The following is a 71,694-nucleotide window of genomic DNA, read 5'->3' on the forward strand; positions in this document are numbered from 1 at the left end:
ATCTTTTTAAGTACTCAAATTGAAAATCATATATATATATGATTGTTAGATTAAATGGTCGTCATTTTAGTGTTTCCTTGGAGCATCGTATTCATCTATTTGGTTGACTACAATAAGCTGTCGTTAATGATGTTAATGATGTTTAATTTATCTAATTTTTTGCATATATGATCTATGATTAATGATATCAGATCATACTTTATACAATTCACTTGTTAATAAGGCAACAATGCTAATCACTTGTTCATATATCTATTTCAATCACAATTAGGTAACTAAATAATTTTTTATTTGAGTGAATTTTTTACTACAATGATTCAACACAAGGACCTAAAAATATAAACTATTCGGGTCATGATATAGGGTTTAAGAATTTACCTAACTATTTATTAACATTGCATTGCCTTATTAACTAGTTAGTACCTGAGCACTACTCTATTATATTTTTACATAAATGATGCTCTTGATCAGCTCTTGTTTAATTTCAATTAAGCCATGTGGGATAGTACAAGCCTGGACTATGAAATTGCATTGCATGTGCAACATCTTTCATGGAATGTATACGATAGAAAAGCTTGATAAGCAATCTTGCTCGAGACTATAATTGTGGAAATTCAAAGGGTAGCCAAGTTGAATAAATATTAAAGTCCTAAAGGCTCGTAGAAGTTCGAATTTTGAGAAAGCCAAACTTAATTAAACTAATGCAACTATGCCAAATTTACCAGCAATATAATATAGAACAATCCTTGCATTCTTCGGAAGAATGCATATATTCTATATTTTGCAAATAGTGTATCTCTATCGTATAAACTCTATAATTGGAACAATTTAGTTTCTTAATTTTTATTTGAAATCTCCATGAAAAAATTATTGAAATCGGACATCGTGTGGTTATCCAAATGTATCAAATAAATTGAGGGTCATTATGGATATGTTAGTTGATACTTACATCGTCGATTTGTTTCTTACATTTGGATGGCTAAACGATCTACGATTTGAATGATTTTTTGTAAAGATGATCTTCAAATGAAGATTAAGAAATTTACCGATTCCGATTATAAAATTTATATGATAAATATACATTATTAAAAAATAAATAAATAAATAAATAAAAGTAGGATATGTGCATTCATCCGAAACTCAAAGTATCATCCCTTGAGATACATGAAGGCTTATGTATATATTAGGATAATTTATACATATTAATCTATGTTGTTGTGCGTCCCTCATTATTACAAAGAATATTGTTAATTATTTATTAAGAAAGACCATCATTAGGGTCACTGCAATAAGGTCCAAATAAGAAATGGGACGACCCAAATCTTGTGTTCGAATTCACATGAACTTAGAACTAAGTCATGTACGAATCAACATATCATAATGCAAGTTGTGGGTAATAAAACATAACATTAGTAAGTTTGTTCGCACATTCACGTAGTGCTATTAGGTACCTGAATTATTCCCTCCAACAATATAAAGCACATGTGTTTCCTAACCCAACTTGTCATCTTTTGCTTAGCAAAATACGAATACTTTTAGCTTATGATCAACTAAAATATAATGTTTAGTTGTTTTGGTTAGCTGGAGGCTTGATTTATAAGAGTAGTGTTACGGAAACCGCATTTTTATGTGAAGTTCGATTAGTGCAGAATGTTATATACAACTAACCATCAACGAGTTAAAATATTAATCAACGTGATATATATGTACATACCACTATCGACGGTAACGCATTAATTATATGATATTAATCTTATATATGGTACTAGATCTGTGACACCATTTTTTTACACAACTTTTAACACACGTTTTTTGGGCTCACTTTGTAATGTAATGTATTTTGACGATTCGAACCATCTATCTTTTAGAACATATTCATAGATCATCCTTGCAAAAAATTAGACAAATCGAAAATCATTAAGACCTTCATTTGTAGTGAAGAAAATAGATGAATACGATTCTACAAGAAAGAATCCTAAACCTTTAAACTAACAGTCATATGGTTTTAGATTTAGGTGACTTTTGGTAGACATGATTTTTTAGAGAATACCTAAAAGATAGACTACTCAGTTCGTTAAAATACATTATAAAATGAACTTCACAAAAATATGTGTAAAAAGTTATATAAAAAAATAATGTTACAGATTCGTCCCCTATAATATTACAAATACGTAGTATTCCTAAAATCATATATTACATTCATAATCAATTAATCACACTCCGAGTCTTAATTAATAGTTTGTTGCAAAGTGCAAACATTTTTTAATTAGAGGAACATAAATTTCCCAATTAGGAGTCTGTGCATCCAACTAGGGATCGATGGCAACAGATCGGTTTGGGGATGAAAATATTATATCCATTCCCATAATCACGAAAATTAACCATATTTATAACCACAAATTAACCATCAGATATTATCCATAACCATACTTACCGGATAACGGATTTCGCATTGGTTAACGGTTATATCCATCTTCGTTAATACAAAAAATATATTCGCCCAATTGACACATGATAATTTAGTAAATATTAATTTCGTCATTAAATATTTGATGTATAACATGATTTAATTAATGGATCTTGTGGAACATAAAAATTAAAGTTAAACATTGATAATGTTGGTTGATCTTTGATATCTCACATAAATATTATTAAATTCTCATATATTTTGATTCATATCAAAACTTTTGAACTTTGCCACAAAATGCAACTCACACAATGCAATTTTTGTATTCTCAAGGTAATAGATTCAATGAAGAATGAATATACACACATATATATATATATATATGTATATGTATACATATAATTATATTATATATTATTCGGTTCGGATTCAGGTACATATATGAATTGGGGACCCCTATAACCATATCCAAAACCATAACCAAATAATATTCAAGGTTTTTCCTCATACCCAAAATATACCTGAATTTTCATACCCAAATCCAATACATTCGAACGATTATCCACGGTTATCGGGTTTAACGGTTAGAATTGTCATCCATACATCCAACAAACCTTTTCCCTTTTTTGGTAAACATTTTCCTTTTAAGAAGTGTATATGGTCGGATGGCCCATGTTGTTTTCAATAAAATGAGGAGGTAGGGGACTAGGATTCTCTCCTTTCATCTTTCCATCCCCTCCTCTCATATTCTCTTATTTTGTCTTTCTCTTGCTATAAAAAATTAGTATAAGATGTTGACATGGCTTAACCGTGACCGTTCAAATAGGAGAGGAGGGAAGAGGAGGGAAAAAAATATGGGAGAGAATCCTACTCCGGAGGTAGGACACAGATTTTGTAATAGGTGGTAAATGGTATCTTTCTTTCTTTTTTTTTTATTTTTTTTTATTTTTTTAGGGGAAAGATAGTAATATATTGAAATCAGCTAAGTGAAATACAAACAGGAGTCGCACTTCAACTCCCAATCCCGCAACGGGGAAGAAAAGTGTTGCCTAATCACACAAGGAGCATCAAAGAACCTAGAAAGAAGAGGCAATTAAACATCACCATAATACCCTATAGGTAAACAAAAAAAAAAAAAAAAAAGGGAGAAGCCCCTAAAAAATTGCACAATAGAGGACAGGGTAGTCGTCACGAGAGAGGATCATCACCAGCGAGGGTGGAGGCATAGTTGCCCAACTCATAAAGCTCAAGCAGGTAAATGGTATCTGGAGCCTCCTAAACACTAGGATTGACGCTGCTATGCACCGATGTCATTTTGTACGCACATCTTTGGGGGCTTGTGCATGTAACCGATCGACCTGCTTTCCAAAGGATTCACGAGTGCATTTAGCCTTTTAAATTGAGTATTAACCGCTTAGTATTACAGTCTAGTAGTGTTCATTTTTACTCGTAGGTGAGATGTCTTAAGTTCGATTCTCGTTAAAAATGAATTTGAACCACATTATTACAAATTCATTGTGAGGCTTAGTCCATTGCCCCCCCTAGTGTAGTTTAATATTAAAAAAAAATTAGAGTATTATGTCAAAAATTTCATAGACCGTAACCACTACTAATTGACATTAATACTATCTTTGATTAAATTACTTGGACAATTTAACAAAAAAACTAAAAAATAAGAAAGTTGAGGTTTAGTTATATGAAAGGTAAATCAACTTACTTATAAGTTCATACAACTTCTTTTTTCGATTAACGTGAAATTCATTTTCAAGAAGCACAATACTCAACTACTGGCCATACCTACTCAATAAATTTTCAACCAAAAGAAATTGGTATCGAGGAATCTCATTAAATTAAGTTTATTTTTTCATGATTTCGAAACAATATGCATCATGTGGTAGGAAAGTGGAATAAATTTATTTCCAATTCTTTGTAGCCGCCCACTAGTGATCCCATGCGTTTGGAAAGGAATTAGGAAGGATGAAAAATGGATAGGATTTTACTCTTTATGCGTACATGCATTTCACCTCATGCTTTTGGTATATAATAAACAAAGAAAACGACAACTATTTATTATTTTATTTTCTTTGTTTGGTCTACTGTATCCCTATTGCATTACGAAATTACTCACTCTTGAAGAAAGAGCAAGAATTATGATGAATCAAAGTTGACGGAGGGTTGGCTTTCAACCAACTTTGTCCTCGCCTCATTGCCTGCAAAAATTGATCGATAATATTTATGACTCCATTATAAGTTGGAATTATATTCATGTCAATCACATTTTAATATGTACGTAAAAATGTATTTATGCACGCATGTTAATTTGTGGATTGACAATAGTAGTAATAATAACAACATTAATGTATGAATTGTAATGGGTAGGGCAAGCACTTCCAAAAAACCTATTTCCCGACGAAAGAATTTCGACAGGCTAAATAAGGATTTCATCGTTAAACGTTTTACAACTATTTCCCAACCAAAGGATTTCAAAATATTTTTTTGATTTTATTATACAAAGTTTAAGTCTCTAAAAAATCTAAACGTTAACCATTTTTGCCCAACAAAGTGTTTTATTTCGTCGGATAAAGTTACTTTGTCCGACCAAAGTCGGTACGTCAAACAAAAGGTAATTTTCGGTAGAGCATCATGTACTTCTAACTCGGTATTGTCACTGAAGATGAGTATGATGACTTTATTGGAATGTCAATAGTAGCAATCAATAAATATGAAAGTAAATAGATATAAAATCAATAAGACCTTTAGGTGTAACAATCAAGTTTTATTAACTAATTATGTATTACAATGTAATAGATACACATATTTGAATACAAGTGACGTTGTAATACTACAATGTATAGTATGATGCTCCCACCTAAGAATTTTCTCATAAAAACGAATTAATAGTGTTAGTATATGAATGACTTGATAACAACATGTTGATTAATGTTACGGTAGTATGACACTCACAACCAAACATTTCTCATACAACCGGATTAAACCATTTTTTCGAAAGAAATAGCTGAATCATTAAGATTAATTAAGAACAATCGTATAAAGAATTTATATTTGGCCTTTGGCCATAATGAAGTTGGATAGTTGTTCAATCCTAGAGTACATTAATTAAACAAGTATTCTTTAGCAAATTCACCGAAATCCAAAATCCAGAAGAATAATCCACACTGGTACCTATCCATTTCTAACTTAGTATCGAATACATAAACCACCTGAGTGAAATGGTTGGTGTAGTCTTTATTTTCCACTAATGAAAATGAGAATTTCTGTCGACGAAGGTTGGTTGAGTTGGTAATCATGTTGCCAGTAATTCCTTAGAAGAAAAAAAGACAACGAATTTGCTAGAAAATGACTTTTCGAACTTAATAATTCTTTAGAAAAGAGAAAATGACTGAACAATTGCCAAATCAAAGAGCAGCCACATTGGCTTTTTATGAAATACTCCTGATAACTGTTTAGCAGCCAAACTTTGCTCATTACCATCCTAAACTACACCAAGCTTAAGAAAAGAGTTTGATTTCGGAACAACTAGAGGAGGATACTCTAACCACTGGTTCACGACTTGCAATTAGAATTTTTGAGGGAAAGGTACGATATTGATTGATAGAAAGTAAAATACGTACAATATTGAGGATAAAGCATATAACAATAGGTATCGATAAAAATCTTGTTGGAATTTTAACCTGATCGAAGGAAAAAAGAGTAACTTACATCGTAAAAAGTTAACTAGTACTATCCTCGATAAAAATATCTGCAATTATATCAAGTGGTTCTTTCAACTAAGTTGTACAATCATTGACACTCAGACTAAACCGTGCGATCCTGTGTGCTATCTTGTTTGCCTACCTTTCAATTTTTAAACTGTTAAATTTATTTTTTATTTTTTTAAACAAACAATATTAGTTACATTATGATGAGCAAAGTGGATTAAGTCTTACAATGATCCAGTAATAATGTAATTCAAATTCAATTTTAGCAAGAATCAAACTTAAAACCATTTATTTACCAGTGAAAATAAATACTACTAAATAGTAATACTAAGCAGCTATTAAATTTGTTAAGCAGGAATAAAAAAATTTCAACAAAACAAAGAATAAAAAAATGAAAAGAAACCCAAGAAACTGGAGTTGCGTGTGGAGTGCCGTTAGGACCGAGGTGTTGGCAGTGTCCACGTAAAATAATCCAACTAGGATAACTGTTTAGCAGCCAAACTTTGTTCATTACTATCCTCAGCTACACTAAAGCTGAACAGAATAGTTTGATTTCGGAACTACTAGGGGAGGATACTCTAGCCACCGGTCCACGACGTGCAATTAGAATTTTTGAGGGAAAGGCACGATATTAATTGATAGAAAGTAGAATACGTACCATATTAAGGACAAGGTATATAACAATGGGTCTCGATACAAATTTTGTTGGAATTTTAATTTGATTGAAGGAAAAAAAAAAACTCTTCACCATAAAAAATTAACTAGTACTATCCTTGATAAAAATATTTGAAATTATATCAGGTGGTTCTTTCAAACTAAGTTATACAATCATTGGAACTCAGATTAAACCGTGCAATCCTGTGTGCAATTTTTTTTGCCTACCTTTCAATTTTTAAACTGTTAAATATATATATTTTTTTTAAACAAACAATATTAGTTACAATATGATGAATAGAGTGGGCTAAGTTTTAAAATGGTTAAGTAATAATATGGTTCAAATTCGTATTTAGTAAAAATCAAATATAAAACTGCTTATTTACTAATGAAAAGAAATACTAGATTGTAGAATTAAGCAACTATTAAGAAGGAATAAAAAAATTTCAACAAAACAAAGAATAAAAAAATGAGAAGAAACCCAAGAAACTGGAGTTGCGTGTGGAGTGGTGTTTGGACCCAGGTGCTGGCAGTGTCTACGTAAAATAATCCAACTAGGACGTCCCGCCTTATAGGATAAGCATGATATTTTAATTTCATAAACAAACATAAAACCAAATATAAAACAAAGCAAACGTAAAAGATTAAATACTTAACAACTATGAGGTGGTCCAGTGTTCGAGAAAGAATTTTAGACTTAGTATTTCACAAAGTATGTTTTGAGTTTGATTCTTATATTTGGTAAAATCGTACGATGATGGCCTACTAACTAAAATTTTTCTGTGAGTCTTCTTGGTTCAGTTCTCTAGAAAGGTTGATTGATGTGGCGAAACCATCGGCTAGTCTATTTAAAAAAAAAAAGATAATTAAATACTAATTTGAGAGTTAACTCGTGAGTGAGAAGGACTACAATTCTCTCTTCTTCTTTTTCCATCATCTTCTTTCACATTTTCTTATTTTACCTTCTTTTTACTATAAAAAAATTAATATAAAATGTTAACGTGATTTAACCGTAATCGTTTAAATAAAAAAAATAAGAATAAGAAGAAAAAAAAAAAAAGGAGACAATCTTACTCCGAGTAAGACCTGGTTTGGTACTAAGGTGATTCTGAAAAAAGCTGGTATCAAAAAAAGCTGGGAGCTGTTTTTGTGTTTGGTAAACATTCAGTTTCAGTTTTTTTTCACAGTTTTGGATGAAAAAAGCCAAAAACAAGAAGCTGCAAAACCCAGCTTTAAAAAATCGGTTTTTTTTCACATCTGTTTTACATAAAAGTTTACCAAACACTATAATACTGTTTTTTTTTTCAAAAGCACTTTTACAAAAAAGTTTACCAAACACTCTGCTGCTTTATTTCACAGCCACTTATTCTCACAGAACAACAAAATCAGCTTTTTTTCAAAGCACAGCAATACCAAACCAACCCTAAAGATCCCTCCAAAACCGTTGGCGAATAGGTCATGTACTTTCTAGGGCGCCCACAGTCCCTACCAAAACCGGAAACCGACACCCTGTTTTTAATCCCCTCACCCGGTTTTTTCCGAAACCAGTACGACCTCCCGAAAACCAGGAGCTTTTTTCACCCTTTTTCTACTCCAGCTTCTTCTATAATTAATTTCCCTTTTTTTTTTTTTTTTTTTTAAGAAAAGAAATTTAGCTGTTTCCTTGGACCCTACCCCACTGATATGTGGCGATTCGACCGCACCCTTGCACCTCAACGTGGCTGCCACGCGCCACTTCCATTTTTTAATTAATTAATTTGTTTTTGATTTTGTTCCATTAAAACAGCGAGCTCTTGGAACCCGATTCGACCGCACCCTGACACTGAACGTGCCTGACACGCGCCGCTCTCTTCCCTCCTCTGGTTTTGTTCCTATCTGCATGCCTCTCCACCCTTTTCCCCACCTGTCTCTGCCTCCGCCGTGCATTTACCATCTTACCCTCACCACTGCAATCGTAATTTCTTTGAACTATCTAAATCAAAGTTCTTGAGTGTAACGTACTAATGTTACACTTACTATTTATTTGTAATATTTTTTTAATAAAAGTAGGATCCATTGATATATCTAATCTTATCTATATTGAAGAGATGATACGAATAAATGATAAGAATAACATTTTTATTTCAGAAATTCTCTTCTTTCGTAATGTACACTAAACATCAAACATCATTATAGAAGTTAACTGATAAATTTCTCACCTACGAATGAAGAGATCACTAATATTATAATGGACTACTAATGTGTCTATAATCTTTTGTTTATGATGAGGTTCTTCACGCATCCCTTTTTATATTTGACACACATCTCTTTATTTTGACTGCAGAATTGGATTCATGGAAAAATGATCAAAATACAAAAATTAATAAAAAATTATGTGAAAGGTACAAAGAAGTGTGTATGAATTATACTATATTTTATTTGGGATAATGCTGGGGAGACCAAATGTAAGAGGTACAAAAAGTGCGAAATACACTATATTTTATTTAGGGTAATGCTAGGGAGATCAAAATTTTAAACTAAAATTTGCAAACCAAATAATGTGTTATCAATAAGAAATAAGCACGTTAATCAACGTTTAAGTAATAATTCAATTATCAATAACTAGATTATTTAATTTATAAATTTGATTTAAAATTTTGATATAAAAAATTTAACCTCCCTACTATTGTCCTTTTATTTGTTTATAATTACCCACCAAATATTTCAACTTCAAAATTCGTGAAATTGCAAAACCAAAGTAGTTTTCCCAACTTGACACCCATCCCATCAAAAGGGTGAATCCCCAAAAGCCAAGGGAGGGAAGCAAAGGCTCCCACTAATTGGGAGTTAGCCTCACGCGCTGAAATCGAGAGTCATGAAAGAAATTAGTACAATGGATTAAGCAATAATAAAAATGATTAAAATATCTAAACTAATGAATCTTAATCCTTGAGTGTGGAAACCAGTGTCTTATTTTGCACACAATTAAAAAACAGCTGCGTCCCCCACCAGCCAGTGGGCAGAGAGAGAAAAATAGTAAACCCAGCAGCTCACCCCATATAAACCCAACCGCGCACCCTTCTTAAATCCCCCACCCTCCTCCTCCTTCTCCAAAATCCTAAACCCAAGAACACCACTTTCTCTCTCTAAATATCCTAAGATTCTCTCTCTAAATACCCAGAAAAACCCATCTCTCTGTTTTGAAGAAGAAGAAAGCGAAAATGCGGATAAGCTGTAATGGATGCCGAATACTCCGCAAGGGCTGCAGCGAGAATTGCAGCATCAGGCCTTGCTTGCAGTGGATTAAGAGCCCGGAATCCCAAGCAAACGCCACCGTCTTCCTCGCCAAGTTCTACGGCCGCGCCGGACTCATGAACCTCATCAACGCCGGCCCCGAACACCTCCGCCCTGGTCAGTCCTCTTTCTCTTTTGATTTTTCCGGTTGCATGTCGTTATTTTCCGCCATTTTGTTTTCCCGAGAAACAAACACAATACAGGGCGCTAATAGTTTTTGCTTTTGGTAATACAGCCATCTTTCGGTCTTTGCTATACGAGGCATGCGGTCGGATTGTGAACCCGATTTACGGGTCGGTCGGGTTGTTGTGGTCCGGGAGCTGGCAGCTCTGCCAAGTCGCCGTTGAAGCCGTGCTGAAAGGCCAGTCGATTACGCCGATTACTTCCGAAGCGGCGGCGAATGGGCATGGTCCGCCTCTCAAGGCCTACGACATTCGCCACGTGTCCAAGGACGAGAACTCGGCCGCGTCCAACGATCCTCAGAAGGTTAAGACCCGGTACCGCTTCAAACGGTCCGCTGTCAAGCCGAAGACCAATAAGGTCGGTTCCGGCTCGGGCTCTGGCTGTGGCTCGGGAGCTGATGAATCGGCCAAGCCGAGTTGGACTGGCTGCTCTGCGGACAAGTTCAACCGGTCGATGAGTCACGAGTCATCGCTGAGTCACCAGTCCGAGGCGGCTGCCACCGTGGACGGTGATAGCAAGGAATCGGAGAGCATGATTTCGTCCGAGACGGCTGAGGCTGAGCTCTTTTTCCGAGCCGAGCCCGAGTCGGCTCGCAAGCGGACGGAGTCTGTTCAGGATGGGGAGCTAGCTTTGGAGCTGACGCTTGGGTTGCAGCCGCAATCACGTGCCAACCACGTCGTTCCGGTGAAGAAGAGAAGAATTGAGGCTGGCTTCGGCGGCGTATCGCCGGCTGACGACGGCGCGTGTAAAATAGAGCTGGGGCTGGATTACGTGGCTTGAACGGTGGAAAAAAAAAAAGGAAACGTTAAAAACGGTTCAGTTTTGACGGCTCAGATCGGTTCTTTTGTTTGGCATTGAAGGGATGAAGACCCCTGCTTTTGTTCAGAGTTGTTTTAAGTTTCTAAGTTTTGATTTATTACCTTTTTACCCTTTGTGAAGCTGAGGTCAGATGTACAAATGTGGTTTTGACTTTATCCTTGAACTTGCATATACAAGATGGTTAATGAACAGAGGGACAAAAACTCAAAATCTTTTTCTTTGAAATTTACATTTTACCAATCTATCATCCTTAATCCTGAAAAATCTATCAGGAAAATACACCGATACTATGACATCGGAACAACATTTTCATGAGAATAGAGTAGCCAAGTAAGAACAAGTAGAGAGACGAGTAGAGTACAGTAAAGTACCAGGTGGGCATGGAGAAGGATTCTCTCTCTTCTTTCCTTTTTTTTTTATTTGAATAGTTACGATTTAGTTATGTTAACATCTTATATTGATTTTATTTTTATTAGAGATAATAAGATAAAAAACAGGTGAGGGAAGGAAGTGAGAAGAGAATCCTCCTCCGGTGGGCACTGCATGAAGCCTTGGTTTCCCTTGGACACATGGCATTGCGCATGCAAAAGGCCTTTGTCTGGTTTTATGGGTTTGTTTCGCCAAAGTGAAGGATAAGGATAAAAATCTAGAACGGATACCATCTTTTTCTTCTTTTTTCCATCTATTATTAGTCTCCCTTTGAGTTAGTTTGAGTGCTGATAAGGAGAACTTGTATGGTGGCACGTCACATCGGCGTTGCATAAGTTACATTGTATTATATCAGTTATCTGGTTGTTAAATTGGTAATTTTATTTTTTATAGATGTCTATGAGTATATCATGTGGGTGGGTTTAGAAGTATCCGTTGCTTTTGTCTTGATGGTTAATACAAGTGAAGAAATCTTAGGTTTGATTTTCGTTAAAGGCGAATTTTGAACCACATTATTACTAGTTCATTGTGAGATTTAGCCTATTCTCCCATCCTCTTGAACGTAGATAATATCGTTTGTTAAAAAAAGTTGTGCAGTGAGGCTACAATGCTATAATGTATTGAATATTTTGTCATTTAAAGCCTTTAAATCCACGTCAACGGCTTTTCAATTTTCTCCGACTACAAGATTGTAAAACTTTGCAAGTTGTGAAGTGTTTTGTTGTGCGTGTGTTTGTGTTAATTGTAACTCTTTGAATTGTTAAATTTTGTAGTCTCCTATTTTGTCTGATTTTTCGGTTGATATTCAATACTCTGGATACTTCGCCGCTTAGAGCCTTTATTTCTTTGATAAGTATGTGATTGGATCTAAGGCAATAAGACCAGCAATGCTTTATGGCACAGAATGTTGGGCAGTGAAGTATCAACATGTATATAAAATGGGTGTAGCGAAGATGAAAATGTTTCGTTGAATATGTAAGCACGCGAGAAAGGATAAGATTAGGAATGAGGATATCCAAGGTAAAGTAGGAGCAGCCGAAATTGAAGGAAAGATGAGAGAAAATCGGTTACGGTGGTTTGGACATGTGAAATAAAGGCCTGACGCTCCGGTTAGAAGATGTGATTACAGGACAAAGGTTCAGGGCCAAAGGGGTAGAGAAAGATTGAGGAAGACTTTGGAAGAGACTCTAAGAAAAGACTTAGAGTACTTGGATCTAACGGAAAATGTGGCACATAACCGAGCACAATGACGTTCTAGGATTCATACAGCCGACCCACTTAGTAGAAAATGGCTTTGGTGTTGTTGTAACTAAGGCTCTAAGTGACGGAGTACTTAATACTTTAGAGTTAATATAAATTTTCGTAAGCTGTGAACTACTTTTCGTGTGTGTGTTAATTATAACATTGTAAAATTTTGTAGTCTCTTATTTTATTGCGTTTCGCTCTTTAGTCTCCTTACATTCTGCCTATTTGTCATGATAAAATGTCGTTCTTTAAACACCAAAGTTCAAATTTCATTTGATGTAAAATAGAGTACCTTAGAATAGAACATCCCCTTGTTAAAAGGAAAAACCACATAAAACACCAAATTCCCCAATTTTTAAGCACCGTTTTGTAGAAATTATGGGACTAGTGAAATACCAAAACATTCTTAAGAATTGGCCCCTGAACCAAAACAAACGGAGGAAAATGACGGAGGAGGACCATGTCGCACTGACTAATTGGGGTTTGAAGGCCCAGCTCACACATAAATCGATATCAAAATGAGTAACTGTGTCCCAAAATTTAAAGTAATAATATCGCTCGTAGTAAAAATGAAGATTAACCATAATAACAAGTTGTTCTAAACAGTATGTAACAAAAGAACCAAAAAAAAAAAAAAAAAATCTACTTTCTATTACTTGGAAATTCGAAAGAAGAAATCCTCAGAGACTTGAAATGTGTAATTGAATTGAAAGATTACAAAGCTAGGGATTTTTCTGGTTGCTGCAATGAGGCTTATTTTTAAGACGCTCTTTCTTTAGTGCCATAAATTTAGCTGCTATGTCATCATACTCAGGCAGCTTAGGGTGGACGTGAGTAGGATACTGGAAGGCGTCGGAATATGATCGTTGAAAGTCTTCTTTGTGATTGTCCTTGGCTCTTTCAGGCGGCATTGTCACGGTTCTGAAATAAGGAGGCACCGTTTCCTTTCTTGCACTCCAAGAATTAGTCACATTTGGAGATGTAGAACTATATGAGGCACGCCTGCATCGAAAATGCGATTCCTCCACTCTTCCTTTCAGCACCTTGTTTTGCGTATTGGGATGCTGATGATCCGGATATGTGAAAACATTGTACAGCATAGCTTCATTGCCATAGCTCTTCCTCCTCATTCGCTCTCGAGGCACTGCACGCCATTCGACTCCCCTGTTCAATTGTTCATGTCCATGAGTTGGAAATCCAACCCTAGTTGTAATCCCTCTCTTTTGCTTCCACGGTTGAACTTTACAATCAATATTTTCGTCATTTCGGATGGGAAAATAACATGGATTTCCCAGAGTGCAGCCACAGCTTAATATTTTTGTATCAGTTCCACACCTACTTTGATTTTTCAGATGCTTTCTGCCATAGTAACGTTGACATTCATTATCCTTCAACCATTGATTTTCCTGAGAAACCGATCTCTTCCTCAGTCTTTTCCCACTTCCCTTCCAACTTGATCTCCTAGGGCTTTTTGACTCGGAATTCTCACTCCACGTCTCATAACAATCCACATAGCTGAGATCACAACTGCTTTCGAGAGTCTCCCTCTTCGGTGTGATAGCTTTGAACTTGAAGAGTCTTTGGTCCTGGGAGTCTACATCTCTTGTTGTAGAAAACTGAACCTCTTCTATGTCATCAAGGTAAATCACAATATCTCCATCTCTTGTTGTAGCATGACTTGTGCTGCCAGAAGTACTGCCCCGACTTTCTTCGGTGCCCGGGGTAGATATATTTGGAGAACCAACTTCAGAAAAATTCCCTTCAATCAGTGGCGTAGCTAATGAAGAGCTAGCAGAAGTTCTAGATAAATTAGAATCAGCATCTACGAATTCTCTTTCGATTTCTTCAACATTTAAAATTTGCATTTCAGATGTTTCGGTCTGTTCATAATAAGTCTGGACATCCGCATCCAGTACTTGATGTCCACTGATTTCCTTCACCTAATGTGCATTGAACAAGGGACTCAAATTCTAAATTTTAAGTATGATAAAAGCTATATAATAGCATAAATGCTCTATACATATATATTTATTGAAGTATGTAATTTGTAATTACCTTTTGTTGCCATTCTGAATAGTACTCAATAGCTAAAACCTCTGGTTTGATGCAGTAATTTCTTGCTATTTCACCGACCAATGTATGCTTCATATCATCTGTTACCGACTTTTCGGAGAGTTTCTCTATTACCTGTAGTTTTGGATTTTGTTAGTTTACACCCTTATGAGACCAACAGAAACACCCTTTAAAAAACTTGTTGCAAAATCGAATAACTTGACATCGTACCTCACGGTTCACCAGATTCCCAGGGAGTAGTTCAAGAGCACCCATTGTGAATTTCTGCCCGTAGCGTTCACCGAATAGCTTCCTGATCCCCCTTAGCTGAGGCAGATCCCCACATCTTGCAGAAGCATATATAAGACTTGAAACCGCCTCATTTATGTCATTTGGGCAGTCCCTGAAAAACCACACATTGCAGCAAAAACACAATTACTTGAGATCAAGTGGAGGAAAACACAAAAACTTAGGAACAAAATAGGAAAAATTCAAATCAAGGCATACTTGCGTCTGCGGATGTAAGGAAGGTGGATGAGGATGAATTCACAGAAATTGTCCAACAATTCATACAATGCTACTACGGATTCGTCTTTGACTATCTGCTCAACCTGAAAAATGAGAAATGTGAATTTAATTTTCCATGCAGCAGAAATTTAATAGTAACTTGTAGCACACAAGCACACCTAAAGTGTTAATAGTAATTTGACAATAAAGTTTTCTCGGTAGCACTTTAATTTAACCGCACCACTTTTGTCACCCCAAATTAGAGAACTAAAACCAACGAGAAAGAAAAGTAAAAGAATCCCAGAAAACACAGAATTGTTGGCATCACAATAATATCAAGAAATTCCAACAAAAGCATATTTTCTGGTGGTTGTACTTTTATGTTTTAACTAACAACTTTCTTAACCAAAATGCTTCTGGGGGAATCACGGAATTCAGAATCAAAAAATGGTAACGAACTCAGCTGCCAGATTAGTTCAACCAACTATATTTATTGTACTATGAAATAATTAACTAAAATATTCATGACGAATTAAAGGAGAAAAACAGAGAAAATGTCACGGGGTTTCAACTGTTACATTCATACCCTGTTGAAGGCTTTGTCTTCGTGACCGCATTTGATCAGCTCCGCCACGTCTTCGCGTAGTTGCCTCACAATTGTTTGCCTCTTGTTTTTCAGCAACTTGAGCCGGCACTGCACCTCTTTGGTCAGCCTCTTGCTGTGACCGAAAAACAAGCACACACAAAACAAAACAATGAGTTTGGTTTATAGAAGAAGAAACCATGATACATTTCCAACAAAAGAAAAACAGCTTAAAAATTGCAAGTTTTGTAGTAAATTACCACTTCGAAACCTTTCGCCACCCGAATAAGATGTCAAACATGTCTACAATTGCAGAACAAATTTTGGGCTGTTTTGAAGGTGAAAGAACAAAATGGTAGCAATGAAAACCAGCTTCATTTGCAGCTAAAGCTTTGAGGAATTATGGGAAAGAGAGAAAATGTGAAGGAGAGAAGTTGAAGAACTAGTAACCACCATGACAGTTGGGTTGATCACTTTAGGAGTGGGTTTGAGAAGGTTTATAGAGAGAGAGAGAGAGAGAGAGTGGAGGCACGTGACAGTTGTTGGTCTCCTTGAGAAACTGCTCCCACTGCAAGTCTTTCGGGACACTTGTGAGGCCACTACGGAAACCCTCGTTAATAGAGATTAGGCAACGGGACATGGGGCTAAATTTTTTGCAAAGGTCCGTTTTTTAATATAATTGTGATAATTGTGTGTTGAAATGAAAAAAGGCTCATTGTTGATCATTGAAGAGACAATCTAGGAAAAAGGATTGCATAATGATGATGACTCCAAGAGGAGACAAAATGAGAAGGAAAAAAAAAAACCCCAATTGAAGTTTCTTGATCAATAACTTACTATGGATTATGGTTTTGATTTATTTTATTGACATGGGTACTAAATAGATAATAAAACACGTTATGGACTTGTTTGAAAGTGCTTCCTGCAACGGTTATTCTTCTTGCAAGAAGCATTTCAAGTGCATTTTTGAGATTCACTTGCATTTTTACTAAAGTTTGGTACCAAAAATATTTTCACATTTCAGTCATTTTAAAAGTACTTCCAAACATAATCATAGTAAAAAAATATTATATTTTTAATTGTAAATTTGTTCTTTTTAGCAGAAAAAGTTCTATTTTCCGATTTTTTGAAAAACTTATATAGGTATATTTCCTTGTTTTCTGTTGAAAATAAAGAAATTGTTGATCAAGCCAAATCACAACAATCCCTGAAAATTCATCTCGAATGAAGTCCGCCGGCTCCAAGAAGCCAGAACAAAGTGGTCATGAATCAATTAGAAAGTGGCAAAATCACAAAAACACAAAAGCTATATAAACACGGGCTGAAAAAAAAAAAAAAAAAACCGAATTGGACGAAAATTGGTTACAGAAACTTCGATAGCAGAAAGTTTATATAGGCATTAAGATTCCTAATTTCAGATAAAGATGAAAATATTGTGTAATGAAATTGTGCTCTTTAAATAGTAGGTGTTTGTTGAAAAGTTTCAGGTTCGATTCACATGAAAACATAAAAAAAAATATAGAAGTTGTGCTTTTGGCCTATTGCATGGCTTAACTTGACCATGTGTATCGTTCTAATTTTATCGGATGTTTCAAAAAAGACACTTAACACCTCTCTAATACGTTAAAATATATTTGAAAAAAAATAAAAAACATAAAAATAAAATGTTCCAAGTGTGAGTTTGCCTTTTTCTTTTTTGAAAGAACAAGAGAAATGGTTAAAATCTTTTAACCACGAATAAAGAGTACAACGGAAAGACGTATTACGCATAACATTATTGAGCCAAAAATTGGTATGGTTGGGAACAAGTCCTTTAAATAGAATTACCCAACTTTAACTAACATCGAGACCTTTTGTATTAAAACTCCACACCTGATGGATTGAGCAGGTGGCCAAGTGGGGACAGTATCAGTATTGTTGGAGTAGGCCCATGACCCGTCTACCTGAAATTTAAGATGGTATCAGAGCCAAGGGACGGCCTTGTACTGCCATGTGAACGGATGGTCACCTTTGACCCCGCGCAAATGGGTGAGTCCCGACTTGGTTCCACGTAGCCAAGAGATGTCACGTGAATGGGTGGGTCCCCATTGGCCCCGTGCGAATGGGTGAGCTCCAGCTTGGCTCCACATGGTTGCCAATTTGTGGAACTTCATGTGTGACCCATAAAATAAGGTCTCACATGCGGGGGAGTATTAGAATTCCTCTGTCCCACATCGGCTAGAAGACTTGAGAACAAGCCATTTAAATAGAATTACCTCACTCTAACTAACACCGTGACCTTTTGTATTAAAACCCCGCACTTGACAGATTAAGCAGGTGGCTCAGTGGGAACAATATCGGTGTTGTTGGAGTGAGCCCATGACCCGTCTACTTGAAATTTAAGACAACCTTAACACATGCATTGACGTTGGACCCCATCTGATCATTCTCCTCCTTGTCGGATAAAAGTGATAAAAGAAAAATAATATGTAAACGCAGAAGCTCCTTCACCTAAACAAAAGCACAAAATGGCTGCGTGGTTGGTTGTTTTCCAGGAGTAGGTAATCAAACCCACCTCTCTCTCTCTCTCTCTCTCTCTCTCTCTCTCTAAAACTAGTAATTTATGAGTAAATGTTGAGCTGGTGACCAACTGATGCCACAGGGGCATGCTGCATACATGAGAGATGCCATGCAATAAGGTGCAGACCTGCAGTGTTGAGTTGGGGGAGCAAAGCATGGCGTGGTGGATAAAGGCAAGCTCCAATGATGAATAATGATGCCCAATTTATAAGATAACCAAAAAGGTGGCTTGCTCACTCTCACAACATTCATTTTGTTGTGTTTCTTTCTTTGATAATCGTTAGTGCACTCCGCACAATGGAATGGATTCTATTCCTCTTTTCTTCTTCCCTTTCTCTTCCTTTCTCATATCCTTCTACGTAGTTAATATAGTGTCGGTAGCAGTCATGGTTTCCGTTATTTCGATCTCGTTTGCGTGCAACTAGATTGAGTTTTTCTTATGTTCTGTAATTTGATTTGCTGATTTCTTGTGTAGTATCAAATCTAACCAACTTTGTTGTAGCATGTACGTAACAATAATGTTTGCAAGAAATTAATAAACCACGATGCGCAGATACTTCCCCAGTTTTTTATTTTATTTTTATAGAAATTTGAGATGTAAAAGCCATAAGATGTAATGAGTATTTTATATCTCATTCATTGATGTGTTTTCCGACAAACAAGAAATGTAAAATATTTACATCTCCAACAAGAGAAGCTGTGTTACCTTGCACTTACAAGTGGTAAGGTGGACTGACCCGACTACACAAGGATCTCCAAAACAAGAGGAGGCATGCATAAACTAACAACCAAACCAATCCCAGCAAAAAGAAAGAAAAATAAGCTCCCCAAGTTGATCCAAAAAAGTCTTTAGTTACGCTGATTTTAAACATCGGTGTTGTCGCAATGTAATTTTTTTTTTTTTTTTTAAACAAACGATATTATCTACACTAAAAAGAGGGTGGACTTAGTCTCACAATATGTTAGCAATAATGTGGTTCAAATTCGACTTTGGCGAGAATTGAACCTAAGACTTCTCACTTACAAGTATAGAAAAATATCACTAGACCGTATTACTAAGTAGCATCGGAATGTATTGTTTACTATTTGATAATATAAACAATTGTCTAACAATAAGGACATTACTCTATTTTTTTTATTTTTTTTATTTTTATGAGTACATCAATATTTTTACAGTAGGAGGAGGGGAAGTTCAGCTAAGCCACACAATGAGCAGCCTATTTTGATATCAAATTTGTCATCTATGAAATTCGAACTTAAGATCTCTCACATTACTTATATACACATTTCTTTTGGAAAAATGTATCACGCATATTTTTAGGATCGTTAATGGTTTGGGCCGGGCTTTCGCCCATTGAGTTCCAGCCGGCCGTCTGGAGCCCTACAACCACATGATGACCCTTACGTGTGTGTTGAAAATTATTGATGAATCCCAATAGCTAGGGAGGTGTTAAATACCACGTTCATCTTAACGAGTGTTTTTAAGTAGAAAAACAATGTTAGTGGATTCGATAGTTGTTATATGAGAAGGAAATTGATGGGATCGAACCCGTATATTCGTATTTGACACAAATAGATTATTGTATATGGTTTACAATTCAATTGATCCAATACATGTTTTCATGATCAATTTCTTCTCGAAATTGAAGGGAAAAAAATATTTGCAAAACTATTCATGATCTGATAATTAATTACATGTTTCTGACCCCATGAACCTTCCTACATTAGTGTTGTAACACTCATCTATACCAATGCATGCACCCACAGAAAGCAAATTAAGATTTGGTTTTGTTTGCTTTCTTGTATATAGGACACATGTATAACAAGGTGGTTCTTGAACAAAAGCACCGATAAACCATGCACGTACGTCCAAAAAAAGGTATTTACACAAGGAAAAATTAGTATCTAATCCTTATTTACTGATATTCATTGACTGAGACTTTATTAGTTTTAGATTTAGACGAAGTCCTTAGCTTTAATGTGTTAATGAATTTGCATGTAAGTTACATAATTTGTTAAAATAAAAATTAGTAATTGGTTTAGAGTTGTAATACCCACACCTTTATTAAACTCCTAACTAGTATATGCGCCCACACACAAAGTGTGTAAAATTTTTTACTTTTGTTTTTAAAATTGAAGGAGAGATGAAGAAGTGGGAGAGAATGTGGGAATGCGGAGAGATTGTGAGAGGTTTGTTTTTTATTTTTATTTTTTAAAATTAAAGATGATAAAATCACCTGCAGGTGAGGGCTTAAACAAACAAAAAAAAAAAAAAAACAAAATTTTACTTTGTTAAATTACGTTATTGTCCTTAATTTTTTGTTGTGATAGAAAACAAAAATGTATTTTCACCTCTTTTTGTTCGCAAAAATAGTTTCATCAATATATAGTTTAGATTAATTTTCAATGCAAAACATTTCCAAATAAATTAGAATAAGTTTCTACCCATTAATTTTTTATAAAAATATTTTTAATGTTTTAATCTTAAATGTACTTTCATATAATATTTTTATTTTTTTTAATCTTAAATGTACCCATTCTTAAATATATCAATTTTTTTATATGTAAAATGTATCATTTTTTTAATATAAAACGTACCCATGTTTTATATAAAATCAATTCAATTTTTTTTTCTAATCCTTTTTTTAAACTTAAATGGGTACATTCTATTTCATTGATTTGAGAATGTATCAATGTCCAGTTTAATCGAAGAAATTTAATAATGTTATTAAGACTAATATCTTTTTTTTTTTTTTTTTTGGTTTTGAAAAATGTACCCATGCTTTGGTACAATAATTTTTTGGTTAATTTTGATGAATATACTCATGTTTATATATACATAAAATACATTTTTTTTAAAGGGGGATAACTGGTGGCAAGTCACGGTTATCCATCCTTTCGGGGGCCAAGAAGACTCACAAAGGCATTTCAGCCTCCTCTGACTACAGCCAAACAGACTTACCAGCTTTAATATAACCTTTAATATTTTTAATTCCACAAATTATGGGCTTAATTTAAAATATCATTAATATAATCAACTACAAATTTCAAATTTTTATTTAAAAAATAGCCTACACGGTAATATATTATTACATTAATGTCAGGAGCTTCCATCAAAAACTCAAAACCAACAAGGTTTCAATCAAAGCTAGAGACCACATCCAAAGTCCCGTTACACAAACTCTTTAACATGAAATCTTCTTCAATGATATGCAATCTATCTACATTTGAAAGAAAAAGGAGGGAAATTTTGTTGTGTGCAAGAACCACACTTTAACTAACCATACAATCGATCTTCCTCAGCAGAAATTAAGCAGCTAGCGAGCTAGCAAATAGCTTGTCTAATGCTTAACTTCCCACACCTTGTAAATTTTTTCTGAAATCAAAGTTATGACATTTATGTGGATTATCATTTTTTGAACTTAAATCCAAAGTTAAAGTCATATTTAGTGTCTGAAATCTGTACTTTCTTATCTGGCTGGGACAAATTGTTGACAACCATGGAGGCATCGACGTAAATCCCGATTGGATTCAGCAACATATTGTATTTCCCAAGCCCTACATTGACCGGTACCCTAACCGAAACAGTCAAAGGGACCCTGCTACTCTTGATTTTCTCCATAAGTGACTCCCCAATGGATCCCTGAAAGTCATTCCCCTTCAAGTCTCCGTTCAAATTCACGTTGATCATGGTGGTATTGCTCGTCGGTTGACGAAAATGTGGGACCACCCCGGTACAAAGCTTCATCCCGGAATACTTGAGCTGCACGGTGCTGCCCTTCTCATATATAATGGAGATTTTTTTGTTGGGATTCACAGCCTTTACCGTGACCATAAATTGCGCGTGGAGGTTGAAATTAGGGGTGACGTTGAATGCCTTGACAGAGAAGTCATTGATACTGTATTTGGGCACACTGGGATTGATAATTATTAGGCTGATGACCACGGCTGCAATGATCACCACTAGGGTTATGAAGATGCAGCAATAACAACAACAGTAGCATCTCAGACAACTGCTTTTGCGGTGCCCGTTGGGACGGTATTGGCCATTAAAGCGAGGAGGATTGCGGCCATGGGGACCTGGATGCCCTTGATCTTGGAGCATAACGTATGGCGGAGGGTGATTGGGGCCGGGGTGCATAATATATGATAAATTTCGATGGTACGACTACCTAGGTTGCGATAGCAATTGAATCAAGAACGTATTACCTACTTAACCCTTCAATTACTTAATGTGCACGCATGTGCATGCATAGATTGGACGTACAACCTAGGTAAGTTTGGAGATCGAAGAAGAAAGAGAGGTACTTGATCTTTCTTCTTCTTCGATTGAATGATGGTCTGGTGGATGATGGATGGAGGCCAAAGGTGGACGTCAATGTGAGGAAGAGGAGGTGGGATTTTCGTAGGGATATATATGGTGATTTCGATTGGTTAAGGACATTGTTATGTATGTGTGGGCATCGTCAAATATTGACTCCTGCTGGCCTTGTATTGTAATTGTGCGTCAAAACGGGTTTTGTGGGTTTCACCTACCAATTTTCTATTTTACGCTCAAAATCATCCGCTAAATTTACTCCCTTTTGTTGTAACGAATGCAAATGTTATTTGAACTGATTTGGATAACTTCATTGTTAGTTACAATTTAATCAATATTACATACATAAACCAAATGATTTTCCTATAATCCAAATAGCGATTTACCGCATTGGCGGAAAACAATTATTATAACCTACATAAACCAAATGATTTTTCTATAATCCAAATATCGATTTACCGCATTGGCGGAAAACAATTATTATAACCTACATAAACCAAATGATTTTTCTATAATCCAAATATCGATTTACCGCATTGGCGGAAAACAATTTATTATAACTGTGACTTGTTATTTTTCTTCAATTAGAAAATATTAGACGATTTCTTTTTAATGTTTGATGTGTTATATATTTATTTTTTATTTTTAACAAACAATATTATTTATAGTAAGGGGCGGGAGAGCGGCTAAACCTCACAATGAATTAGCAATAATGTGGTTCAAATTCGTTTTTAGCAAGAATCAAACCTAAGACCTCTCACTTACAAGTGAAGAGGAATACTAATAGACTGCAGTACTAAGTGACGTGTTATGTGCTTATTACAACTAAACATTTATTATGTTTTTAGTGAAGTACAGCTGCCCACTTAAAATTTCACTCAAGGGCGCCTAGTATCCATCGTTTACTGCTAGAGCTATTGAGGTATCTAATCCCATTTGCTCTTTTAGCTTTCGTCTCTTAGTGTCAGTGTCAGTCCAGCAGGATGCTTTTGCCGTTGGTGTTTTTTTTTTATCTATACGTATTTCACCGCTTCACCGAAAATTCCCTCTACCCCTACCGTACTCCAGCTTAATTAATAGTTTCCACCACCTGTCCGGGGTTAGCTGCCAACATTTTGGTTAGAAAAGGGGCAGGTGGCTTTTAGGTAGATTACGGTAGTTTAAAAAGGAGAGGAAAAAAAAGGTAGAAAGCAGCGGCCTGATATTAAAGGATTTTTTTTTTTTTTTTTTTTTTGTGCTGTGCAAAAGTAATACCGGAGTTCTAATCAAGTATGTTTGTAAGCAAAACTTAATTTCAGTTAGGGTGCATGTAAGTTTTTACAGAAGGATTATAAATTTTGAGATATGACAACAATAATATCTATGCACCTTGGTGCGGGTCTGATTTTAACCAATTTCCTTCTCGCCTAACATTTAACAATTTAACTCATTAACGCTATCGTTTGTCAAAAAATGATCTCCCTACTCTTCGAAATAACCAATTGCCAATGAATTTCCAACTTATCTCTGATAATTAACGCGCAATTAAATATGAGTAACATTCACTTAAGAATCGCTTCCTACTATGAAGACGGTGGCACTCAGGATTTATAACTTCCAGATGTAAGAATACTTACTCTAGTAGTCGAGATTCCTAATTAACCCAATTTCATACCATCAAAAAAGAAAGAAAATATTTAATTTCTCCGCGGCATTGGAGAGGAGGCGCGGATGGCCTGACTGCAGTTACAAAATCGGTAAGCTCCAATTCGAAAGAATGACGACACGAACTTCACCACAACAGTCTTAACCTTACGAGCCACCTTGTTTACCTTCATACATCTTGAGCGCTGCGATTTATCAGGTGATTCAAACTTGTAGGAGTTTAGGAATATCTGGCGCTTTTGCCTGGCTCGATCCTCATTATTTCTCAATGGAACATGTGCCACCTTCTTACGCTTAAACGACATCGATCTCCTCCTTCCAGCACCATGCCTGCTTGCAGTTCTCTTCAGTTGATCCAACGGCTCGTAATTGTAAACATCAAACCGCCGGCTCATGCTGGCGGTGGCGCTGCGGACTAGGCCGTCCATGGCTCTGTATATGTGCTTAACTATGGACACTAACGATGAGATTAATTATTGAGCCGAAGAAGATTTTAGGTTGCTCTTGCAGTTCACTTGGTCTTATATACAAGAATTAAGTAAGAATTTTATTGTTGATTCTACACGTTTTCTTATGGTTTGAATCGATCAAATAAAAGTAATCGTTGACTGCTTTTCATTTTTTCGTTTTTGGCTGGCGCCACCACCCTCTTTATAGCAAAGCCAATTGTAACGTTTGAAACAGCAAGTCAAAACTCACAGCAACCACCAGGAACTTTCAGTAGTATTTGTACTACCACAGAATTACACGTGGCACACACCCATTGTTTCTGATCCACCATTTAAGAATATATATATATATATATATGGATTCTCTTTGTGGGGATTCTAGGGATCTTCACATTTTAATTGTTCATTGTAAATCGTGCGACCAGTTTTCGTTAGACTATCTCCAAAGGAGATGTCAAATTTTAAACCTAAAATTTAAATTTGAAGGCTTACATAGCACTTTGATATCTTTTAAACTTTTGTTCTCCAACCAATATGTCAAATTTTAAACATAAAATAATAATTCATGTACTTTCTTTGCATTGAGAATGAAAAGAAACAAAGGGATAATGCTTTAAACTAATAAAAAATTAATAAAAAGCATTTAATAATTAATTAAAAAAATCTGAAGGTGCTGTCAAATTTGGCAGCAAGGGGAGAGATGTCAATCCATGTCATGCCACATTAGATTTGGCTTCTCGGTTGGAAAACATTAATGTTGTCTTTTGTTACTGTTATTGATGATTTGGACAATTTGACATCTCATTTGGAGATGCTCTTAGGTACTATTTGTTTTTAATTTTAAATAAAAAAATTCAAATAATTTCTGACCGCATGATGTGCAATGAATGATTAGGATATGAGGGTCCCTAGAATTATGCAATCCTCCGTCTCCCCCTTTTCTGATGTGGTTTTGCAACTTCACGTTTGTGTATGCGCGTATACAATGTTGAGGGATTGCAAGGTTTTCCAACCAAAGAATTTTCGAGTAGTACTAGTTGTGGGAATGGACAGAAGACCGACAACCATCCAGGAATCCCTCATCAAGCTTTCTCTCATGGAAGGTGAAGTTCAAATAATTCTCAGGGTGCAAAAACAGCATGAACCTGACATGTACTACAGGACTGGTGGCACTGTGCCACTCCAATATTTGATGCAAGATTATTTTGAACGTAAAAATCTTATGTTCGAAGTTGCAAAACCACATCAGTAAAAGGGGAGACGGAGGACTGCGCACAACTAAGGTTTCTTCCTTTTTAATTTTAGTTTTAATTTTTTAGATTTTATTTTAATTATTTTTTATCTTTAATATTAGTTAAAGTCTCCATAAGCATCAATGTAATTTAATGAATAAATAAGAACTATTGGATGTTATGTAATCAAAAGGCTTAAAAAGAATGTAAAAGTATTTGTAAAAATATTTGTCCCTTGATCCTATCCCTATATATATATATATATATATAAGCTATGTTTAAGATTTTGAAGGGCATATAGTATTTAATTAGGTAGATGTAAACTATTCGATGATTTTCAAGCAAAAGTCTCTATCTAGAAGGGCAACACATGTATTTTAATATTGTTACTAACCTTTTTAACAACAATATAATAAAGGAACTTTAATGAAAAGTTTTCGATACTGTTCATTTTAACGAAAAATCATATTTTTACACTAAAAAGTCTATCCTGGTATAATTCACTTTACTTTTTATTTTGTCTTTATCGTTAAGACTCAAAGTTTTCAAATCATTTTCATTCATTTTTCCTATAATAAATTATTCCTATTACAATGGAGTACATTGGAGCATTGGTTCTTATACGATGACTAAATTGTATAACAAATGAGAACTAACAGAATTAATTAGGATTTTTTAATTAATAAACCATGACTACAATTCAATCATAGTTTAAAGATTGTTGCTTTTATGTACTCGAGATCCCTCGATAACACATTTGCATTTTTAAATGGCTCGTCAACCAAATTTGAGAAGAGGACACCAACTTTGAGAGCTATATTGGGACTGGTGCTCATCGATTACGTAGTACATGCTTGGTGTGCAGCAGCCAGCAGTACTCAGGCTTTTAGGCCTTGAACTAGCTTAAAAATATGGGCATCATAAATTTGAGTTCGCATGCGAATGTATTAAGTTCAGGACAATACATACACACATACATACATACATACATACATACATATATATATATATATATGTATATATAAGAATTGTTATTAGCATTTCAAAAATTTCATTCTACACTTCTCACAAGTGTATTTTTCTTTCTAATTATAGAAAATTTGAAGTGCGAAATGAAATTATTGAAATGTTATACATATATATATATATATATTATTATTAGAAAGAAACATATTGGGCTAGTATGCCAATGTTTTTTGTGACAAAAAAAAAAACCTACTGGGCTAGTAAGCGATCAAGTTAAGGACATATCAGTGTTGACCTATTGGCCCATGTCTATGAAATTTAACAACTCTTTCTTCTATGTTTGGCGAGAACCGGTCAATCCACATATTGAGACGAAATATAGATACAAGGATATGCAGTACAAGCCACCACCAAACAAAGTGGCTTTACCTGGGACGGTCCATGAAGAACAATAGAGTAGCTTATCAAGTTCACCAAATATAGCAGCTACCTATCCAGCAAGCGGAGGAAATGTTATTAATGGCAGTCACAACAGACCCACGGTGTGAAATTTATTATCAATCTTAAGCCTTCAATTTTCTTTTTTACAATAATACATTAATTAATAAAGCTTGCATTTATGGCTATGTATGCGTTTCCAAAGTGGAGTCAGAGTAGTTCACGTAAAAAAAAGGCACCATTTTAATTTGGTAAATTCTTGAGCAATTAGCCATATCACCATTCTTCCATGGAACCACAAAAGGCAAAGCTTGATGAGTCCTGTGACTATCTGTTACTGTAAGCATGCAATCTTGTATCTTTCATGTGATCTTTTCTTTTCGTACCACTTTTCTCCTGTGATTTGCTTCAATACTTTCTTCTTAATTTTCTCATTTCTCCAATCCTTCATGCCCTCTATATATTCATCCCCTTCAACCCTTTTCTTCGTACCATTCTCTCAATCTCCCAAAAGCCTCTCTAGCTTGCAAAACCCTACTATTTTCCGAAACAAAAGAAGAAAAAAGAAGCAAAATTAAACAAAATCTATGAAGGGTTCAATTTGTGTAGCTACATTTCTTGTTCTTCTTCTTTTACTTCCACAAGCCATGTCCGCAAGGCGCATAGCTCGGCCTCATTCACGTAAGATTACTCTCGATTAAACCTTCTTGTTGTAAACTGTGATTATTAACATTAAACATGTCTTAATTTTTCTTTTTGTTTTTTTACATTTTTTCTGATTAAACATTAATCTTCTCGTGTAGGTCATCATGGGCGCCATCTGAAGAGTACCATTAGAGAAGGATTAGTGGATAAAGAGTCAATTAATTACAAAAGAGTTAGGGGGCCAGATACACTCCAAGTGGCAGGGTCGAGCTTGCCAGATTGCTCCCATGCTTGTGGATCTTGCAGACCATGTAGACTAGTGATGGTGAGCTTAGTTTGCGCGTCAGTCGCTGAGTCTGAGACATGTCCAATGGCTTACAAGTGCATGTGCAATAACAAGTCCTATCCTGTTCCTTAGTTCACTTGTCATTCACAGTGATTTTCAATGTCAACTAATGTAGTCAAAGTTTCCTTCCTTTTTGGACCTCCAGTTTCTTTGCTAGGTAGAGATTTTGTGTAATCAAGAGTTTTGTTTACTGATGTTTAATATTACGAAATCACAAAAGACTTGGATTTTCTTTGTTTAGTGGGTTCAAATTATCTGAGTTACAAAGAGCCCTTAGTGTTCTGGATTTCGTACGTAACAAGTTAAAATTTGTTAAGCATACGAGGACACTATGAAAATAACTCCAGTGATGACCTTTTTATAGTCACTATTATGCAGTTTGTCAGTAATTTGAAGTGGCCAAACCTCAAATTTGGGTTTGAATTTCTTTTTACCACACACCATACTATGTTACAGTTTTTATTTTTATTTATTTCTGAACAAACCTCTAATAATTGAAATTGGTTAAACTTACCCGTATATGAATCGTTCAATTAATCGTCATTAGAATCCTTGAGTCATCTCAAGTTCATCATAAATATTTAATGTGAGATTTACAACCTATATAGACCTGTTCATTTGGAGAGTTATTTGAAAAATTAGAATTACACAACCATAAAGGCCAAAAAGAAACCAAGGGCCAAAATTACATCATTACTGGATATCAAACTCAATACATATATGTACATACAAGCCCTTTATAAAAAGGGGTTTTTATTTTTTGGGTAAAAATGGGGACTAGTTGTAGGGCTCACTTCATGTCGAACTTCAATGATCCAAACTGTCTATTTTGTAAGTCTAGATTCATAGATCATCCTTGTAAAAATTCAATTTAATCCGAGATCATTTGCCTACTTAATCATTACAATAAAATTTCATTGTTTCTTGTAGAACAAAGTGTTCGTCAATTTCTTTAAACTCAATTAGATGTCTCAAATATTTTTAATTTGATTAATATTTTGAAGGATGATTTATGAAGTCTAACTTGAAAAATAAACGATTTAAATAGTTGAAATCCGATGTGATAGGCCCCACAACTACTTCATTCCCTTAAAAGCCTCCTATATATATATATATATATATATATATATAGTTCATACCGTCATTTATTTATCTGAGCGGAATAATGTTGGTTGGTACATATAAACCCTTCTCAGAGTAACATATTTTGGCTCGTGCGAGGCCAACAAGGAACAGAACAAACCCGCCAAGGCCAAAAGAGAAGCACCGGAGGAAGAGCTAATATCTAGGCTGGTATGCAGGAAATTGACCGGTTTGAGTGCCACTTACAGATTGAGACAAAACTTCCCAAAACAAAACAATGCTTTTTTTTGAAAATGCAAAACTGTTGATTCTAAAAAAGCAAAAAAGGGATAATGTCATTCTTCTTCCTCCTCCTCTTCCTTCTGTATCATTCCTGCTCCCACCACCACCACCACCACTTTCTTCCAGTGGGCCCCGCCGTGACACCATCATCTTTAATAGAACCTCCACCGCCAACATGTCTCCTCAGATGCCATAGCAGGTACTCTCTCTCTCTCTCTCTCTCTGTATTGTATGTTGCAATGCAATATTTGTCTTGTCTGTCAATACCATGAGTGCTTGGGTCCCCACCTCACCTATTCAGAAAAGTTCAGAAAAGTTTCAATATTTGATCATAAATGATGAAAAAGGAAGCCCTTTAATTGTGCAATTAATCTTTTCCCTGTAAAAAGTTCCCATCTTCATAGCTTTTGGGGCACCATGCAATTATGCCATTATTTCATTCCTTGACTTTCTGTGTCTTTCCTTGGTGATTTGGGGTGGGGAAAAAAAAAGGAAAAGTTGAATAATTGTGAGGTGAATTATTGGGGTAAGGTTTATATCTCTTTTCTTGTTTATGTATTTTTTTATTTTTTTTTTGTATTACGAGGGATTTGGTTTATATTTTCCTGACTAGGTGTAATTTTTTTCGATATCAATAAAGTTTTCATTGTACTGTGGAGGTTTTCTTAAAAAAAAAAAAGAAAGGGCGAGGTTGAATTATAGGAGAATACTGAGCATGAGTTGTTGGGTGCAATCATTTTGCCTTTGCCACAAATTTCTTTTCCCAATCCTTTTTGTTTTTCGCCTTTTTGCTTTCGGTTAAGGAGGGTGGAAGATGCTCTCTTTCTCTTCCTCTCTCTGGATATTGGCCTCCTCATGAGATTAAGGAAGCGTATACAATGCTTTCCTTCTTGCTCTTCCCTTCGCAAAGTAAGCTCTTAATTAGTCCCATCTCTCTTGTATTCTGTTTGTGTACCGAAGATTTGTGTTACCTGAATTTTTCTCATTGATATTTACTTAGAGCCTTCTAATGATTCATGATAGACTTGCTGGTAATCTGAATTCATCTTTTACAATTTGATGCTAGAGACATCTGCTACTTTGTTTTACTTTTCCTCAGAAAGTGTTTGTATCAGTTGAAGGCTCTTATTTTTGTGTTGTGTTTGCCACACTTTTGTAAGGAGTTAGAATTTGCTTTTTGTCTGTGTGCTCTACATTCTATGTTAGCTTCTAAATGTTTGATGTTATGGAATTAGACTAGTGGTAAATGGATCGGTCCATAATTTGAAACCTTTTCTATGCTATCGTGTGTTATCCGCAACAATTTATAAGTATTGAAATGCCACCAAATGTAGGTTGATGAGGATGAAAATTATAGAAGACGGAAAAAGTGCGATGAAGAGTTGGAATGGCCACACAATTCAACTCATGTCAAACCGCAGTTAGCTCAATGTTTTAGTGAGTAGAGTATTTCTCTTCCATTCAATTTATCTTTTGGCTCCCAACAAAGGAACGTTGTGTCCCATGTATTTTTCTCTCAATAATTATGGTGACGGCATTTACTTGGAAATAAGGAACAGAACACCTTTAGTTCGTGCACACATTTCATCTGTTATATCGGATGCATTTTGACGGCTTGAAGCAAATCTCTCTTGAATTGTAATATCGCTTGTATACACTGGGACCAGTGCTGCACTGATCATGTTCTTGTTAAACTACCAAAAGTTTATAATAAAATGTGCACCTGTGATCCTATTACGTTCACAAAATTTCTTATCTCACTAACTAGTTTTTAGTCATTGTAGTTAATGCTATGGTTGGACCACGATCATGGACAGGACTATTTACCCGCTCAAGTAACAAACGTAATGAGAAGCCAGATGACTACTCTTTGAGTCCTCTTCAGGTATACAGTTGTGGTGTTCTCCTGCCAATTCCTAAAAACTTGTATAGTTATATGTTAAACTGCCGTAGAGTTTTCTTGGAATTTCTGAAGACTTAAGCATACAATTCTATCTTTGGTCAGTTTTAGGTTCTTGAAGTTATGTACTTTGCTGTTATCCACTTTACTGGACTTCCAATATAACTTCTATGTACAGGAACAGAGACTTTTGAGGCTTCAAGCACGACTACAAGTACCTTTTGACGAGAATCGCCCTGACCATCAAGTATATTCTTCATGCTGGTTCAAAACATTTTCTTATTATTACCCTGGTCCATTTTTCTTGGTTTAATTTGGTTAAAATAAGTTACGATAGATTTTGATGATCATTCATTGTTTATTTCATTATCTGTGATTTGTGTCTGCTAGAGAAACAACTTGCTATTATGACTACACCATTTGATTGCAATTTAGTTTTTTCATGCCGAAACTTCTATTGAAGTAGGATTTAAATCTTGTCTTGTTACCAGTATGCTTCAGGAAGCCTAAACCCCTTTTCATTAGCTATTTGGTTCTATATCATTGAATAAGACTGTTATTCCATTTAACTTCAGGAAGCCTTGAAAGCATTGTGGCATGCTGCCTTTCCAGATGTTGCTCTGCGAGGTCTGATCTCCGAGCAATGGAAAGAGATGGGTTGGCAAGGTTCCAACCCCTCTACTGACTTCAGGTACCATTTTGTCCAATTGACACAAAGTTTGTCTGACAGTGTGAAATTGAAATACTTCATCTTACTAGACTGTAATATTGCAATTCCACAGTTTATTCTCTTATAGTGAAATGCTCTATTCAGGGGCTGCGGTTTTATCTCCCTCGAGAACTTGCTTTTTTTCGCCAGGATTTATCCAGTATGCCTTCCTGACTGTTGTGTAGCTGCTGCAAATAATCATATCTTCTTTTTCTGTGTCTTTAGCTCACTAATCATATAAATTCAAAATGAAGGCATCTTTCCGTAGGTTATTGTTCAAGCGAGACGGGAATCGAGCAACTTGGGAATACCCATTTGCTGTTGCTGGCATAAATATATCATTTATGTTGATCAAAATGCTGGATCTTTGCTCAGGTTTGTAAAGAAGTTCTAATATCTATACCATGTATAGCTTTTCCTATCATGTTTAACTCTCACATTGAATTGAAATCAGCTTCTTTCTTGAAGCGATAGTTTCAACATCTCTACCATCTGTTTCACACAAAAATTTACAAAAGGAAAGCTAATTGTTCTTGAATCTTCCTCGTCTCCTCATCTACTTTGCAGAAAAACCAAGGTGTCTTCCAGGAATAAATTTCGTGAAACTATTAGGAGGTAAATGTACATCTCAGACAAGGTTATGCTCAAATATCTTCTGTTTGGTTACAGATCAAACGTCTTAAGAGTTAGAGAACAGCTAAAAAACAACGCAGGTTACTGACAACCCTCATGAATTATGATTTGCTTGCAGAAGATGAAGCCGCCTTTGATGTACTGTACTGTATAGCTTTTGAAATGGTTGATGCTCAGTGGCTCGCAATGCATGCGTCCTACATGCAGTTTAATGTAACTCTCTCGCTCTACACATGCACATTGACACAAGCACACGCACACAATTTCCTAATGTTCGAAGTCCTCAGAAATCATGCCTTCAAATTCCACATATTCTCCTCGTTTGTAATAACTTCTTAACAAGATATCCTTCCACTATCCCAAAACGCGCACAACTCATCTATTTATTTTTCAATGCGTTCGTAAGTTAAGGATGGTTTATATTTGTTCACTTGTTTCTTATCTTTATCTTTGAAGACACATCTTGATAATTTCACTCTTAACTATTAGAGTTGAACGTTCACTGCATCACAGCTTCTAGTTTAACTTAGGTCAAATTGGCTTGTTTCTTCTGGTCAGCTCTCCAATCACTAACCCTTCGTTTCTGCTTGCAATCCTTCAGGAGGTTCTACAAGCAACAAGGACACAGTTGGAAAGAGAGTTGTCTTTAGAAGATACTCAGAGAATACATGATTTACCAGCTTATAATCTATTGTACCAGTAGCTAGCTGTAGAGGTAGTACAAAATCCCTTTGAAAAATCACCCGAACTCCCAAAAATTTCCGATGAATTATAACGTTTGCGTTATATATAATTGATGTCCATAAAACAGGGTAAGATCTTTCTTATGGTTTCATCTGCAGATGAAAAGAACAGGTAATCTTAAAGGCATTAGGTGTGATTGATACAATTGAAAACAACCTCATGCTTGTGCGGCAATGCTTTTGAATGGTTGCTAGACAGAAATGAATAATGATGATGTAACCAAGATTGCAACAATTTGAGTACCTACAATTATTTGTTGGAGAAATTGTAATATGCGGGTTATGGTTATGATGAGAGATGAATGACTGCTTCAAGCCGAGTAATAATTGCGTTATTTTTCAAACTTTATTTGCCCCACATCTAGAGTGCAAATTAAAGTGCATATACGAATCAAAGTTTTGCACACCTAAAATAAATCAAACATAGTAAGAGAGACAAGAATATTCAAGACAGCTAAAACCTAATACTGCATAATTTAATTTCTAGAGGCTCGTGTTATAACAATGTACAGATGGAACACGCATTTTTCTAGAAGTCTAAATATACTAAGAGACATAATGGATTTGGAGTGTCTCCTGGATTTGGATACGGATGATTTCAAGACTTGGATGCGTTCTTTTACTTATTTTCGAACCTGTCTCGCCCTTAAGTCCTGGTACAATGACAATTAGTTTGACTAAGTCGGCCTTTTATGTTATGCTGAAGTCTCTTTAGATTGAGGACCTATTGAGTTTTATCTAAAATGTTCTCTTAATTTGATGTTTGCATCAATTTTTAATATTACAAGAAAACCAACTGTCATATAGCCTAAAAAAATATAATTATAGTTAGCATAAAAAAGAAATGAAAAATGAGAATGAATGATATGTTTAAAAAAGAGTTGACAAACCTTCTTTTTTTTTTTTTTTTTTTTTACCAAACGATACCAAACGATAGTATCTAGATTAAGAGGGGGGGGGGGGTGGGGGAGTGGGTTTAGTGGCGAAACCAGGCATTGTTAGAGGGAGGGGCGAACTTAAAAAGTGCAAGGTTAAGAAAAATGGCAACAACTAAATCGTTTTATATAGTAATGTCTTTCCTAATTTATCAATACAAACAAATTACAATTGTTGCCGACAGGTTTAATGTCATGAAAATATCGCATATTAGGCTCATTATCAATAAAAGCAAATACATCTCTCTCAATGTAAACAATAATGCTATCACTCATCCATTGATCTCCCATTTTGTTACGCAATGGTGTTTTCACAATTTCCGCAGCAAAAAAAGCTCTCCACTGAAGCTTCACATTAGTACCCATATTGCTTGATTTCAACGATTCATCATGCCTATGAAAAAGCATACCTTGTCGCAACAACCATCTTGTGCAATCAAGTGCTCCACTTAATAAAGTGTGATAACTAATGTGAGTTTCATTGATTTACTTAATCACAAAGGTTTTAATGTGTTACTTTTGTGTCCTCAAATCTCTAACTTGTTGTAAAGATTTATTATGAAGACTTCCAACACCTCCCTCATGAACTAGAAAATTTTCAAGTCATTTCTTCCAATTTGTAAACCATTTCTCAGTGAAGACACCACTTCCAGTAATACCCGCTTTATCAAAAGCACATTTGAAAAGATAGCAATAACGACAAAATGCAACAACTTTTATTATAATATAATCCAACCACTTAAAATTATCAAACAAACCGATGGTAAAACATCGATTGTTGCTAGCTTTTCGCATGATGTGGTCTTTAGGTTGACAAGGATCATTTTGGAGATAGTATTTATGAATTGCTTCACGATTATTAGGTGGAATCAAGTATTTGACGTCTATATCTAGGGTCTGCATGAAGATTAGCCAATATTTCATTCAACTCAGTGACCTCACTTTTTTGTGAACTATCTGGAATATTTGAGGGATGACTACTTGGAATATTTGAAGGAGAAGGATGACTACTTGGAATATTTGAAGGAGAAGGATGACAACTTGGACTATTTGAAGGAGAATTTAAGCACTATTTCTTATATTATCATTGTGAAATCCCGTTCCCGGATTTCACTGTTATAATCTACGTATTTGTATTATTGAAATTTTATATTCTTTTTTCGAGAATTTATATTAATTTATTTAAAATTAGATTTCAATTAAACTAGTTACGAAGAGTGAAGTTTGAAAAATTATTATTTACTCGTTGACCTTTCGAGGTTGTAAGTAATGTTTTCAAATAGGTCTCGCGGCCACAAGCGCTTAGGCGAAAGCCGTTTGCGAGTTCGGGTTAGAACGGTATAGTTGCGGACATTTGAAGTTGTAAAACTTTAGGTTGTAAAAATTATTTAATTTTCCACTAGAGGGTAAAAGGCCCAAATATATAATTGGGTTAAGTGAACTGGCTAGGGGAGGAGGAGAAAGGACCAATAGGGGGAAGTTGACATTTTCTTTCCCCCATTTCTTGAAACCGTGTACTCCACTAGCCATTTTTCAAAACCGGCCAACTTCAGGCCAATTTCTACCATTTCTCAACTGATTTTCTTATCTCCTTTACCTGCAACCTGCTCAACTACCTTCCTGTTTCCATCTCCACCAAAAATCAAGGGTTTTTAAAGTCTAATTCGGGTAGAACTCCACCGGAGAACCCGGGGGTTCTCGATGGCGATTCGTCATTCTGGTGAATATCACCATGCACCATCACCCTTAATCAACTTCCCTTGGACCTAGGAACAAGACCCAACTGGTGGTTAGGGCGTAGGAACACCAAGGAAGCCGAATTGAAGAACACGCACCTTAGGGTTCAGGCGGTTCGTGGCCAGTTTGGGGTGTTTTCCGGTCAAATTGGCCTTGGCCACAGGTATAAAGTTTACTCTACTTGTTGAGATCTTCATTCTTGTGAAATTTGAGAATTTTTGAAAAAAGTCAAATTTTCGGAAAAAGTAGAATTTTCCGATATGTAACATTTGATTTAGGAAATGCAGTTGGTTGAGTATATTTTCGATAAGGTCCGCCACTTGAATATTCTAACAATTGACGATCTTACCATTGAATTGACACCAAATTTTAGTATGCTGTTGTAGATATGGTTTACGGACCTTAGGGTATTACTAGTGTAAATCTAGTGGGCCTATATTGGTTCGATAGCGACTTGAATATATGAGACATGATTACTATCTTAATTTCTTATATTGGTATCAATTGTGATTAATAATTGGTCTTATGAATATGATTTCTTTTGAAATGTGATTTTTATATATTTAGCCATAGACCTATGCTTATTAAATAGGATTTGGCTTGTGCACTGATGATGTTTGGGACATATATGTGTTTAATTATCTTTTTAATAATGTGATTGATAATTATGATGAATGTTATGACAATTATGGGATTTAAGTATTGGTTGATAATTATTTGGATATGATTACCAACTGTATATCTATTTGAACTTGGCATTCTACCTAGCATGAGATGGAGATGGAAGGCAAGAGATGAGTTAGGTACTTTATTAGATTTTTAGTAGAAATAGTAATTGAGGGAATTCATTGTGTTGTGTTCCATCTGACTTGATGCTGGTCAATATGTGTAATCGATAGCATGTATGCGTATAATTATGTGTAATGTGTCATGATGAGATTGCACCACGTAGTTGTGGTGCATGGATGGTCCTGCTTGGTATATCTGTGATGGGGGGACCATATGTATTCAGAGGTGATCATGCTTGGTATACTCGCGATGGGTGATCACTGCCTACACAATGAGTTTATGCCTATGGTCCTGCTTGGTATATCCGCGATGAGGGACCATACGCATTCTAGAGGTGAAGAGGATTAGTTGTACATGATACATTTTTAGGCGATCATATTTGGTTTGGTTCCGTTGAATGGTCCGGAACCCGAGGTTGTTGAATTTCGTGGAGTGGCCTAAAATCCCATTGTTTGGAGAAGTAGGCTTGGCCTAATTGTGTCACTCTAGCCTTAGTTATATATATATATATATATATATATATATATATATATATATATATATATTTGTGTCAATGGTTTCGAGAGTCTTGTGAATTGAGTTAGAAAAGATGTTAGATGTCTGAGTGACTCCTTCGGGATTTTCTATGATTCGATTATGATTTCATAAGTTATGAATTTAGAAGATATGGGAATGATTGTTATTACTTTGATCAAATTAATTAATAAATACGGCTAGAGAATGGTTTTGTGTTTCGTCGGCTCTTAAATATGATGTGTGTTGTGAATTGCGATATCATGATGAGACATAATGATTTATATGTTGGATGGGAGAGAAATCATGTTTTCATGGGGATTGGTTATGTAGCCTGAGTACAGGAATTACATGTTGTCAGGTTATAATAAATGATTGAGGAATGCTATGCTTTTCTGCTTGAACTTAGTGGAATAAACGTCTGATTTTGTGATAAGTGAACTACGAATGACTTGATCCCTATTAAGGGTACGTAGGCAGTCTAACGATGAGATTAGATGCAGCCATAAGGTAAACGAAAAATTTCTTTGCAAATTGATTCTCGAATTATGATTTGCCATATCCCGGAGATGGGGTATGTGAGATATACGAATATTTGGTGATGTCACATGTCGACCCTGGACGTATGTCAGGATCGGGGCGTGACAATCATTCCATTAAGTAACTGTATAATGGAAAAAGAAAATTCTTAGACTCTTAATGTTGCAACCCGTCCTGAATTTTAATATATTAAATTTTTGTAAAATGTGAAATGACCAAAATGTCAATAAAAGGGTAAATGTTGACTTTTGTTGTAACAACCCGTTCATGAAGTATAGTATTTTAAATTCTCAATGTGAAAAATTACCCTAGTGGTATGTGTGTATTTGTGTTGACTTCGTAGTCGGAACATGTATAGTTGAACAAGAATTAGAATTAGAATGAGAAAGTTACGAAACACTAAGTCAAGGATATTTTAATAATTTTAAGAATAAAGGGTAAGTTTAATAATAATAGACAGAATATATATAAATAAATAGATAATAAATAAAAGAAAGAAGGGAAAAAGGGAGGAGGAATTGAGAAGGGGGGAAGTCGGTGGAGAAAGAATAAAACGGGGGGAGGAAGGGAGGGGAGGAATCCCCACAAATGGAAAAGGATCCTCTGATCCTTTTTTCCTAATCTACATATCAAGGAATCCGTACCATTAAAATTTGATCAAACGGCAACAAATAGAGGTTTACTTTAAAAATTATAATAACTTCAACCGTTGGATCAATTTTTAATGACATGAATTTTTTAATTTCATGGATTAAGAGGAATAGATCTGGAAAGGATTCATTTCCCCACAAATATCTCTATATCATTTGTCATGCTCTCTCTCTCTCTCCCCCCCTTTTTACGTTTCTTTCTCTCCAAAATCATGAGGTATGCAATTCTTCAATTCTCTTTTTTTTTCATCTCTCTCTCTCTCTCTCTCAGATTATGATGAATTTTGTTATTTCTTTTAGATTTTCAGTATACTTATCATTTGTTTGCATAATTCACTTAATGCTGATAATTTCAACTATCTGAGTTGGTAATCATTCTATTTTTCTTTTGTTGTTTTCTTTCTTGGATGTGAGTATTTAGAAATTAATTGTTTGTTTCAATTGTTCGTTCCAATTATGCTCAGTAAGTTCGAGAGTTTTTTACCATTTACATGAAGAAGATATATATCATATATTCATATGATCATCCTGTGTAAACCCAATAATTGATCGATTGCTCTGACAAAGTAATGTCAAGAAAAATATGGTGAAGTGCAATCAATTTTCGCATGGTTCATTAATAATTAATTATCTCCATGACTAACAAAAGTATATTAGAGTTAGAATTTAATGTTATTACAGCTTGGCGGCATTACTTTTGATAACTCGAAGAAAACCACCAAAAAAAAAAGGAAGAGATTAGTAACTTGACGAAAAAGGAAAGTATTATTGGCACTTCAAAAATTTCATTCTACACTCCTCACAAGTGTATTTTTCTTTCTTAATATAGAAAATTTAGAGTATAGAATGAGATTTTTGGAGTGCCAATAACAATTTCCGACGAAAAATCATAATTAAGGTAAAGATTAATAGTTTGATTAAAAGTAGTGTATTTAGCACTTTGAAAATGTCTTTTGCACTCCAACCTAGTGTATATAATAAAAATATGTACGCAAGTGAATGTGGGTTTCAGATATCGCATTTGGAAATTTCTGAGTCCCGTTTTCAGTAATTTTAGTAGTAATCGATTAGGTTGCTAAATAAGGGTTGTGGAATTTTGGCTGTGAATGAATAGAATTGGCTGGTGGATATCGGTAATTGTGGTTTCTTATCGGAAAGACAAAATTAAATTAAATAGTGAATTACAAATGGTTTCTTATTGAAGGCAAGGCATGTTAGATGTACAAGTTGACACATCTCGACCCGGAACGTTCACCTGAACTCCGAATCGAGCTATGTTGGCTGACACCGGGAAGATGACGAAGTCATAAGGTGTAGTGATGTGAAAATGTGAATAAATTTAAATCTAAAAGTGCTTAAATATAAGAGTGTGCGGTGAGCAGAAATGAACCCATTTCACTCGTGATGTTAGAGCATAAGTAAAGTACAATAAGATAGAATAAGGATTATACCCTTAAAGGTAGCCACCTATACTGAGATTTGCAAGAATCCTTGTCGATAGGGTAGCTTAGCTGCTAAAACCTGGAGGGGCGAAAAACAAGGGTGAGTGGGCTTGAAAATTTTGTTTTATAAAAACCTTTCTGAAAACATTGTAACCCCTCGCCGTAAAATAAGTATAGTTTCCAGAAAATCATCCTACATATAAGTACGAAATCAAATGCATCCCAATAGTAAATCTAGAAGTATGCCACAACACGGTATCTCATCAGCAATATAAATATAATCATGTGATCAAAAATCTATACTAGCACGCAAGTCGGAGTCACCTAATGTGACCTGTACGACAGGATTAGGTGTAATAATATACGCTCTAGTGTTACAATCACGTGAAGACTAGCGCTAAGCGAATCACCTACGAGTCGGAATCGCCTAACGTGACTTATACGACAAGACCTGGCCCGAGGCGAGCATGGAGTGCGAGGTGAACATCACGTGAAGGACTAGCCCTGGTCCGGGGCGAGCATTAACACCGGTGCAGCAATGATGAGTAAACTATATGAAAATATGCATGCCATAACTAAAACATTCCAAACAACATAAAAAACTCACCTATACTTACTTGTGTGTCCCGTAGAATTATTTAGCATTTCACAACAACAAAATATTTATGAGCAGGTAAAATGCATATGAATATGCCATGATCAAGTATAAATCTCAACCACCATGGCAATATTTTAAATTCAAGTAAAACGTGGCATAACATGCATAAATCAATTCAAAAGTATTTGTAGAAACTATCAATCATATATATTTACACACACACACACACACACACACACACTAAAAAAAGGAAAATATCCTTTCACCTGGAGTCCGTGCTATAACTCCCTAGCACGAATATCGAGATGTCTCGAACGATCGGCGCCTAAAACAATTATCAAAGCACATCTCAGAATTCTTATCAATAGAATATGTAACTTACATAAAATACATCACCAATGATGTTCTAGAATGATTTGAAACCCATTGATCAAAAGTCAACCGTCGGTCAAAGGTCGACGGTAGGGTCCTCAACCCTACGTAACTCGATCCGAAAGATTCGTACCTCAGATTTCCAATCCGTAACTTCTCAAGAGTTTCAATAAGCTCTTAGAACAACATTCTCAAGTTTCGGAACGATCCAACGGTCGAATCTCCGCCAATCACAATTCAAGTGGTGGTCAATATTTTATTTTACGAATTTACGAATCCAATTTAGGAAGATTTGTACGTCGGATTCTTGATCTGTAAGTTCCCAAGGTCTTCAAATATTATGAATAATAACCTACTAAAGTTAGGTGATGATCCAACGGTCAGATCGTCAATTCAAATAATGACCAAGTGGCGGACCTTAGCGAAATTGTACCCAAACAATGGAATTTCGTTAATCGGACTTCACATATGGAATCAGGGCATCCAAATTAGCCTAGGATGGGCAGGTGCGATCTCGACGCGCTCGCCGCCGCACGTGGTGGTCGGCCACCCCGAATCGCCAGAAAATTCAACGATTCTAAAAATTACTAAATTTCACAGGAATGAAGATGTCAACGAGTAGAGCAAGTTTTATACATGTGACCAAGTCCAATTTGGACAGGAAAGGCCCCAAATCGGCTCGCACCCGTCGGAAACCCTAGAATGGGTGAACTTCGATTCTCATTCCTCGGTGTTCCGACGCCCCTGCAACTTGTTGGGTCTTGTTCTTGGGTGGAAATGGTAGAGGGAAAATGGTGGAAGAAGTTGCAGGTGAAGGATGGATGTAAAACGCCTGAAAAATGGTGTGCACGAGTTGACGATATGGGGAGGGATGCTTCTCTCTCCTAATTGGCTGCTAACTTCTCACACTTGATTGGTCCTTCCATTTTCCCTTAAATTTCTGATTGGTCACTTAACAATCTAATTGGGCCTCTTTCCCACAAGATGGGAGTTCAATTTATTTAACTAAACTTTAAATAACAAATTTCAAACGTTCGTAACTATACCATTATAATCCGGACCCACGAACAGCTTCCGCCTATTTGCTTGTAGTAACGAGTACTATGAGGATATGCTAAAAGAATGAGTCATACATCTTTCTAATCGATGGTCAACGAAAGTCAAAATCTTTGGCTCTTGGGGTATTTTCGTAAAATCACTATTTTAAAATTTACAAAATTGTAAAAGTAGGGACGAGTTGTCACACACATACTAGTGACGCCACGTGTCGATCCTGGACATATTTTGGGATTGGGTGTGACACTTAATCCTTGAGTAGACTATATTAATATGACTAATAACTAATTAAACCCAAATTCAATTAATCAATACCAATCATACAAATTATTCAATAAAAAAAAAATTCAATTCAACTAATTAATATGAATAATTGTATACATTATTCAATAATTCAATTAATCAATCAATAACCAAGAATTCAATTTTGGTCCTAGACAATAATTTCATTCATCAATAATCATAGATTCATACCAATAATCAATAATCAATAACCAATAACCATATTAATGTGTTACCCTTTGATTCTATACTAATTGAACAAAAATTCGTATTAAATGATTAATTAGGGTTTGAAATATTATAAATTTACAAAATTTAAAATTTACCTAAAATTGGGAAGGATGGCGTGGCGACTTAAATGGAAGCTGGTGTGGTGGCTGGAATAGAAGGACCAATGGATGAGGATGAGGATTCTCTTTATGAGGATCTTAAGGATTCTCACATTCTAACCATTCATCATATATTATGCGGTCAGTTTTCGTTAGATATTATTTATGTTTAATTTTATATAAAAAAATTCAAAATAAGTTTTAACCGCACGATATACAATGAACGATTAGGATGCGAGAATTCCTAGGATTCCTACCATTTGAATCCGGATGGAATCCAACGGGAATGGGTTGGGGGTATTGCTGCATCCTGCCTGGCTTTTGGTGATTGCTGGGAATTGGGGCACAAATAGAAAAGGGATATTTGTAGTGTTTGGTAAAGTGGGATAGATGTAAAACTCAACGGGATAGTGGCTAATGGGGACCAGTGGTCCCCCCTAATTTTTTTTACTGAAGCAGTAAGACGATGTCCTTTTACTCGAAATAAATGTTTGTTTTTTTTTTTTTTTTTTTTTTTTATAGAAACAAACCCTGCTGCGTGCAGGGGAAGCTGCACAGCAGCAAAGGCCAAAAAATCACCATATTTTCCAGTTTCTGGTCGAACTAGAGGGGCTTCGAAGTCTCTCTTGGGCTTGCCGACAGCTTCGCAACTGAGTGGATTAAATCTTATACTGGATTAACTGTAATAATGTTCTTCACTTTTTAATAGTGTGATCACTGAATAATATTTTACCCAATTTATTGAATGAAATCAAATATAGCTAGAAAAAGATAAGGACCACCCCTATGATTAAAACATAACAAGAAAAATATAAGAACTACCCCAAAAATTTATAAAACCAATCACAGGACCTCTCAATGTGATTCTGAATTGAGCTACTTACTCAAACTAAATGTGCAATCTTAAACAGTAATTTGTTGTAGACTTAGGTTTTGTCATAATGATTAGAGCAGTGTAGTCGTTTTTTGTACATACATTTAAATCTAGTGAGGATGAATTTAGTGTAAATGATCTCATTATTTTATTTAAAATACAAATAGCAGTAAATTTATGTGCTGCTTAATGATTGTGCATTAGAAGATTCTACACACCTACACATTGCCAAAAGTTGATTTCTTCAACTTTAATCACTACCTACTCCACCAATTGAGTATTACACTTTACCAAAATGTTTCAACATTATTGATAAGATTATATAATATATGTTTCCCTTCTTTATATAACTCATGTAATTAGCACATCTTTCAAAAGTACTCTATAGATGGAAATGCAGGAAGCAACAGAAGTTGAGGCAAGCCTAAGAGGCCAAGCAGATAAATGGAAGTACATGTTTGGTTTTGCTGATTCCATGGCCTTAAAAATGCGTTGTGGAGCTACGCATAGCCGATATCATACACTCCCATTGTCCTAGTGCTGGTGCCTCAAACTCAAAGCCTATGATCACTTTGTCCCAATTAGCCTCATGCATAGCACCCTCCCCAGCAATCACATACCTCACACGCATCATGAGACTTCTTGTCCGCCGAAATATATTCACTGTTCATCACCCATCCGATGCCGGGGAACCTATCTATGGGTTGACACACTCATCAAGATGGTTGCTATATGATGCTGAGCTGAGCCGAGCCTAGCTCCAATGCTTGTGATGGAGAATCACACTTGCCTAATGGCTCCCTGGCACTATTTCGATGCATCAAAGGAGGAGGTCCATGTGCCTTTAAGATGGCCCATGGGCTTGAGATTTGGGACTACGCGTCTCAAAATCCGGAGTTCAACAAATTATTCAATGGTGGCATGGCCTGTACGGCTAGGGTTGTGATGAAGGCAATACTCACAGGTTATGAACATGGGTTTGATAGTATAGGATCGTTAGTGGATGTAGGTGGTGGGACTGGAGGTGCAGTGGCTGAGATTGTCAAGGCCTATCCCAATTCAAGGGTTTCAATTTTGATCTGCCGCATGTCGTAGCCATGGCGCCGATGTAACATGGTGTGTCACATGTAGGTGGTGATATGTTTGAGGGCAATATTCCAAATGCTGATGCAGTTTTCATGAAGGTAAGTCACCAGAATCTTTTACATTCAAGTTATCCATTTTATTAATTTATAATAAAGAAGTTGGGGGTCATTAGCCGGTATATGATGATTGTAGCCTTGTGGGCATTGTTCTAAAATTTTCCGTCCAGCGTTGTTTAGGCATTGCATAGGCGTTAGAATGTTGTCTACCATTGCAATTAATTCTTAGATTGAAAATTAAGAAATAGTGTCTAGATCTGCTTAGGTGCCTACTTAATCCGCGAGCTCACTTAGCAGAAAATAGATAACTTTCACTTTATATTTTATTCTTTCAATAAATTATAAAAAAAACTTGTTAAATATTTGGATGAACACTCATTATATATTGTTCTTCACATTTTCAATTTGTTCTAATACTTTATAATTTATATGTTATTATATTTTGCAATTCATGTATTCCAATACAATTATGTATTTTTTTAAGTATAAGTAGACATTTATTTATATGTTGTATAATAAATGTAATTAAAATTTAAAAAAAAAACCACCTACACCCCCCTTAGATGTCTAGGTGATAGGTTCCTACTCGCCTCTTGACTAGCGCTTTTTAGAACCTTGCTTATAGGTATGAATTTTTTGCAATTTTTTTTGTCACCTCGAATGGGGAGATCTAGTAGTTTTTTTATCTGTGAAGAAACATTGTTAGTTAGACATAGTAGCAGTCTTTGTTAAAATTTGAAATGACAAGCTAATTAACTTTTGATTAATGTAGTGGGTTATGCATGATTGAAGTGACAGTGATTGCATCAAGATTTTGAAGAATTGTCAAAAAGTAATGCCAGAGAAAAGTTGGAAGATCATTATTGTTGATATAGTTCTAGAGCCAAATGGTGAAGGGATTTTGGATGACACAGGATTGGTCTTTGATTTGTTGATGATTGCACACGCGTCAGGTGGAAGGGAGAGGACTGAGAGTGACTGGAAGAAGATATTGGAAGGAGGAGGTTTCCCTCGCTACAAAGTCATCAAAATTCCAACTATAGCATCCATTGTTGAGGCCTACCCTATGTGAACTAAATTACCAGTATGATGCAAATGTTGTAGTTATTATGCAATGCCAATATAATGATGCTCAATCATGGTGACTCCAGCTGGTTTAAGCACTTCCATTAGATCCAACTTATTTGTAACCAAATCCTCAATATCCAACCCTTTTTTTTTCGCTCTAGTATTCAAGTAAATAAATATAATGAGCCAAAAAAGAGGGCAAAGCCTAACTACAACCAAAATAAGTTTACCCACACTAGCAACAGGTGCAAAAAGCTTGTAATTTTTTTATTTGAACAAACGATATTATCTACACTAAGAATGAGGGGTGGGCTTAGCCTCTCTCCACACATGATAGCGTTAATAAGTTAAATTATTAGTTGTAAGTCGTTAACGGATCTGTCATTTTAAGAAAGGGTTCAAATGTCTAGATTTGTGGTTCTGCAGTCGAGAATATGTCACATGTTTTCTCAAGCTATCATGTTGCTTTATGGATATGAAGAAATACTTATGTTCCACATCATCTTTATTGGAACCAATTTGATTCCTTCCTTAGTTGAGTGGAGGCAAATTTAAAATGCAATGATCCGCATGAGCTTGGGTTACCTTGGAATCTTGTTTTTGTTGTAGCCTTATGGTTCATATGGAAGTGGAGGTGTTGTGCTATATTTTGTCCTAATTTTATTAAACCTCCTGATCCAAAGAAATGCATATTGGAGTATTCTACTAAATGGCTCAAAGTTAATGTTAGCATCTCTAGTAAACACAACTGAGTGCAGGTTCTCTTGGCTTGGATTCCTCCTCCATCTGGGACTTTTAAGTTAAATGTGGATGGTGCTAGGCTCGGTTCTAGTGGGGTATTGGAAGTGGAGGACTAATTAGAGACTAGCACGATAACTGGATCACTGGCTTTATTGCTAAAAACGTAGTTGGGGAAGTTCTCCTTGCTGAGCTTTGGGTTTTGTTTTATGGATTGAAGATAGCTAGCTAAAGTTATAAATTTCCCTCATCTTATTGTGGGGGCTGATTCTGCTTTGGTGGTCTCTCTCCTTCATGGTTCACCTAGCCTTATAAATCTTCCTCTTTATGGTCTTGTCTTGAAGTGTAGAAGTTTGATTATAGAGAATTGGAGTTGTAATGTGCAACATGTTCATATAAAGCGTAATTTTGTAGTTGACGGGTTAGCCAAATTGGGCTTAAATAGCGAGATGGAGTTTCAAGAGCTTGTGGAGCCTCCTTCTTGTTTAGTTCAAACTCTTTCGGATGATTGCTCTGGAGTTGCTATAGCTAGATTAGTTGTTTCTTAGTGTTTTCTTTTTCTTCTTCCATGTTACCGGGAAAAAAAAAATAAAAGGTTTCAAATGAATAAATTTCTTTTTGAGTAATCCATCTCCTATTTTCAAATTGGTTACAATTCTTTGACAACTTGATGGAAAAAATTAAATGTGTATTACAAGTTGTTTCCCTCTTTTCGGCAAATATTTAGTTTTAGTTCTAACGTGGAGTACATTAATAAATAATAGGCTTTTTAGCTAAAATAGTCCCTGATATTTGAAATAAATAGAATTGGTCTTTAAGTTTGTCCACAATTAATTATTTTGGTCATTCCATGAAAAATCTCCATAAAATAAGGGTAAAATGACAATAATATCCTCAATTTTTGTCAAATCATTTTTACCTATTGTTTATTAAATTGAGGTTAATTTTATCATCCTTATTTAACATAATTTTTCGCCCAAGGACTAAAATGATTGTTTGTGGACAAACTCAGAGACCAATTCTATTGATTTCAAATCTCAAGGACCAAAGTAAGGAGTTATGCCAATCTCAGGAACCATTTTGGCTAAAAAGCCTAAATAATAATGATATGTAGTGAACACATAAAATATTAACAAATCATGTGACAGTGAATTGCATTAATTACATTGAGAAAGAATCAAAGAACAATGAGGAATGGAGGAGAATGAAGAATTAGGGAGAGAAACAACTGAAGAGAGAAAGAGTAAACTATATGAATTGTATTTCAGAGTTAATGAATTGGATCCTTACAATTATAGAGATTTTATGCACACATAGATCTAGTTTAAAGCTTCCTTCTTACACTTCTAACAAACTAACTTCTTAACAACTTAACAGTTTTAGTATGACATGACAGCCTCACTAACTAAACCAGTGCTAAGTTGTCATTTATTGATACTCAACAAATTGATGATATAATCTTGCTTAATTATAGTACAACCATGTCTAATGATTTTTTTTATTGCAAATGTAAAATTATTATTTAGGTACAAACAGTGTTATTCACACCCTTATTTTTACCTTCCATATACTCTTGTTAATTTTTTGTCATTGATCATCTTCAAAAGCGGCCAAAACTATTAAAGAAGAAAGTAAACCTCATTACCAGTTATTTAGATACAAAGAAGAGGCCAAACCTATTGAAAAAAAGTGTTGGAAATGTGCCCTAAAGCCAATCATATGATGATACTTTACGAACATTTCACATGTTAAACTAATCTAGTTTAATATTAAGGGCAAAAATTATTGTTTAAAGCCGTCTCATATAAATATTATATGCTTAAACGATAAGTTCAAGAAATATGTAATTGGGAGAATGTGATCTAAAGAAGTTAGATTCATGAGACCATTCTCTTCCGTATACATATCCTAAACGTTCTTAATCATAGGATTGCCAATTGGGCATTGACAATCCGTTAAGATCAATACGTGATATGCCTTCTCTTAGGGATAGTGACTGGTCTCGAGTCATTGGTGTGATTGACACCAAGACAAGCATGTAGGTGCTTAATAGAGAATGAGTCCACTGAACATGATCAACAAGGAGTTCTCATACTCATGTCACATGAGAACTCATGGTTGAGATAATGCAAAGTAGTCCTTTGACCTGAGGCATCATAGTTATCTTGTGGTTAGGTCCTTGATCTTTGACTATGTCAAAGTCACTCCATCAAAGGGCGTCCACGGCATAGCTGGGGTTAAGCCACTTAGCCATGGAGGCAAGTGAATGCACAACAAGGGATCTCTAACCTTCAAATCGTTTGAGGGAGAATACTCTATGATATGATTAAGAATCTCTGGCCAGAGTATGAATGAGATTTAGGAAGTCATTTCAAATCACATTCAAGGTAATCATATAAGTAAAAGAATCACATTGGATAGTAGACATGAATAAACTATCAAACCAAACAATGTGGTCAAGAGTATTGTATTAGAGAAAGACCGTATTGCATTGTAATCCTAAACTTAATAGGTTCTTTACCTTTTCTGATTAGCTTGGGTAGCCATGATATACTGCTAGGTGTCACTCATAGTTTGTGGAAGCCCTAAATGTGTATAATCACTAAAGGGAGAATTGAAAGTATGTTTCAATTCATAATCGATTTGAAGAGTTCTAATTGCCCACTGCCTCGCTAAAAGGAATCTAATGGATCATACACCGTGTAAGGTAGAAATTGAAGAAACAACGGAGATGAGTAAGGATAATTAAATGGTTTAATTATTTATGGCTAGGATTAATTAATATGTTAATTAATCAAATGAATCAGTTCGTATTAGACCTTGGGTTAGTTTTGGGCCTCAAGGTCCAATGGGATTTGAATGTCAAGTCCAATAACTCAAGTTGTATGACAACTTGAAAACATAAAGGGCTTGAAAGCCCAATAAACCCATCAAGGCCGGCCATAAGAGTGAGGGGTAGTAAACTTGGCTTAATTGCAAGTTTGCCACTCAAATGTGAGGTGGTATAAATGCATCCTTATAGCCATTTCATCATTAGGGTTTTCTTTAAGGAAATTGGAGAGAACACAAGCTCGCCTTTTTCTCTCTAAGAGGCCGGCCACCCTAGAGGAAAATAGCTAGCAATCTTTCTTCTTCTAGGTCACTCATCTTTTCCTCAATGCTTTTCTTGGTGTGGAGACCTAGAGGTTCCCTATTTTGGGAACTTGGAGAATCCATTCCTTCATCCATCCAATAAGTCATGGAGTCAAGAAGCAAAGCTCCTCCATCCACATCCATGGAGTCAAGGAGCAAGAAGGAAAGAATGCTCTCACATGGGTGAATATCCTTTGCTAAGCAAAGAGGTGCTTCAAAGGTATAAAAGTTTCTCAACTCTTTTCTTTAAGATTTGAGTTGAGTCTTGGTTCACCACAATTACTAGGCCTTGAATTTCATGAGTGAAGTTTTGTTTTTGAGTGCATGATTCCACCGTTTAATTGTTAATTGCATGCATAGATGTTGCTCAAATGAACAAGTTTTCACAAATATTTCCTTCAAAAAGAAAGTAAACCTTCATTACCAGTGATTTAGGTACATGACAAGACTAAAGAAGAGCCCAAACCTATAAGAAGGTAAACCTTCATTACGAGTTATTTAGGTACCTGATAAGACTAAAGAAGAAATTAGAAATATTGAAGAAAGAAGGTAAACCTTTATTACCAGTTATTTAGGTACATGACAAGACTAAAAAGAGGCCAAACCTATTGAAGAAATAGGTAAACCTTCATTACCAGTTATTTAGGTACATGACAAGACTAAAGAAGAGGTCAAACCTATTGAAGAATGAAGGTTGTTGATGTACCAAATTGGGTTGACTTTAGAACAACTTAAAGTGCCAAGGTGTGACTTTTCACAATGTTGCTTTAGTTATCCAGTGAAGATAATATGTAAAATGATAAGAGATAAGGGGAGCAAACACAAGATGTGTGTGGTTCTCCCTAAGTTAAGCTATGTCCACGAGGGTAGATGAGTTCTCATTAGTAATGTAGAGTTGACATGATGCAAAAGTTTAAGTATAATCAATATCATAAGTGAGTTCTAATAATTGCTTAAGTAGAATAATGTCATCAGGGATCAATTGCAGGTGAATGATCTCTTTTTATAGTAGAGGTGAGTCTCTCGTTATCATCCGTAGTCGATGTGGGACTCTAGGAGCTTTATTCAGGTGTTGACATGTGTCACTTGTGTTTGGTTTCTTGATTGAAGAGGAACTTATGTGCTTCGGCAAGGGTGTCTCTGCACGAATCCTTTAGTAGGTCTTCGAAGGTATTTCGTTGACCAGTACTCGATAGATTCAGAATTAGTGAAGTAGGGTAAAAAAAAAAAAAAAAAAAGGGAAGGGATGAACATTCATCACCAGTTATTTAGGTACATTACATGACTAAAGTTTGAGTACGAATTTACAAAGATACACAGAAATTGGGTTACGTTGTGTTTCGTTTATCTTAGGTTTTATCATTTCGATTTCTGACCATAAAACGATAAATTATAAGCATGTCAGTTCATGCTGGTTATAACACAAAGCCTTTCTTGATCAAGTAGAACTAAAAAAAAAGGAAAACTTAGAACTGAAAAGAAGGAAAACATGGTTGAGAGTATGAATTTCACTTAGAGAAAGAAGATATGCATTTATAAAGAGTTAAACTACTTCTCATATTAACAATTAGTTTATCGTAGAAACTCAACTTCCTTAATTTATTAGCATATCTTGGCCTATGTGTGAAGCCCAAATGCCACAATCTAATTTTTATTGTCCACATGTTAGGCTTGAAAATCTATCACATGTGAGATCGTGTTGAGAATATAAATGTTGTTCGGGAAAAAAAATAGACCTTGCATGTGCTTATAAGAAGTTGGATTACTCCTCATACTGCCAATTAGTGTTATAATAAAACCTTAATTTTCTTTCGAACCCTGAGATGATGTAAGGCATACTTCTTATCGGTTAGTTTTTATTTACTCGTGATTAGGCATTAACATAAATTTATTGTTTCTTTTTTTTTTCGGGTACATGATTAGGCTCTAGCACAAATTTCCCTTGGATTCAAGCTAATTATGAGGATCTGCATGATTCAGCTAGATAAACATAAGGACAACGCTATTTGTATACATACAAAACCGAGGTAATTAGCTACATGATTGTATACATACAAAACTGAGGTAATTAGCCAAAAGCACTAGTGGAGCAAGGCTGTGTGCAGATGCTATTACACACATGCATGAGATGACAATTCTTTTGTGTTTCAGTGGATAATGCACAATTGGAATGATGAGCAATGCATTAAAATTCTGAAGAACTGCTGCAAAGCTATCCCTGAGAAAACTGGAAAGATCATTATAGTTGATGGGGTTCTACAGCCAGATGGTGGTGGACTACAGGATTCTTTCGTTCAAAGGTATGACCTAACGATGATGGTTCAAACTTCAAGCGGGAAGGAGAGAAGTGAAGTTGAATGGAAGGAACTGCTGAGGGCAGGAGGACTTTCTCGCTACAAGATCATCAAAATCCCAAGTGTCCTGTCAATCATAGAAGCTTACCCGGAATGAACTGCATCGGTTTTGTTTTGCTAATTCTATCATGTATCTCAATATATAATAAAGCGATTAAAAATGCTTAGCATGCAATAAGAAATTTGGCTTTACAATTATATTGTTTGAATATAGTGGAATACTCAAAAGAAACTCTGAAGTTTTCAGTGCGCAAAGTTTGATCAACTCTTTTTTGTGTGTATTGATCATTGGTAGGGGTGGACATCTGGTGATTCGGCTCAACCCGCCAATCAGTTCATTAGGCTCGGGTAGGCATTTATCAAGGGTTTGAATATGATGGGTTCAACCCACTAACCTGCAGGCTAAAAGCCTTACCAAGCCTCCCCGAATTGGATGATTTATGGGATAAAATAGTCCACACAGCAAATATAAGAATACGATGTTCACCTATGACTATCGTAGACATTATTCTGTGGATTACAAAATCAAAAGCCATCTTTTGGAAACCAATATTTAATTATATAGTAGCTCAACAATTTTCGGTAAAGCGCGTATGTGAAACTACGATACAAGAGAATAAAAACGAAACAAAAAATAACAGTTCTATATTCCACATGGAGAACCAGGAAGGTACAAGTTGTGATTAACTACTCACCTAAAGTTATTAGAGTGTCCTACTAACCTAAGTAATTTAAGACGTGTTTAATGTGACCTCATATATTAAACTATGAAGAAAATTAGAACACATGCATTTACCCAGTTAACTTAGACTCCATTACACAATCAATCACTTTAATGTACGTTTTAGTTATACAAGGCTTGGTAGGAAGGTATGAGATACATTATACATATAACGAATGAAATTTGATACAGCAAATAGATGGAATTTCTCAACTTAATGGTTGTAGTTTCTAGCTCATGCGCTCTTGATATCCGAGGTCCTTAATTTGTAGCTAAAAAAATTAATTAATAGGTGATAATATCCCACTTATAGCAAATTGCACTCAAATTCTTACAAAAACAAAGCAACTTATTCAGAAGGAAAGCATTTGTTCATTGTCATACTTATTTTTTTATATAAATGCTTATGTCGTCATTTTATTAATCTAAATTACAAATTTAGATATGAATTTACTGAATTAATAGTCTAAATTTACAGTCTGACAACTTTAACATAAAAGCATTTTCCTTAAAATTTATCCAAATGATAAGGCCAGCTAGGAAATGGTTTAGATTTAGCTATATTAAGATTTTGATGACATCCAATGTATCAAAAACATTTATGAATTTCTTTTATTAGAAAAATCAGAAGAAGAAGAAGAAAGAAGAAGAAATTACCTTAGCATGGCATGTGGCAAGCTATTATTAATGTCTAAGTGGATTATCAGATTGAGTGAATTATATCAAGTGCAATACAGCAAATCCATCCATGATCAATGTCTCTAGACCCACAAAACCCAATGGCTGGTGCAATTTTGGTGTTTGTTGGTAGTTGGACTCCAAAAGTCCTTGTTATTTATATCAGTTCGTACACAACATGTTACAATATGTGGTTAGTAGTTGCACTTTTGAGATCAAAACGACATGATGTTTCTATCTCTATAGATAAAATAGGGAAATTTGGGTTTTCCCCACTTTGCAACCAAAGCCATAAGTGGATCACATAGTCGGTTGCACTCAAAAAGGAGCTTACAGATTTGTCAATGGGATTGTCTTAGAAACCACTAACATTCTACAAGTGCAGTAATGAATGACATGGGCAAGAGATAAGTAATTGAGCACTAATGGGATTCAAAAACACTCAAACCCTGGAATAAATTTTTATCCTTCTAGAGTGAGTTCTTCCCCATTTTGAATGTTCAAAACCAATCTATAGAGTCAATACCTAACACTCACATATTTTAACTGTAGATTGGTTATAAAATTATGTGCGCACTAGGTTTATCAAAACTAAAGATGATTTTTTAAATCGCCGGCAAAAGGACACCACCATGGACAAAAACTTTACACATCTTATTTTGTTTGCACAAGGACGTCATCGGGGTGATTTACATGTGCCGTGTAAGTTCTTGTCGCTTTTTAGAGAGAGTGATAGACTTTCAGTATGCCAACATTCCTTTCACACAGTAGGCTAGTTAGAATGTTTTGGTCTCAATCCAATAAGCAATAGCTACCACTTTACACTATACTATTAATTAGTAAGGATGCGTAGTAACGTTCAAAGATCATTCTTTAGCCTTTAGACTCGCTTCAGCAACTTCGCCCTTTAAGTGACAGGGGGGGTGGTAAGGAGTAGTATAAGAGTGGTCATCAACATGCCTCTCCTTATTCATTCTATAGGGCGGGCCTGCGGACCAACAATTCAGCAAAAGGGCTTAAAAGCTCATTTATCAAACCTTCCCCTTTGAATAATAATAAGGTAAGCTCGCACCATTCTCATTTCTAGTCCCATGTATATATTAAAAGTAGAAAAGAAAATGTGAAGATTCTGTGTATGGGTAAATACACTTAAACTAAATGCCACTTGTACATAAAGTTAGCATATGAAAATTTCATCCAACACATACCTAATAGTTCACACCTATTGTACCGAAAATTGCTTTTGACAAAACCCCTTTTTTTTCTTTTTTTTTTTCACTCGAAGCCCAAACAAAGTCTTGAAATATTAGTCAAATGTCTTACATGTAGACCTGGCAAACGGGTCGTGTCTGTCATGTTCGTGTCGTTTTCGTGTAACACCTGTTATCTTAACGGGTCGTGTCGTGTCACACCCGTTATCTTAACGGGTCCTTAACAGGTCGTGTCACTTTACCCAACGGGTAAAGTGACCCGACCCGTTATGACCCGTTAAGAAAAAAATATATTTTTTTTAAAATTTGCACATACCACACATTGCGACATAAATATTACTTGAAAACATTAAAACATTTCTCGTTCAAGTACTATATCTACACTCGAAAATGAAAGCCTAATAAAAAAAATAATACATACACTACTAATCTATTACAAATATTAAATGTGCAAGGATAAAGAGTTTTTGTTTTTAAGATTGACTAACACTTAGAGTTTATTTATACTTTTATTAAGTATAACATAAGATTTTGTGGTATCCACTTGTGTAAATATTTTAAATTGAAGATCGAATTCATTCATTGTATTCATATAGGGTCAAGGAGTGTAGTTATAAAAAATCATCAAAATCGGAGTTAAAATAACCGTTAAATCGTGATTTTTCGTTTATAACCGTTGAAAAGCTTTGTCCCGTTACTTGATCTCTGAATGTTTTTTTTTGTGATTTTTTGCTGATGTGATCTCCAAGCATATACAAACAATTTTGACGGTTTGGATCGTTGAAATTAGTTTTGGAGAATTCGTAAAACGATAGATTGACTAACACTTAGAGTTTATTTATACTTTTATTAAGTATAACATAAGATTTTGTGGTATCCACTTGTGTAAATATTTTAAATTGAAGATCGAATTCATTCATTGTATTCATATAGGGTCAAGGAGTGTAGTTATAAAAAATCATCAAAATCGAAGTTAAAATAACCGTTAAATCGTGATTTTTCGTTTATAACCGTTGAAAAGCTTTGTCCCGTTACTTGATCTCTGAATGTTTTTTTTTTGTGATTTTTTGCTGATGTGATCTCCAAGCATATACAAACAATTTTGACGGTTTGGATCGTTGAAATTAGTTTTGGAGAATTCGTAAAACGATAGATTGACTAACGCTTAGAGTTTATTTATACTTTTATTAAGTATAACATAAGATTTTGTGGTATCCACTTGTGTAAATATTTTAAATTGAAGATCGAATTCATTCATTGTATTCATATAGGGTCAAGGAGTGTAGTTATAAAAAATCATCAAAATCGGAGTTAAAATAACCGTTAAATCGTGATTTTTCGTTTATAACCGTTGAAAAGCTTTGTCCCGTTACTTGATCTCTGAATGTTTTTTTTTTGTGATTTTTTGCTGATGTGATCTCCAAGCATATACAAACAATTTTGACGGTTTGGATCGTTGAAATTAGTTTTGGAGAATTCGTAAAACGATAGATTGACTAACACTTAGAGTTTATTTACACTTTTATTAAGTATAACATAAGATTTTGTGGTATCCACTTGTGTAAATATTTTAAATTGAAGATCGAATTCATTCATTGTATTCATATAGGGTCAAGGAGTGTAGTTATAAAAAATCATCAAAATCGGAGTTAAAATAACCGTTAAATCGTGATTTTTCGTTTATAACCGTTGAAAAGCTTTGTCCCGTTACTTGATCTCTGAATGTTTTTTTTTTGTGATTTTTTGCTGATGTGATCTCCAAGCATATACAAACAATTTTGACGGTTTGGATCGTTGAAATTAGTTTTGGAGAATTCGTAAAACGATAGATTGACTAACGCTTAGAGTTTATTTATACTTTTATTAAGTATAACAAAAGATTTTGTGGTATCCACTTGTGTAAATATTTTAAATTGAAGATCGAATTCATTCATTGTATTCATATAGGGTCAAGGAGTGTAGTTATAAAAAATCATCAAAATCGGAGTTAAAATAACCGTTAAATCGTGATTTTTCGTTTATAACCGTTGAAAAGCTTTGTCCCGTTACTTGATCTCTGAATGTTTTTTTTTTGTGATTTTTTGCTGATGTGATCTCCAAGCATATACAAACAATTTTGACGGTTTGGATCGTTGAAATTAGTTTTGGAGAATTCGTAAAACGATAGATTGACTAACACTTAGAGTTTATTTATACTTTTATTAAGTATAACATAAGATTTTGTGGTATCCACTTGTGTAAATATTTTAAATTGAAGATCGAATTCATTCATTGTATTCATATAGGGTCAAGGAGTGTAGTTATAAAAAATCATCAAAATCGAAGTTAAAATAACCGTTAAATCGTGATTTTTCGTTTATAACCGTTGAAAAGCTTTGTCCCGTTACTTGATCTCTGAATGTTTTTTTTTTGTGATTTTTTGCTGATGTGATCTCCAAGCATATACAAACAATTTTGACGGTTTGGATCGTTGAAATTAGTTTTGGAGAATTCGTAAAACGATAGATTGACTAACGCTTAGAGTTTATTTATACTTTTATTAAGTATAACATAAGATTTTGTGGTATCCACTTGTGTAAATATTTTAAATTGAAGATCGAATTCATTCATTGTATTCATATAGGGTCAAGGAGTGTAGTTATAAAAAATCATCAAAATCGGAGTTAAAATAACCGTTAAATCGTGATTTTTCGTTTATAACCGTTGAAAAGCTTTGTCCCGTTACTTGATCTCTGAATGTTTTTTTTTTGTGATTTTTTGCTGATGTGATCTCCAAGCATATACAAACAATTTTGACGGTTTGGATCGTTGAAATTAGTTTTGGAGAATTCGTAAAACGATAGATTGACTAACACTTAGAGTTTATTTATACTTTTATTAAGTATAACATAAGATTTTGTGGTATCCACTTGTGTAAATATTTTAAATTGAAGATCGAATTCATTCATTGTATTCATATAGGGTCAAGGAGTGTAGTTATAAAAAATCATCAAAATCGGAGTTAAAATAACCGTTAAATCGTGATTTTTCGTTTATAACCGTTGAAAAGCTTTGTCCCGTTACTTGATCTCTGAATGTTTTTTTTTTGTGTTTTTTTGCTGATGTGATCTCCAAGCATATACAAACAATTTTGACGGTTTGGATCGTTGAAATTAGTTTTGGAGAATTCGTAAAACGATAGATTGACTAACGCTTAGAGTTTATTTATACTTTTATTAAGTATAACATAAGATTTTGTGGTATCCACTTGTGTAAATATTTTAAATTGAAGATCGAATTCATTCATTGTATTCATATAGGGTCAAGGAGTGTAGTTATAAAAAATCATCAAAATCGGAGTTAAAATAACCGTTAAATCATGATTTTTCGTTTATAACCGTTGAAAAGCTTTGTCGCGTTACTTAATCTCTGAATGTTTTTTTTTTGTGATTTTCTGCTGATGTGATCTCCAAGCATATACAAACAATTTTGACGGTTTGGATCGTCGAAATTAGTTTTGGAGAATTCGTAAAACGATAGATTGACTAACACTTAGAGTTTATTTATACTTTTATTAAGTATAACATAAGATTTTGTGGTATCCACTTGTGTAAATATTTTAAATTGAATATCGAATTTATTCATTGTATCCATATAGGGTCAAGGAGTGTAGTTATAAAAAATCATCAAAATCGGAGTTAAAATAACCGTTAAATCATGATTTTTCATTTATAACCGTTGAAAAGCTTTGTCCCGTTTACTTGATCTCTGAATGTTTTTTTTTTGTGATTTTTTGCTGATGTGATCTCCAAGCATATACAAACAATTTTGACGGTTTGGATCGTTGAAATTAGTTTTGGAGAATTCGTAAAACGATAGATTGACTAACACTTAGAGTTTATTTATACTTAGATTCACCACTTCTATTAATTTTCATTTTTCCCTCTCTTTTTTGTTTCCTTTTCAACTTTTTCTTATCATTTTCACTTTTCCCTCCAACATCTTTCCCTAATTGAATTCCCTCACTTTTTTGTTTTATTTTCAACTTTTCTTAACATTTTCATTTTTCCCCCATTTTTTTTCTTCAAAAAGGGCGGCAAGTTGGCAAATGGCAATGGCAAGAAATTGATTATTGAAATTTGAGAATGGAAACAAATCACATATGAGTCCTGACGCATCAAATTTCAATGGATGCAAAATCATGCAAATATGCAATGCATGATCATGCATATTAAATTATTAATTAATAATTATTATAGTTTTTATAAAATTTAATATATATATATATATATATATATAATTAGTATAGATAGACTTAATATTTTGGGGGTATAATTATTATAGTATATATAATTATTATAATTATTATAAATTTTATAGTTAATTTAATATATATATATATATATATATTTATTATAATTTTTAGGGGTATAAAATTGTAAAATTAATGTATATAATTATTACAGTATTTTTTGAGGGTTATAAAATTATAAAAATAATATTCTGCTTATCGTGTATCGTGTTTACCCACGTGTATACCCGACCCAACCCGTTATCTTAACAGGTGCTTATCGGGTTACCCGATAAGACCCGATTCGTTATCGTGTCGACCCAAACACCTGTTAATTTCGTGTCGTGTCGTGTCGGGTTATCGGGTCGTGTCAGAAATTGCCAGGTCTACTTACATGTTAATCTTAAAACCTCCACCAAAAACAAATATCCTGATAACAATTTAAGTAAGTGATTTTCACTCAACGAAAATAAGTGCGAAAGAAGAAAACCGAAATATGAAAATCGTAACCCTAATTCTTTGCATGTCTCAAGTCGACGGTGACAGCCAACATTCATTGCGCGACAAAAGCATGATTACTGGTGGAGTTATGATGACTCTAATCCCAAATATTATAATATAACTTTGTGCAACCAATCTACTAAAAGCAATAACTTATGTCATGTGGTGGTTCAGTCTGACGCGAGCACACAGAATGATATAGTATTGCACCTAGTCAAGGACTGAAGGCAACCCAAGGCCATAAAGAGTTTTTGGTTGGTCGTTTTGCTTTGGAATTCCATGTTTCCAACTGACAAGATAAACTAGTCAAAATACACAGAACTTCCCATATTAGTGAGATTTTGGCTGATGCAAGAACAACCAAGGATCCACTTCTCTAGTTTCATAATTTATATCATGATGTTTTCCACAAAATCCCTTAAATAAGCTTATCCTTAACAGCGGTGTACTTAAATAGGCTTATCCTTAACAACAGTCTACTCCTGTCATAAAATTTCTTTTCATTCAGCATTTTAATCATGTTATAAGTATTATAAAGATAAAATTTCTTTTCATTTAGCATTTTAATCATGTTTTAAGTATTATAAAGATAAAATTTCTTTTCATTTAGCATTTTAATCATGTTTTAAGTATTATAAAGAGTGGAATATACACAGTAGAAAGCAACATTCACTCCCAGTATGTTGACCACCCAATATGTGATCAACATCGATGACCACACGCTAGGGTTTGGAAAATCGGAAGAAAAATATTTAAATAAAAAATTGCAAAATGAGAAGGCAATTTATCCTCATCTCCCCAGAGTTCCATAAACGGTCAAGAGAATATAATAATTTACACAAACCACCATAAACTCATGATTCAAAGAGCCCTTCTCTATCCTCACCCATCTCTCAACTACATACAAAGTCCCAACAAAAGGAGTCAAAGTCATTCATCACATACCCTCATATACTAACGTCAAACATGAGCTTAACACTAAAACACCCTAGCAAATAACCACAATCCTAAATCAGCCTCATCGGCTAATTAAACTCCAAAACAAAAGGTTAACAAAAACCAAATTATCCCAAGAGAGGAGTTTAGAGGTCAATCACTTTCACTATCAAGTGAAGGAGTTCTTTTAAAGGTATTGACACTGGCCACGCCTAATAGTTGTGAAGTAGTTGAAGTCATGGTGCTGGACCCTAAGTTGCTTTAGCCAAGAATCCGCCACGCTCAATAGAGACGTGAGCCTCTCTTGGTCCCTTCCACAGTTGCCTGAGACCCACACACTCCCTTGCATCTTGTAAGTGGCCAAACCAAATGGAGGGAGAGAGATGCCTTCCCCTTTCTTTCGCTTCCGTTGCTCATCGTTCTCAATATCATCCTCAAGGTCCATGTCTACATACAGTGCAACAGGACGTGTAAGTAAATATCGTGCATATACATAGCTATTGGAGAACTTGGATATTTATGGTGAAAAGGGCTTGAGAATGGAAACAAAACTAAGTGAAATGGACGTGGAGAATAAATACCTTGAAAAGAAGATGAAAGGGTGTGGTATGTGAGGAAGGATGTGGACAGATCCCTTATAGTCCTTCCCATCGGAATGTGATAAATTGGGTACCTGAAAATAATCACATCAAGAAAGTTAAATTAAATTCTGCTTTCTCCTAGTAAGGAAGCATGCGCATCTGTGTAATTACGGTCATTTATAAGCAGTATTTATTCTCTACAACGTGTAATAATAACCGACATCTGAGTGATTTTCCAAAAAAGTTGCACATTCTGTGTTTTTCATAAGCAACAAAACAATAAAGTTTAGTAACATGCTCAAGACAGATTGCACGCTTTACTCTGATTCTATCTAGGTAATTATTTGGGTGTCACGTGTTAAGGCGCGAAAGAAAGAGAGATATACCAAGAAACAGCCATCCAACTAGCTGGTGAGAGATCAACACTCCTTAATGACATCAAGCCTGGGTATCGTTGCGCTAATGTATTGATCTGAAAGCGCATAACGAACAAAGTGTCAATCAAACCAACATACTTTTATTATGCGGTAATATTATGAAGCCTGATAAACTAATCAGCATAAGTTGTCCCGAGCGTCCAAAAGTTAGAACCTCATATCTTTAAGGGAATCATATATTTTTCTTCTTAAACAGAGAGTCAAAAAGAGAAGAACAACTAAACAAGAACATATTCTCATGAAGAGAGATGTGGATGTTAAATTATCAAGGTCAAAAGTTCAGATACCAAAACTGGAGAAAGTAGTCGCATGACTATAACAAAACCATTAATTTAAGATTACTACCAAGTTTAATCAGATAAACTCAAATAGAACCGAAAAAAGCAAATTAGAAAGGCACAGAGTAAGGTTTGCATAAGAGGAAAATACAAATGGATACCTTATCCATGAGAGGAACTCTTCCATAGGGAGTTGATCTCTCAAAATACTCAAAATATAGGTACCCTAATCTATCATTCACATGCAAGAGATTGTCTTGCTCGAACCCGCCATCTTCCGAAGAGCATCCATCCCATCTCCACAGCTTATCATTTTCACTCTCAAAGCTGCACGAATCGCTAAACGAATCCCTCGTCTCACAGTCGCCTGACTCGGGCTCTTCCCTGAAAAATTCATTTGAATGTGATTCTGCCATTTACAGCAACTTAACAAAGACAGATACCATTATTAGACTGTGAATTACACGAAATTACAGTAAGTAAAGCTGTATCAGATGGGCATAGAATCACCAAATCAATGTAGTCCAACAGTCCAACTAACCCATATCAGAATCTTAGCATTTCAATTGTACAACAAATCACAACCAAAACTTGGTTGATTCCATATCGGTTTTAAGGCAATCAAAACCACCATTTTACAAATTCGATCACCGGAACAATCAGATTGCAAAAACCAAGCTGACACAGCTACTACAAATGCAATTTTGAACCTTAACACAAGAAAAATTACGTGTAAAATCTGACATTTATACCTGAAGCGGTTCACAGATGAATTGCTAGTAAAAATTTGGATAGCAGAGAGGTAAGGCACATAGTACTGCACAAGAGTCTCGCCGCTGTCCATGGCGATTGGAACTCCGGCGCCATAAGCACTCCATTCATCATAGCAATTCCAGAGATCACTCAATGTGAAATACTCAACCTTTTCTCTCTCCCATGGATGCCATAGCCGATTGAGGTTCCTCATCTCAGACTGCAACGCAATCAGCAGCAACAGCAAACATTAAAAAAAAAAAAAATTAAAAAAAATTAAAAAATCAGCATGCAAATTGATCAAAAACCATTGATTTAAAAACAACCCAGAAACAGAAAATCAGACAGCAGCAAAATCAGCATGCAAATTAATGAAAAAGTATTCATCCAAAAACAACCCAGAAACAGGAAACTGAAGAAAAGTTCAAACCTTGGGAAGGAATTGGGGTTGGAGCACCGGGGTTGTCGAATGGAGGAAGCAGTCAAGGTTTGATTGCATTGACCCTTTGTCTAAAAGCATTTCTTTTTCTTTCCTCTGCTATTCTAGAGAGAGACAGAGATATGAGAGGGGGAGAGAGAGAAGGGGAGAGAAAATTTGGGTTTTCGCTCACCCTGAATCAGAGAGAGAAAAAAATGTTTCTCTCACCCCAACCCGGAAAACAGAACGAGCCTTATAAAAGAGAGAAAAAAACAGAGAGAGAGAGAGACAGAGGAGAGGAGAGAGAGAGGGAGAGAAACTGGAAAGAGGGGAGAGACTGATTGTCGGGATTCGATTTCCCTTGAAAAGTGAGACAAAAATGCGAAATGGGCCTACGAAAGAGTTCTATTTTTTGGAGCTTGGACACAGCAATTCACGGGCGAGTCTTTGCACCTCTGTTTTTTTTTCCTTCACAGATAGATTCTTCGCTGGCAATGCTATCAATTCCCAACGGATTTCCGTTCGCCGGAGAATTTATACGCTGGTCAAAATTCCCCGGACACGGAATTCTCTCCCTGTTTTTCCTGGTTTTTGTAATCGTTTTTCCTTCTTCACCAACCTTAAAGAAAACTCAACCCTGATCAAAGTCACGAAAATTCAACGTTAAACCTTCAAGCTACATCAAACCCAAAAATCAAAATTACGAAAAAACCCAGAAAAAAAACTGGCTTTCAATTGAATTTTCCCGAGAAAATGACAGAAAAAGTTTTGAGGAAAAAAAAAAAAAAAAGAGAGCTGAAACCCTAGTTTTCTGCGCAAGAGATTTCTGGGTTTTGTAGTTTTACAAACAAAGACACGATTTTCTAACAGAATTGCGAGAAAGGGATTCAACTTTCCCGGAAAAGCAGAGAAAGCAAAGGAAAAAGTAACAAACAGAGAGTGACGGAGGAAAGAGGAAGAAGGAGAGAAAAATATCAATGGAGGTTTTTGTTCTAGAAAGAGCGAGATTTTGCAGAGAAATGGATTTGAATATCAACAATAATTAAGGCATCAGAAAACCAGAATTATCATTTATGAGACTCATCTGTCTCAATCAAAGGTCCCCTCCTCCCTCTAAAAAGATAAACCATATGAATTTATGAATTTCTTTTTCTGTTCTACTGTTTTTAATTTCCCTGGATATTATGATATTTTTAAATCCAATAGGAAGATGCAGGCAGCTGAATATTTTTATTTATTTTTTCTTTAACTGGATGAGACTTGGTCCATGGCTTTGCTTGGTAAGTAGCATAATCATCTTTGAATTCTTCATTCTCTTTTCAACACTGCAATTGTCAGAAGGAAAAATGTAGAGGAAAAGCAGGGGTGGAAGAATCGTTCTTAATTTGGTTCATAATATTGCCAAAAAATGTTGAAACTCTTTATCTTATTTTAAACTGAAAATTAATATGCTTTTAACTGAACAACAGTTTTAACATAAGATTTAAAAGAATTTTTAAAAGAGTTTACGAATTCATATGTATTTAATCAAAATTTTAATTGAATCTAGGGAAATGGAAGTTTATGGGTATTTAATCAAGATTTTTAAAAAAAAATTAATCATAATTTTTTATAGAAATTCGAATGTATTTATTCAAGATTTTAAAGTGTATTTATTCTTGTTTTTTAAATAAGTGTCACATTCCGGCCCAATTCCTCACAGTTTTGTTTTTGGAATTCACATGAGAATTTCTTAGTGGGTCACTCATCCTGGAAATGCTCTCGCGCACTACTCGCTTAACTTCAGAGTTCCGATGGAATCAGAAGCCAGTGAGCTCCCAAAAAGCCTCGTGTTAAGTAAGGATGAGAATATACATATAAGGCTCGCAGGATCCTCATATCTGGATGATGTGGGATCTTACAATAAGTGTATTTAATTAGAATGTGACTTTAAAGTATTGTAAAAGATGAAAGATTTTAATAAATTTAAAGCTTTTTTTATAATTTTTTCAAGCTTTAGGAAATTAGAACTCTCTCTAAAATTTATAATAGTTTCGGCTAACAATTACATAGTCTAAGAAACCTCATGAGTGGCCAATCTCCACTCTACCTAGGAGTTTGGATTCGCGTTGTAAAGTAAGTCAAAAGAGTTGGTTCATGTTTCAGTTTCTTCTCTTTCTATATCTATTGAGTGTCCCCAATTTTTTTATAAAGAAAAAAATATTAGATAAACTCCTACTGCGATCAAAGACGTCTGAAAAACATCAAAGATACATGTGAAATTTCACCAACTCGGTGAACTAATTTCTCTAATCTCACCTTTCATTCTTTCTTATTTTCCTTCAAAAATATCTCGCCTTTGATTCTTATACCCAATTTGGGGATTCCCTCATATCCAAAACCATTTACAACTTCTAAAATTATTGACTCAAAATGTGCAAATATTCCATCTCTTTTAGCAATCACATCTTAGAATTGCATGAATAATCGTTTTATTTCCTTCTTTGCGTTCTCCTCATTTGTAACAACTAAAATTTTGCTCTCCTAAACAAACACAAAAACTAATTTTGCATTTGAATAATGCATATGCCGATTAAATAAATAAAATAAAAAGATAGTATTTGTGAGAAGATGAGGACAAAGTCCCATATCAATGAATGACCAAATCATGCAAGAGCTTATAAGGAATTGGACTACTCCTCATATTGCCTATTGATTTTATGGTGGAATCTCAACTTCTTCATGGTATCATATAGCAGGTTGTACTACATTTGAAGCTCAACAGCCACGTCATCCAATTTGTATTGTCCACATGTTAAGCTTAAAAATTAGCAACACGTGAGGGGACGTGTAAGAGTGTGAGACCAAAGTCCTACATCGGTGAGAGACCAAACAATGCAAGGTCTTATATGGAATTGGACTATTCTCCATCTTTCCAATTGATTTTATAGTGGAACTCCAACTTTTTTTAGTATCATCATATAGTCCCTAACACAATAAAAAAATAAGCTAGCCCAATGCCTTCTATTTTAAATCATCGTATCATATTAAATATGGTTATGGTGCCAACAATGTGTGACTTTTGTTTATAATGTGAAGAAATTGACAAGAAAATATCGATTTAAGGCCTAGGAGCAAGACTTACATTTTTTTGTAATTATCTTATTAATTACTATTTTTGTTCCGTAGCTGCAAAACATTAACTGGTTAATTTCACTTATTAATAATATTACCTCATATCACAGTCATGTTCATAGCTGCAAGGTAAGTTAAGGTTCGAGGAGAAGAAGCAAATCTTGGCATTTGGGTAACCGCGTGAACGTAACAACAATAACAACAGAGTCACAAAATAAGTCAAATACGACGACGTAGAATGTCCGTAACTGCCCTTCCCCCTTTAATATACAGAAGCAATCAGCTTTGAGTATATATATTGTTTATATGTTTTTTTTTTCCCCAGCAATTATTCAACAGTGTGAACAAGTAGATAGATATCCAGTACGGCATGGAACAGGATAGTACTGATGAGCGAGTTGATAGGGTGGTCCCTTCCAGTTTGACGATGGCATTGTGTTTTTGGGTTTTAGCAGCAATGATTTTTCTTTTATTTATAGGAATGTGATATCCACACATTCTATTTTACTTATTACATATCTTTTTAATTTTTAACTTTCGGATAAGATGAATTAAAAAAGATTAATGGACATAAACTATCAAGCGGTGTGTGAGAAGTAAAATGAAGTGTGTGGATAGCAACCCCTATTTATAATAGTTGCACATTTGACCTCACTTTTAAAAAAATTGTTTTATTTATTTTTTTTTTTTTTATCAAATATGTCTATGAAATGCTCATATTGCCTTTTCATTAATCAGAAAGGGAGCAAAAGTTGAGCGACGCCCACTCTTCTTTTCGATCTTGAACCACCAATCAAATAACAACATTATAAAGCTATAATTACACTCTTAACGATTTTATTAACAACCAAAAATTCATTTTCAATGAACCCCATTTAATTAAAAAAGACTTACATTTCAATTTGATTTAAACCAAAATTCTTAGAATTTTGAATCACCATTCCAACAACAATTTGATGTCGCCACAACGATACTTCCCTCCAAATTTTAGTCGTTCTCTCTCCGCTTGCACTTTCTATTTTGTTTTTTTCTTTCTATAAAAGAGTCAACATAAGATGTTGGTATGACTTAATCGTAACTATTCAAATAAGAGGAGAGAAAAGAAAAAAGGAAAAAAAAACAAAGAGAATCCTAGGCCAAGATTAAGACACTTATTAATTTACTCCCTAAATCTTAAGTTTAGACGACAAATTTTTGGGGTGCGATATGTCATTTTGGGAACATGTTTCACGCTTTCCATGTTTCCTTTTAATATTGAAGCAAAATAGAAAGACTATTTTCTCATTTCCTTCAATCTCATTTATACTATTTGAAACCTAGAATTAGCTTAATTAATCTAATGGGTAGTTCCAAATGGCGATATGATAGAGTGATACTTAATTTTCATTTTGCTAAAGAAAATCTTAACTACTGAGTTACCAAGTGAATTTATAACTACGCTGGGTAAAATTGTGATACAAGCTAATTAAATGAAACTTGAGTGATGTTATTTCCATCTCATTGTCTTATCTTTTCATCCACCTTTTATTAAATTTTTTAATTACAAATTTGTTCATTTGTAAAATGGCTAATAAGAACATTAATTATCCTTTTTTGCGCTAAAAAAAAAGGGTTGGGTTGCACGCTCAGTTTATCTTAAACCCTAACTCATCTTTCCATCTCTTTTCATCTAGAGAAAGCAAAAATTAAAAATTAAAAAAAAAGATTTAGATGACTTTTTCGTTGAAGAAGTAGAAGATGACGCTTCTATGGAAGATGTAGAAGATTATATTTCTATTGAAGAGGTAAAAGAATAATTTTGTATGTGGGTCTTTTGCATTTGCCATCAAAGTTTTCCTTTTGAATTTGGATACCTGTGTGTTTTCCAATTGAATTTGCATACTTGTGACTTCAAGATCAACAAAAAGGATTTGGGCAACATATCCTTATTTTTATTGCTTATTTGAATTTGGCCAACATATGTTGAGAAACACAAAACTCACCTACGAAAATCTTTAAGCAAATCAAACAATCCTTTTCCTTTTTTGTTGTTTCATTGTCGTGTGCACTTTAGAATGTTTGGAATGAATCAGCAGTACCCTGGCATGAGAGCTAGTTGAAATACCACGTATGTGATGCATTATGAAAATTATATGTTGTTTTATAATTTCATATGTATGCATAAGTTAAAGGTTATTTTGGAAATAATAGCGGGTGGGGAAATAGCATTTTAATTTTTTCTTTTTAAGGTGGGTGGGATTATAACGTGGGTGGGTCTATAAGACAATAGGGTGGGTCTAGTAGCTTTCGGTTTTTATTTGTTTGAAATTTTATTGGGAAACATTAAGCACTACTTTGAGCGCTTGGGTAATTAGTAGGGCACAACTCCCATCCAATATCTGGGTCAGTTGCAAATCAACTTAATTCATCTTCAAGAAAATCTTCAGTTCAAATCATATAAACGATCATTATAACATGAATAATGAACAATTCAAAAAACCTCAATGCATGGGTAGAACTCTCAGGTAAATAAATAAATAAAATATATATATATATATAGGGTTAGGATTGAGGAATACACATTTTGATACACATTTTAATACATATGTTGAAGAACTATTACCATTGTTCTGACTGAAGTAAAAATGAAGATCTGTCACACTTTAGGTGTCAATGAACTTATATAGTAATTACTGAATTTCTATGCAAATTTTTTGTGACATGTCAATATATACATGTAATATTTGTCGTTGTCACAGAAGAAGAAAATGACGCCGGGGATGTTTTTATGTGTGCAACTGCAAGCTAGTAGTGCCACATTTATACGCTGAATTTTCTGGCAATGGCACTGTAATTATTTATGCATGTTTTCAGGTACCTCCTCCATCACTAAACAGTATTAGAAGCAAGCAACCTACTTCAAAAGGGACCCGTCTGCAACTTATTTTCTCTGCATATTTATTTGACGTGGTCTTACCAATATATATCACGATAATAATCTGGAAAGAAAACAAACCCTAGTTGCCCCCACTCCTTGAATCTGATGTCTGCTAGCACTTAAAGTGTAGCCAAATTGTTTGAAACTGAAATACACAAGTAACCAAATAAAGTGTTGCCTGTAACAAACACTGGCTAACAAGAACAAGCTACTTCAGCACTGTTTTGGGAAGTTAATTAAGGGATCCTAGATGATAATTAATTTCTGAAAACTATATATATTACAAAATATATAATTAAATTTTGGATAACACAGACTTACAACTTAATTGTTTCAATCGTGTCATCAATTTTGAAATAGGTAGATATGTGTAACTATCGATGTTGGTGTTGCTAAAAGTTGATAGGAGAGTACATTTTCGCTCAATTTTTTTCCAGTAAGAGGTTGCATTAATTTTCCATACCAAATGGGTTTTACTGTTTTCAGTGCACTCGGAAATTAAATAAAAACCATCATTCGAATTGATGTAGATACAGACATCTGCCTAACTCAATTATTAGATTTTTGACCGACTAAAGTATTTGATTTAGTGATATTTCTCTTCAATTTATCTCAAGATATATATATATATATATATATATATATATATATATATATCCCACATTCAAATATGTTGGAAAATATTAAAGTTAGTCATTTGGTTTATTTTTATGCTAACTTGTTTGGTATTCATATATTAATCTTTTAGTAGGATAATGATTTTGATTACTGTCACATTATTTATCAAGGTTTACAATTGTTTACTTGTTTGTTAAGAATTAGGTCTTTATACATACACCTTCTAACTATTTTATTGGAGTTAAAGTTTGGCACTACGAAATTTTTGATTATGCAGCCGTTGTGACATTATGTAGTCTTCTCCCTTTGTTTTAGCCCATGAAATAAGAATATGAATTCGTAATATGTTTGTTCTTCTTTTTCCGTTCTGTCAATATTTTCAACAAAATTCTCTGTCTTCCCTTCAAAAAAGAAATATTTTAAATTCTCTTCTCATTATTTTTGGTGCTGCTGAACTGTTGGAATTGTTGGATTTCATGCCAAAGAAAAAAAAAATCAAAACATTAACTAATTCAATCAGATTCTCTATTATAAAGGTATACATCTATATCTTGTACTAACTGGCTGAATAGTCAATTGCAGTCTGATTAATTTGTACATAAATCTGAACTAAGCAAGCATCAAACAGAAGCCTTTCACAGATTCTGTGTTCAGTTTAAATCATAACTCAGATTCCTTTTCCACCTAGCTAGCTAGCTTTACTATGGCAAACAATATCACACAATTCCATGATACAAAAACATAATTGCATTACATAGGTGCATGCCACATATAACCAAAGATTCCCAACACATCTTTTTATATAAAAAGCCAACGGCCCAATCAACAGTATTTTTTATGTTACAAATTTCATCAAAATAATTGGACAAAAATACCCCTTAAACAAAAAACTTCAAAAGCAATTCAAAGTAATGCATCAAATGTGATAGGGGTATTTTCGTCATTTTAATAGTGTTTTTTTAATAATTAAATTTTTTTGTACAGTTTTTTTATTTTTTTTGGGTAATAATTAGTACCTCACAATAGGCTAGCATGTGATTCAATTAGTTGTTCATTAAATATATTTTCTCTATTTTTAAACACGTTCAAAACATCTTAAGAGTCGTGTAATGCAGGTTATAAAAAAAGTTTTTCGCACGCTGATAATAATGTGATTAAATTAGTTGTCAAATGATTTTTTTTTTTTGAACAAACGATATTATCTACATTAAGGAAGAGGGGGTGAGCTTAGCCTCACAATGGGCTAGAAATAATGTGATTCAATTAATTGTTTATTAAATATTATTTTCTTTATTCTTAATATAAATTCAATAAAGATCAATTTTATTATGTGGATTCAGTTGTTTTAATTTGTTTATGAGAGGTTTCTTCTAGTATGATCTAAGATTATTCATTTACTTCAAATATTTGACTTTCCCCTTGTCAATTTACGCATATAAATACATTTAAAACGTATAAGTCATGCATAACACGCCGTGATTTAAAAAATATTTTTTACGCGCATGCATGAAGGCTAGTAATCAATACAATGGAGGACAAAGCTTTACAATCATGATACTATTCCACTCTCCACGGGGCCGCTGGTGGGAAGGTGGAGAAATTGGAGGGAAATAGCCAATAGGATAAACTGGTGGATTTGGTTTTTAACTTATTTATTTTTCTTTGCGACACTTTAGATGCAATCTTTAACTATCAATATTCTTTTATTGAAATTTTGTCTGTTTTTAGTTTTTGATCGAAATCCCTAACATTAATGTAATAATGTATGTTACTATAGTTTTTAAATTAAAAATGTATATTTATATTTGTTTATGTTAATGAGATTTTAAATAAAATCCATAATTTGTGGGATTAGAAAGGGTTACTTAAACTAACACCCCTTGAGGTTTATC

At 34.6% G+C, this 71,694-nt stretch overlaps 7 protein-coding genes and 1 pseudogene across 16 annotated transcripts; 4 read left to right on the forward strand and 4 right to left on the reverse strand.

Annotated features, from left to right (window-relative positions):
• The first annotated feature begins 9,714 nt into the window (after positions 1-9,714).
• On the forward strand, positions 9,715-11,280 carry LOC137708298 (LOB domain-containing protein 41). Its single transcript, XM_068447343.2, has 2 exons — positions 9,715-10,170; positions 10,289-11,280. The coding sequence occupies exons 1-2, from the start codon at positions 9,981-9,983 to the stop codon at positions 11,014-11,016; spliced, it is 918 nt and encodes a 305-aa protein (XP_068303444.1). The 5' UTR covers positions 9,715-9,980; the 3' UTR covers positions 11,017-11,280.
• Positions 11,281-13,273: 1,993 nt separating this feature from the next.
• LOC137709207 (uncharacterized) lies at positions 13,274-16,439 on the reverse strand. Its single transcript, XM_068448311.2, has 6 exons — positions 16,132-16,439; positions 15,875-16,007; positions 15,289-15,392; positions 15,013-15,184; positions 14,785-14,916; positions 13,274-14,669 (listed from the first exon to the last, which is right to left on the reverse strand). Exons 1-6 carry the CDS (start codon positions 16,170-16,172, stop codon positions 13,452-13,454), a joined length of 1,800 nt encoding a protein of 599 aa, XP_068304412.2. The 5' UTR covers positions 16,173-16,439; the 3' UTR covers positions 13,274-13,451.
• Positions 16,440-21,839: 5,400 nt separating this feature from the next.
• On the reverse strand, positions 21,840-22,535 carry LOC137749312 (NDR1/HIN1-like protein 13). The gene has a single exon (XM_068489405.2). It carries the CDS (start codon positions 22,533-22,535, stop codon positions 21,840-21,842), a length of 696 nt encoding a protein of 231 aa, XP_068345506.2.
• A 1,701-nt stretch (positions 22,536-24,236) lies between these two features.
• Positions 24,237-24,900, reverse strand: LOC148689312 (uncharacterized). The gene has a single exon (XM_088688711.1). The coding sequence runs from the start codon at positions 24,818-24,820 to the stop codon at positions 24,425-24,427; it is 396 nt and encodes a 131-aa protein (XP_088544837.1). The 5' UTR covers positions 24,821-24,900; the 3' UTR covers positions 24,237-24,424.
• A 3,161-nt stretch (positions 24,901-28,061) lies between these two features.
• EPF1 (epidermal patterning factor 1) lies at positions 28,062-28,787 on the forward strand. Its single transcript, XM_088688712.1, has 2 exons — positions 28,062-28,158; positions 28,281-28,787. Exons 1-2 carry the CDS (start codon positions 28,065-28,067, stop codon positions 28,538-28,540), a joined length of 354 nt encoding a protein of 117 aa, XP_088544838.1. The 5' UTR covers positions 28,062-28,064; the 3' UTR covers positions 28,541-28,787.
• Positions 28,788-29,854: 1,067 nt separating this feature from the next.
• Positions 29,855-34,162, forward strand: LOC137709353 (uncharacterized). 9 transcript variants are annotated; one of them, XM_068448440.2, is made up of 10 exons: positions 29,855-30,032; positions 31,168-31,270; positions 31,609-31,718; positions 31,912-31,980; positions 32,309-32,424; positions 32,548-32,602; positions 32,697-32,817; positions 33,010-33,057; positions 33,194-33,288; positions 33,677-34,162. In XM_068448440.2, the coding sequence occupies exons 3-10, from the start codon at positions 31,626-31,628 to the stop codon at positions 33,776-33,778; spliced, it is 699 nt and encodes a 232-aa protein (XP_068304541.1). In that variant the 5' UTR covers positions 29,855-30,032; positions 31,168-31,270; positions 31,609-31,625; the 3' UTR covers positions 33,779-34,162. The 9 variants fall into 9 exon arrangements, with proteins under 9 accessions (XP_068304541.1, XP_068304540.1, XP_088544668.1 ...); XM_068448439.2 differs by having other exon boundaries at positions 29,895-30,032; positions 31,618-31,718; XM_088688542.1 differs by lacking the exon at positions 29,855-30,032 and adding an exon at positions 30,191-30,742 and having other exon boundaries at positions 31,618-31,718.
• A 10,134-nt stretch (positions 34,163-44,296) lies between these two features.
• On the forward strand, positions 44,297-46,222 carry LOC137709453 (xanthohumol 4-O-methyltransferase-like; annotated as a pseudogene). The gene is made up of 2 exons (XR_015958291.1): positions 44,297-45,119; positions 45,850-46,222. The product of XR_015958291.1 is annotated as a xanthohumol 4-O-methyltransferase-like (transcript).
• A 14,311-nt stretch (positions 46,223-60,533) lies between these two features.
• LOC137707985 (uncharacterized) lies at positions 60,534-64,503 on the reverse strand. Its single transcript, XM_068446944.2, has 6 exons — positions 63,166-64,503; positions 62,735-62,955; positions 62,144-62,366; positions 61,654-61,739; positions 61,268-61,359; positions 60,534-61,133 (listed from the first exon to the last, which is right to left on the reverse strand). Exons 1-6 carry the CDS (start codon positions 63,253-63,255, stop codon positions 60,874-60,876), a joined length of 972 nt encoding a protein of 323 aa, XP_068303045.1. The 5' UTR covers positions 63,256-64,503; the 3' UTR covers positions 60,534-60,873.
• Positions 64,504-71,694: the final 7,191 nt, after the last annotated feature.

This window comes from Pyrus communis, chromosome 17, assembly GCF_041283825.1.
Source record: "Pyrus communis isolate YQ-2024b chromosome 17, ASM4128382v1, whole genome shotgun sequence".
Taxonomy (NCBI): domain Eukaryota; kingdom Viridiplantae; phylum Streptophyta; class Magnoliopsida; order Rosales; family Rosaceae; genus Pyrus; species Pyrus communis.

Coding starts and splice junctions, on each gene's coding strand:
- LOC148689312 (XM_088688711.1), bottom strand. CDS start 24,820: ATGGACGGCCTAGTCCGCAGCGCCACCGCCAGCATGAGCCGGCGGTTT.
- LOC137749312 (XM_068489405.2), bottom strand. CDS start 22,535: ATGCTCCAAGATCAAGGGCATCCAGGTCCCCATGGCCGCAATCCTCCT.
- LOC137708298 (XM_068447343.2), top strand. CDS start 9,981: ATGCGGATAAGCTGTAATGGATGCCGAATACTCCGCAAGGGCTGCAGC. Junction 10,171..10,288: donor CCCCGAACACCTCCGCCCTG/GTCAGTCCTCTT, acceptor TTGGTAATACAG/CCATCTTTCGGTCTTTGCTA.
- LOC137709353 (XM_088688547.1), top strand. CDS start 30,689: ATGAGATTAAGGAAGCGTATACAATGCTTTCCTTCTTGCTCTTCCCTT. Junction 31,719..31,911: donor ACTCTTTGAGTCCTCTTCAG/GTATACAGTTGT, acceptor TTCTATGTACAG/GAACAGAGACTTTTGAGGCT. Junction 33,289..33,676: donor CGTCCTACATGCAGTTTAAT/GTAACTCTCTCG, acceptor GCAATCCTTCAG/GAGGTTCTACAAGCAACAAG.
- LOC137709207 (XM_068448311.2), bottom strand. CDS start 16,172: ATGTTTGACATCTTATTCGGGTGGCGAAAGGTTTCGAAGTG. Junction 16,008..16,131: donor TGGCGAAAGGTTTCGAAGTG/GTAATTTACTAC, acceptor TTTCGGTCACAG/CAAGAGGCTGACCAAAGAGG. Junction 14,917..15,012: donor GGAATCTGGTGAACCGTGAG/GTACGATGTCAA, acceptor CCAAAACTACAG/GTAATAGAGAAACTCTCCGA.
- EPF1 (XM_088688712.1), top strand. CDS start 28,065: ATGAAGGGTTCAATTTGTGTAGCTACATTTCTTGTTCTTCTTCTTTTA. Junction 28,159..28,280: donor CATAGCTCGGCCTCATTCAC/GTAAGATTACTC, acceptor CTTCTCGTGTAG/GTCATCATGGGCGCCATCTG.
- LOC137707985 (XM_068446944.2), bottom strand. CDS start 63,255: ATGCTTTTAGACAAAGGGTCAATGCAATCAAACCTTGACTGCTTCCTC. Junction 61,740..62,143: donor GAGTTCCTCTCATGGATAAG/GTATCCATTTGT, acceptor ATGCGCTTTCAG/ATCAATACATTAGCGCAACG. Junction 61,360..61,653: donor AGTTGGATGGCTGTTTCTTG/GTATATCTCTCT, acceptor GATTATTTTCAG/GTACCCAATTTATCACATTC.